Source organism: Lycium barbarum, chromosome 8 (assembly GCF_019175385.1).
Source record: "Lycium barbarum isolate Lr01 chromosome 8, ASM1917538v2, whole genome shotgun sequence".
Taxonomy (NCBI): domain Eukaryota; kingdom Viridiplantae; phylum Streptophyta; class Magnoliopsida; order Solanales; family Solanaceae; genus Lycium; species Lycium barbarum.
Window position 1 is genome coordinate 3,768,212 of NC_083344.1, and position 65,691 is coordinate 3,833,902.

Here is a 65,691-nt window from a genome sequence, read left to right on the forward strand (position 1 = left end):
GAATACAATGAATTTTGAATACAGTTGAATATCCTTGTATTTATGTTGTATGAATACAAGCGAATTTAAATACAATAAGTTGAATATAGTGTAAAAGTTGCTACGAATGAATACAACCGAATTAAATACATCCGAATTCTTTTTATGTACAATAAATTTGAATACAGATGAGTATCCCTATTTTTTTTTTTCATTTATGTTGTTTGAATACAACCGAATTTAAATACAATAAGTTGAATACAGTGTAAATACAGCCGAATTGGAATACAACGAAATACGACTGAATTAGAATACAACCGAACTTGCAAAAACCTAAGTTATTTCAGTTCGGTTTCAGTTCCTATTTTTTTGCGCGGATTGACCTTCTTCTGTGGTGATCTTCAATTTTTGTCCCTCAAATTGTTGGTCTTTAATTTTTAGCCTTCACTTAAAAAGTGGCCGAAAATGCCCCGAGTTGTTGGGTTTGAACACCCACTCAATAATAAAAAATCATAATTTCGCAAGTCAAGACTTTTGCAAAATGTCTGTCTTATGCGACAGACTCTTAAGGCATAACTAAAGGTCTGTCTTATCAGGAAAAGTCTGCCGGAACCAGTTATGCCTCAAGGTAAAGTGAGACGACATAGGTTCGATGTAACTTCACCTGAAAAGGACCTATGTCTTGCATAAATATTATTATTTTTGACTCTACTAGGTTTTGAAACTAAAACCTCGAAATATTTTTGGTCACCATTTTAAGCGAGGACAAACATTAAAGACCAGCGAATTGAGGGACAAAAATTAAAGACCCGTCTGTATGAAGGACGATCGTGCAAATTGGCCCAACCCATTTGGATTTCGGGTTCTCAATCATCATCTCCAATAATACATAAGATTGAAATCAAAATTTGAAAAGAGAATCCAATGGCTGCTTCCATGAGTAAAAGCAACACACAACAAGAATACATTGGTGCATGTATCCCTAAATTATAGACACAATTCTTGTATACGCACACACACTGTTCTATATTCAATGTAACAGTGTATATATGTTAATATGATGGTGCATACACTACATATGCTACACCTTTTTTTGGATATTCATTTTTTTTGCACAGAATATCCTTCAAAGGCACTGGTCTTTAATTTTTATCCCTCAAATTGTTGGTCTTTAATTTTTGTGCTTCGCGAAAAGCCCTTTAGTTCTAGATTCGAACCCCTGTTCAGTCAAAAATTTTAAAAATTTTGCCAGCCATAAGTTGGAATTCGCAAGGCATAAGTTGGATCCCATAAGTTAGGTTTCAAATTCTGCCTTAAGGCAAAAAAAATAAATTACTTTGTTAAAATTTTGCAAACTTCTACCTTAAAGTACCTTACAAATCCCAACTTATACCTTGTATTTTTTTTTTTCAACTAAGCCTGAGTTCAAACTCCAAACCCCGTGATATTATGCAAAGGACAATATTTTAACGACCACTAATTTAAGGGACAAAATTAAAGGCCACTGGCCTTTAAAGGTTTAAAGGACAATCGTGCAAATGACCCGATGATATTTAAGTAAAATGGGTTTAATTTGGGCCATTTGCTTCATTTCCACAATCAAATTTTGAAAACAGAATCGAATGGCTGCTTCCACACAACAAGAAGATTCTTCTTCATCACTGAATTGGAAGGAAAAGATATTTCTTCCCACTCTCTTAGCTGGTACCTTTTTCGCTCTCCCTAAACCCTAAAATTTTAATTCCATTTTTTTTTAACATGATTATATGATTCGAATAAAGGGAAATGAATGAATATAAATGATTTATATAGTCAGACTTCAACTTATTTGAGATTTACATGTAGTTGATTGATCAATTTGACATGATTATTCGTCTCAATTTATTTTATTTTATTTTAATTCGATTTTACGTTTTTTTTTCTTTGCCAACTTGAGCTCTTTTTAAATTTTGATTTTAGCTTGTCCATGGTTAAATGATCCGAATAGAGGGAAATAAATGATTTATATAGTCGACTTCAACTTATTTGAGATTGATGTGTAGTTGATTGATCAATTTGATATTATTGTTCGTCTAAATTTTTGTTATTTTTTTTTTAGCTTGTTTTGATCCGAATTGAGCGGAATGAATGAATATAAACGATTTGTATAGCTATCCTACCTTTATCAAAAAAAATAAAATAAAATAAAAAATAATAAAAAATAAAAAAAAAAATATATATATATATATATATATATATATATATATATATATGTGTGTGTGTGTGTGTGTGTGTGTGTGTGTGATTTGTATAGTAGACCTCAACTTATTTGAGATTGACGTGTAGTAGTTGACTGTTGATTGATCAATTTGACATGATTATGCGTCCCGATTTTTTTTTTTTTTTGAGAAGTTATTTTAAATTTATTTTAGGTAGTACATGATTAATTGATCCGAATAGAGGGGAATGAATGGGTATAAATGATTTGTATAGTCTGACTTCAACTTATTTGAGATTGACATGTAGTTGATTGATCAATTTGACATGATTATTCGTTCCAATTTTTTGTTATTTTTTTTTTTTTTTTCAATTCTTTTGACGTCAGTGAATTGGAAGGAACGGATTCTTTTTCCCACTCTCTTAGCCGGTATTTTTAGCTTTCCCAAAACCCTAATTTTAATTCCATTTACATTTTTTTTGTCAACGTTAGCTCTGTTTAGTTTGATTTTAGCTTGTACATGGTTAAATGATCCGAATAGAAGGAAATGAGTGAATATAAATGATTTGTATAGTCGACTTCAACTTATTTGAGATTGACGTGTAGTTGATTGATCAATTTGACATGATTGTTCGTCTAAATTTTTGATAATTTGATTTTTTTGGAGGTTAGTAGGTAGTCGGGCGTATTTCTCTCCCATTCCCGGGAGTATCAGTATTATTCTTGTATTTTCGTATTCTTAGATTTCTATTACTACCTGTTATTTCTTTAGCCTCGATTATTGTATTATCTTGTTGTTGTTGTTTCTGCTGCCTTCTTTTTCATCTTTCTTTGAGCTGATCTATTCGAAATAGCTTCTCTACCTTCTCAAGGTAGGGGTAAGGTCTACGTACACACTACCCTCCCTAGATCTCACTCGTGAGATTACACTTGGTTGTTGTTATTGAATTTTTGATAAGTTATTTTGAATATTTTAGCTTTTCTTTCCCTTTGGAATTTAGGGGTGACTGGTGGAGGAGCTGGTTTGGTATCAAAGCATCGGAAAGTACATGGCTCAGCAAATATTTGTGGAACCTATGCAACTAATTTTGCTATTGTTACTGCCTGTTACTGCGGTAATCTCTCTCTTTTCCTTGTTTTAACTATATCCCCCTTATCAATTTTAAAATCCCTTAATTATGCTATGTAGATTTATGTTGAGTCGATTTTGACTTCGGAAATGGGGACTGGAGTTGGAGAATTGTGGCATTTATATTATTATTTTATTCTTTTTGATTGATGAGTCCAGTTTGTTCTATTAATACACGGTTTGCGATACCAGTAAATATAACAAATCATCAGTATAAAGACTTAGATGTTGTTTTACTGCACTTATATTAGGTCCTGTGTTTGTTAGGAGTCCTTTTATTTTGGTTAGAATTAAATGACCGTGTAGAGATTTATTGGTTTAGAGAACAAGTACCCTTAATTTGTACTAAGAGATAAATTATTTAGTGTTAGAATGATTTTACAATTGAGTGCCTCTCGATGCTGTTTATAATTTGTAGGCCTATAAGTTGGTTTTGCGTTCATATTTATGCTTCATATGTTTGCATTTTTCAGATTCCACGTCTAATTTTGACAATCTTTTGTTTCATCTCACCTCCATTTCTGCCCATAGTTAATTCTGGAGCACCATTTTTTTGGTGATGTTGATGATGGTCTTCTCACAAATTTAGTTGTCATCTAGTCTTGTAAATGTCATGAATAAACTCCTCTTCGTATGAACCATTCTTCATCCCCCGCGACATCTTCAAAATGTTTGTTCGTATGATCCACATAATTTATGCTTTTTAGCTTTCTTCTTTTGTGGAAATTGACTCGCATCCTGCAACAATATTGTAACACCTGGTTCTTCACTTGGGACATTGATTCCACTTAAGATTTGTTTGTTACTTAGAACTTAGAAGTCTATGGGTCAATGGTAGTGAAGACTAAGGTTATATATGCTCTTTTGTATTTGCATGGCAGGTGCTCGTGAGTTTGTAAGAGCGAGTAGAACAGGAAAGCCTGATGATCTGCTTAACTCAGCCATTGGAGGTTTTGGTAGTGGTGCTATACTTGGACGTCTGCAAGGTTAAATTCGCAACTCTCTCTCTCCTCCTCAATGTGTCTGTCTCTGCGCGCCAGCGCATCAAAAGCTCTAGTGGGGACAGGCTAATTTAGACATTAACTGGACACTTGGTCTTGCTTTTTAATGATATCATGTGTTTTGTTATTAAAAGAAGGGAAAAAAAGGTTTATGTTTATCAATAATCATGGTACAAATACTTTCACTGAGCTAACCTCTTCTCTGATATTTCATGGTCATGCTTGCTGCTTGTTGAAGTCAAATTACAATTTAGGGCAGCTAGATTTGTTAAATACTGCCTTCTTTTTTTCATCTTTAACGGGAAAAAAGTCTCTTACATGTCCATTTGCGAGGAGACTCAAGAATGGAGGAACCTTACCTTATAAAAAGTAAAAAGATCCAACCCGCAAGGGTGGCTCAGTTGGTTGAGCATGGGGCTTTCATAATAGAGGTCTCAGGTTCGAAACCCCCTGCCAACAATAGGAGGGAATTTGCCTTCTGGGTCGAGCTCGTCGCACAGGGCTTGCCTAGTGCGGGTTATCTCTCTTGTGTGGTTTGCGAGCTATTGCACAAGAGCTGGGTTTACCCTGTGCGCACCCGAAGGGTAGCGGCTGCGGGTTCCCATGTCATAAAAAAAAAAAAAAAAAAAGATCCAAAAATGGAGGCGGCTCTTGGCTAGAGGTTCTTAGGAGACAACAATTTTTGCATTCTGTACGAAATGATTCCACGGTGGTGTCAGGGCCAGCTTACGCGCCTTGATTATTCCACCGGGTACCTGCTGTGTCCCACCAACACAGGTATTGGGTAACTCTGCCCCCCAAGGTTTAGGTAGATGGTAAGAGTTCACTTTGTGTTTTGCCTCTTCTGGGATTTGAATATGAGACATGGTTCTCCTCCTCCTACCTCATTGACCATTGGGTGTCGGATCCAATAAGTCTCTTGCTCAACCTATGAATCCAAGCATCAGTTAAAGTATGCTGAAGATGTTTTGTGAGATCCAGCTTCAAATACGAGTTATTATGCTTCTTTTTCTCCGCTTACTTTAGTTTGTGATCCAATAATTAAAGGAAGTATCTCAATTTGCGTTAGTTTGGTGAACAGTTACTCTATATTCTGGTCATACAACATAACAACTATCCTTGATCCCAAATTAGTTGGGGTTGTCACTAACATTTTTGTGATATCAATTCAAAATAGTTGTTCTCAGCACTTCTACTTGTAAAGTTGTCTGATACCTAACTCAGTTCAATGCTAGGTTTGTATTCTCATGTTGCAGAAGCTTGTCTAAACAATCTTCATTCTCATACTATGTTAATAGTAGTTTGCCCAAACTTAAGATTTTTGTACTGGATAAATACTTGTGCAAACAGACCAGTTAAGGTTGAAGCTTATACTGCAACAACAACAAACAACATACCAAGTGTAATCCCACAAGTTGGGTATGGGGAGGGTAGGATGTACACAGACCTTACCCCTACTTTTTTGGGGTAGGGGGTAGGGAGTAGGGAGGATGTTTCCGATAGACCCTCTTTACGTTGGCCATCTTTACCCTTGCTTATGTTTTGATTTTTCATTCATTGGATTTGGAGCCCACAATGTCATAATGCCTATCAGAAGCTTTGTGAACTTTATTGCCCCTACTTTCCAGGTGATATTGGAACATCTATATATTGTTTTTAAACCCTTTTTCCTATTACTGATGCTACTAGTTGAGTCCAGTTCAGTCTGGATGCAGTTTGAGCTGAATTTTTAATGACCGCATTTCATCTATGCTTTTCAAATCTATGATTTCCGATGTGTTTTTTCTCAGACGCACACTATTGATCGTGCTTGATATTTATGAACCTGATAAATTCTTGACCTGTTCTGTTGGATGATTATCAGGTGGTACACTTGGTGCCGTACGTTATTCTGTCATGTTTGCAGTTGTTGGAACAACAGTTGATTATGCGACTATAAGAGTAAAACCAGCCTTGAGAAGCTACTACGACTCTCTGGTAAATAAGAGAGATGATTGGTTAAAACTTCCCGAGTGGTCGCCTATCAAAGTGCTTGATGAGGAGGCTCTTGCTGCAAAGCGTGCTCGGGAAGAGGAGCTATACAGAAGTGTCCACAATCTGAAGAAGGAATCATGATCAGAAGCAAAGCATACAAGCACACATGACTTCCATTTCGAGATTGTAGAAACAGAAATTGAGACACTTAGTGCAGTTTCCTGGCTGTTACTGGCACAGATTGTAGAAACAGAAACTGCAAAGCATTTGATGGGTGTTCGACATTTTTCTGAACTTCCAATGCAAGTTGAGTCACACTAAAGGAAAGTGCAAATCTAGAATAAATATTTGCTTATGTTATAGCAATGGCAATAACATGTTACATTAGTGGCAATGCTGCTTACTTTTTATTACTAAATTCTGCATACCTTTTAGTACAATGCATTAGGATATTGGCTATCTTATTTCTAGGAAACTCCCATTTGGGGGAAGCAGTGTATATGTGTCATAGCTATAATGATGGAAACTAATCAAACAGTTTCATTACTCATTTCATTGGAAGAATAGCAACTTATCCAAAGGTTGAGAGACAATAGATTGAATTTTCATCATTTTCATTTGGCTCTATTAGTGTAAATAGGTGTATTTCTTTTAAATTTGCCCCTCCACCAAGCGAAAAGGATTAATTTTACCCTTCATTGTACCATCCGAACAAATTTAACCCGCTTTTATCTAAACGGTTCAAAATAACCCTTCTCTGTCAGGGCTGTCTAAGGTGGATGCCCATGATATTGACATTTTGATGAGGTGAACGCCATGGGGCATACTACCTCAGACCAAGTGATTGAGCTTACTACCTCAGACCAAGTGATTGAGCTTACGTCATAGTTTGCGATTGCGGTGCATTCGCGTCGTACCTAGACAGAAAAAAGCACAATATGGAAACCTATATATATTGCTTGCATTTCCGTGTAGAAGATTTGTGATTCAACATTACTACATTTCGGACCTCTGATATTAATGTAATATTTTACACAACCTAATAAGAGTAAGCCTTCAGGATGACCCAGGGTAAATTGGCATTTAAAACGTAAAAAGAAACTGGCTTCCATCTTCTTCATCCACTTATTTTCAAGATCCATGCTTGTCATCATTATATAGTAACATCCTTGTATTTAAGCATTTTCAGGGTTCATCTTATCCCGGCACGCACTTGCAACAACACGGACAACATCTCCAGCGGACACATTCCTGTCATATAGTCTGAACAACAACAGGAATGCGGTTATCAGGCAAGTGACATGTTCTGTTAGAAAGCTTTGAGGCGTGAAAAATCATCGTCATTAAAGAAACATGCATGTATATTGTTTAGGGGAATAAAAACAAATCCATTCCAGAGACAAAAAAGCTGAAACATATCCTACAAATTGATAAGCCACTTACATGGAAGACGTAGTATAGAGATTAAACAAGGTTATTCACTATTTAGAAAAGGTAACACATAGTTCAGTTAGAATTCAAAACAAAAACTTAAATTTACGTTTTAAATAAAACTAAAAGTTGTCTTAGAAATAAAAAATAGATAAATAAATAAAAATAGCATTTTATTTGAAGGTCCGGACCGGCAGACGCCCAAGCCGCAAGAACAAGTTAATTAATATATACATATTACATATATTAAAGGTTCTTCTTGTCGCCAAGCCCTCAATTAACTTTGCAAGAAGAGGAATCGTCTATGCAAGAATGCAATAAAGCTTCAAAAGAGAAGATTGCTACGCTCTGAGTAAGACGAAACTCGATATGGGATGACAAAATGCTGCGAGTCAAATGTATTCGGACTGAGATAGATTTTTCATCTCCTAACAGAATGGAAAGGGATATGACCACAAAACTGGAGAAGCATGATAAACTTCATCCAATAAGCTAAAGATGAAACTCAAGTTCGTTTAGTTCCTTCCTTCCTCTATTTTTTTTTTTTACCCTTCTCGGAAAAAAAAAAAAAAGGAAGGAACTAAACAAACTTGACATCATGTAAATTATGCAGGTAGTATAAGCAACAATAGAGGGAGGGAACGGATATGCAAGAATTCTTCATGAAGCTAAAAATATTAAGCTGGAACCTAAGGGGCTTAAATGATAAGAATTACAGAACTACTATAAAGATGCCGATGTCAAAATGGAAGGCCAATTTTTGTTGTTTACAAGAATAAAAATGGCTGGATGGTCCGCTATGGGATGATTATCATGTAGAACAAGAGAAATTGGAGCTGTACAGAAATTCTAAAGGGCCATCACTCAATTTCGCAGATTTCAGGTGGCAACTAACCAGCGTGTATGCACCAATGTAACTAGATACACTCATGTGAGAAACAATAACCAACATTGACCAGAGGGATCATTGAATTTTCAGATTTTATTGCCAACTTAGAGCTGGGCGGTCCTCCTCTATGTGGAGGTACATTTACATGGACAAGAGGAGATTCAAGGGATGGCCTCAAGAATTGACAGTTGTTCTCAACAGCGAGATGAAAATTTCAAGTATTTAAAACAAACGCTACTTGCCAAAGTAATACCGGATCATAATCTCTAATGTTACAGTGTGGACAAGGGAAAAACAGAAGATCATAATTCAAATTTGAGAACATGTTATTGGAACATGAGAAGGCTTTGTGAAGAAGGCGGAAAAATTATGGAACAAATTTGAGGTGACAGATTTCATATTGGCCAGCAAAATGAAATTACTTAAAGGAAAATTGATAGGCTGGAACATACAAGTCTTTCGCAACATTGAGAGAGAAAACCAGAGGCACTGTACAAGTTAATGTTGCTGGACAAAGAAGCAGAAAACAAAACTCTTTTCAACCACACATAGTTCAGAAGGCAGACTTAACTATGAAAATTGATGAAACGGCAAAATGTGAGGAAATTTCATGGAAACAAAGATCTAGAAGCCTTTGGTTGCAGCAAGGGGGTAGGAACACCAAACATTTACACAAGATGGCCAGTATACAGAGGAGATACAATTACGTTGACAAAGGAGCACACGGCTATTGATAATGTTAGACAAGGATGTCAAGGGATGCAAGAAGAACCAGACAAGGCCAAACAGAAGGAACACAAAAGAAATCCCTTCCCACCATCTTCTACGTTAGTTGTCAATGACGATATGAATCGCGACCCTTTTAGAATAATAATGACAATACTATTGTTCTATGAAAATGTCAATTCCCAATAAAGAACCCAGTACTCTTGGATCATATATAAATCTCCAAAAATATATTATTAAATAATTCGAATATATGGTGTTGACCATTCACCTAGAGTATACCTATCATGAACCACTTTTGATTCAATTTCGGGAAAATCACAAATATTCATACTATATGGTTCAGGGATAGAAGTATGATCTTGTCAGCTCTAGTGTTCCAATTATGGTTCAAGTAACCATGATTTTAGAAAACATCGAAAAAATTGTCCCAATAGCAATTTATAATTGCACGCAGTTGTAAATTGTTCCAATAGCAAAACGATAGAAAATGATAATACCTGAAGATAACTAAAAAGCACTGTACACGATATACCTGGACTTATAATGTGTGCACATAAGTGAACTCACACTATATATCATATTAAGAGTGCAGTGACATCCGATTTCCAAGATAAATAAGAGTAGAAAAACAATCAAAATATCAAAAGTGATGTACCTCTAGAAAGCTCAAGCAATGTTCTAAAGTATTCACTTCTTATTTATCGAGTGAAGCTCAGGTATCATATAAAGGACATAAGGATTCTCCCTAATAACATTTACCAGTAACTCAGTTGTATTTGCATCAAATGAGAAGCCCCTTCCAGCCATTTCTTTCATGAATGTTGCCATTTCACTAGTTTTTCTGCACCTGAGAAATCCTCGCACAATAACATTGTAAGTGATGTCATCTGACAAATAACCGCTCTCCTCCATTTTTCTTAGCATATCATTGGCTTCATCTATCAACCCTTCTAGACAAAACCCATTTATCATTGAATTGTATGTTCTTGCATTCGGAAGCAATCCAATTGGAGAAAGCTTCTCAAAAATAGCACGAGCTTTGTCGAGTTTACCATTTTTGCACAATCCATTAATGACAAAATTGTAAAATTTAATATGAGTAATTTCTCTCTTTCTTTCCAACTTATTAAAGAGTGACATAGCTTCTTCAACAAGTCCGTACTTAAAATAACCATTGAGCAAAGTGCAATGAGTGTACAGATCAGGTATCAGCCCCGTAGATAGCATCTCATCAAAGAACTTTTTTGCATCACCAATTCTTCCAACTTCAAACAGACCTTGCAAGACAGTATTGTAGGTAATAATATCAGGCTTTGATCCCTCTTGAGAAATTTCACGAAACAATTGCATGGCCTCCCCCAATTTCTTTTGTTTACAGTATCCATTTATTAGTATGTTATAGCTAATAATGTTAGGCTCAATGCACTTCTCTATCATGAGATCAAAATTTCTCCTCGCTCTATCTAGTTGACCATGCAAACAATATCCATCCAATATCGCATTGTATGTGATAATATCAGGCTCTACACCTTTTCCGACCATGTGTTTCATTACTTCCTCGGCATCTTTGACTTTCCCTTCTATGCATAGACCAGCTATCACTATGTTGAAGGTACACACATCTGGATAAATATTAACGTCCACCATCTCAGAGAACAAAGTTGTAACCTTTTCCCACTGACCAAGCTTACACAAACCATCAATTAATGAATTATATGTGACTATGTTAGGAGGAATGCCTTTCTGCTTCATCTCGTTCAAAAGGGTGACGGCAGCATCTGCGTTTCTATCTTTGCAAAGCGCATCTATAACAATGTTGTAGTTATTGATGTTGGGCTTAGTGTTTCCTTGCTCCATTAACCGGAGCAAACTTAAAGTTTTTTTGAGTATGACCCCTTTTGCTAAGCTCTTTGCAAAGCGCATCTATAACAATGTTGTAGTTATTTATGTTGGGCTTAGTGTTTCCTTGCTCCATTAACCGGAGCAAACTTAAAGTTTTTTTGAGTATGGCCCCTTTTGCTAAGCTCATTCATGACGGTTCCATACATGACTTCGTTGGGCTCACAAATCTTCTCTCTCAGACAATTTTTTTTAACAATTCAACTGCATCTTTGACCTTATTTTCAGCAAAGATTCCCCTAATTATGGTGGTAAAGGTGACAGCGTTAAAGGGAATGCCAGTCTTCAAGTAAATGGGTAACACCGAAAATGCACAGTCAGCATGATGCATAAGGCAATAATTGTTAATCATGATACTCAAGATGAAAACATTAATTGGGATGCCCAATATCTGCATTTCTCGGAAAAGAGAAACAACAGCAGAGTAATGTTTCATATTGAGCATAATCTTAAATAATTTACACCACTGCGAAAGTGAGGCAGAGAAATTTTCCTCATCTTCAATCGCAAAGAAATCTCTCCAATTACTTCTCTTTGCCGAATTGCTGGATAGTTTTTAGTGGATTGTGATAAGAGGTATTCTATTAAGTGTGCCATAATTTTGGTCATAATAAACTTATACGGGTCAAAGCATATCATAAATATATATTCTTTTGAATTATTTTAAATAACTCACTCTATACTAATTTATGTGGATACACTTTTTTTTTAATCTATCTAAAAAATAATGATATATTTTTATACTTAGAAATAATTTAACTTAAAACTTTCATTTTTACCCTTTAAAGAAATGATTTACCACACAAATATCTATGACTTGTTTTAGCCACAACTTTTAAAAGTCTTCTTTTGTTTCTTAAATTCCATGTGTAGTCAAACTATTAAACTGTTTAGCCAAGCTTCTCAAATCAACTTATTTGAAAAGTGCTTTCTTTCAAAAGCATTTTTGGCAAAAAACAGTTTATGTTTGTCAATTAATTAAAAAACACTTTTAAACAATAATTGGTGTTTGATCAAGCCTTTAAAAAGTGCTTCGAGCCTATTTGGCATAACGGCTAGAAACTGCTTATTTTAAGAAGTGTTTTTCAAAAAAATTCTTTCAGTGAAAAACAATTTGTGTTTGACTAATTAATTTGAAAAATGCTTTTGTCTGCCTTTAATAAGTAGATTGTGTTTGGCTAATCTTTTTAAAAAAGTGTTTTTGAGTGTCAAATTACGAAAAAGGGCAAGTATCAATGAAAGTTATTATCAAGATTGTTTTACAGAGAGAAATTATTTTAAATATCTTGTATGGAAGACTTCAATTAAGCTTTTAATTTTATGTAATTAAAATTTAACAGTAAATATTAAAAATTTCAGTTAATATAATACATAGATAAGTAAGAGATAAATATTAAATATTGATATAAAATCAAGACAATGATTTAAATATACTAAAAAACTATAATCAAAATAAAATTCTAAATCATTTCACATATTTAAAATTCAACACAAAAAATTAATGGATTAATCAGGGATATACTTCGTAAATATGTATTTATGTAGGGAAAACAATAATTTTCTACTTCTGGATTTACTTTTTCAAGTAGCAGAATTTTTTTGCTTCTCCTCAACAACAGAAAAAATGCTTCTGTTTCTACTTAAAAGCGATTTTATTAATTAGCCAAACATCTCAAGCGTTAAAAAAGTGCTTTTTTAAAAAAAATGCTTTTGGCCTCAAAACCCCTAGGCCAAATAGGAGTATATTTTTCTCAAAAGTGCTTTTGGACAAAAGTTATTTTTTAACTTCTGAAAAACTATTTTTGATACTCCTCAGAAGCACTTATTTTATCCCAAAAGCTTGGTCAAACACCTCACTTTTTAAAAATAAGCACTAGGAAAAATAAGCTTGGCCTATATCACATAAATTGGGACGGAGGGAGTATAAGCTTATGTTCTTGACGCACAAATTTCTTTTCCATTTATGAGTATTAATATCTATTTACAATTGCTAATTTTTACAACCTGATTATATTTTCACTTCATTTATCTTATTATCTTGTTGTTGTTAGTCTATTATTATTACTACTACTGTTTTTTCATCTCTTCTTGAGCTAAGGGTCTATTGAAAACATCCTCCCTACCTTCACAATGTTGGGGTTGGTCTGTGTACACTCTACCCTCTTTAGACCCACCTGATCAAATCATACTGGATATGTTGTTGTTGTTATTAGCTTATGTTCTTCTCACATACTTAACTCCAATTTCGATTTTGTATATTTGAATTTGAGTTACATTTTCACCCGCATATTACATTATTGTAACCCTTTTTTATCATGACCTTTTTCCCCTAAATATACCCGAAGCGATGTTTGACCAAATAATCGAGTTAAATGTCAAAATGATCACTCAACTTATAGTATTGGTCATCAAAGTTATTCAACTTTATTTTATCTTCCAAAAAATCATTCAGCTTTACTTAGTTAACTTTCATGATCTTTAGTCATAAATACAATTTTTGGTGCATATTTGATAGGCAAAAGACATAGATTGCACCGTGAACTATATCAGAAATGTCGATTTTACACTCCAACTAATCGCACAGCTTTTTACCCCTGACCTTTTAACAAGTGTATTTGATGCCTCCATGATAACTGATGTGGCACAAAATATTTAAAAAAAAAAAAGAAAAAAAAGAGGCTTGTTTTGATTAAATTTATTCATTTTGTTCTGTTTTTATTGCGAAATTCACATTTTTGTAATCCAACCCCACCCCTCCCTTTCTTCTTCATCCATCCCCCACCCACCCCCGGCATCTCACGAGCTCATCTCATTTCCGCGGCACCGTCTTGCTCGTCAAGGCTTATATGGATGAGACAACAAATTCAATTTCTAGTTTCGCTAATAAGGTCAATGTTTCCCTCCCTGTTGTTGGCCTCATAGCCAGAATTAACTGTCAACGAGGAAGGTGGTGTTGATGGCGATTTTATTGTTTTGGCTTAGTTCAGGAGACGAGTTGGTAACAAGTACTCGGTTAATGATTCAAGAGCGTTTTATGAATTTCGTGATCAACGGGGCAAGGTAATTTTTAAAAGATGTAACCATTGGTTGAGGTAGTGCAGGCGGATATGGTGGCTGATATAATTATTGGAGATTTTAATGGTTAATTTGTGTAAAAATAATTAACAGAAAAATCAAGGGAATAAAAAAAGGAAAAGAATATACAAATAAAATTTAGAAGAGTTCCGGCATGGCGATGACCTGGGGGGCCAAGTGTGTAACACCTCCCCTTGTACAACTAGTTATATGTGTATCAGGGAGCATTAAATATACTTTTTAGATGGTCAGGATATAATAGGTCGTACAATTAGTTCGAGTGTGAACTCGACATTTCCAATATAGTTCAGGATGCATCTATGTTTTTTGCCTATTTAATAATGTGACAACTATAAATTCTTAAAAAAAATATTTTAAAAATTAAAATCACTATTTAGATTTATTTAGGATCCAACCCAAATTCTTAATCTGGCCCCTTAAAATGGGTTGACTATATAAGAGGTCATTTGAGGAAGGATTAAGAGTGCACCAATTTCACAGATATGAGGACTATTAGTGTATCATGTCAAAGAACAGGGTTGATTTTGAATTTAAACCCAAACATAAAGGACATTTGGGCTTTTACTCTAATCGTTTCCTCTTAAAAAATTACCTTTTGTTAATCCTACCCATAAAAGGATTGAAATACGCATTGCATAGAAATATTGGTCATCGTGTGTTTGCTTTGGTTCAAGTTTTGAATGGTACAAAATCGGGTAGTAGAAGAGTTCTGTTAGTGAGTAATGACACATATGATCCAAAATGATAACGGCGATGGCATTTATGAGCCCAACTATTAACTAGTGGCATGAATGAACCTTTTCTGATAGTTCGATCACATACTTATAGAGAGATCCTAATAATTCTACCAACTGTTTTGCTTCCTCTACATCTTTTTCTTTACACCAAAAATAAAAAAATACAATACAATTCCACTTAACCTTCTGAATGCAGTTGGACCTATCTTCAAAATTTCTACTATTCCTTTCTTTCCATACTGTCCACCATATGGAGTCAATTCTAACTAACTTGAAATAGAAACGATCGGCACTTTCTTTCTATAACGGTGGTATAAGAACTAACTCGACTATTTCATTAGATACATGCTATCTCCATCATCACAAATACCAGAAGAAGAAAATTACCGAACGTTATTTATGTTGTGCTTTGAACCCGGACTTCCCTGGTTTTCACATGGACAGTAGGTATTCAAATACCTCCAAAATCTCTAAGTTGAATTGGGGAGGAAAAAGAGGTGGAGGGGATTTTTTTTTTTTGGGTCGGCGGTTGGGTTTGTGGGGGGGGGGGGGGGGGGGAGTGGAGTTGCCTTTGCAATAGACTGAACACTATATCAACTTGAATCATAGAATTATTAAGCACAGTGTCCAGATGTGTGACACACAGTAAAATCAGAATGGTAGATCTCTCTATCTGAATAAAGTCAACTCTACAATTCTAAACCATCTAAAGAATGTCTCAAATTCCAAAATCAACTACTAGCTAGTGACTAGTTGCACCTGTTGATATGCTCCAGAAACAATATACAAAGCGGATACTGCGATTCTTTTATCGCAGAGAAAAAGAATCCTTTTGTTAAGATGCTTTCAATTTTATCTTGTGCTCATATATTAAAAACTAATCCGTGTTTAAGCTGCCTCCTCTATTCTTCAACTGTGAGTTCAAAGCCAAACTTGTAGTCTTGCTTTTTGTGATCGACCTGAACAAGTGATAAGGAACACATATAGGATACTACTGAAAGTTATACAGCCAAACTGTGTGAGATTGGATTCCAACAGGTAAAAGCATGAAGGAAAAGAATAGATATAGAAGAGTGTGCCCCTTATCAACCGAGTTTCAGTCCAGGCAATATCTGGCCCTCAGAGGTTTCTCGGTTATTGGGAAATTAAACAAAAGAGTAGATTAAACTTCGAAGCAAAAGCAAAAAGGTTGGGGAGTATCAAGAAGCTGTTCATATTTCAGTGTCATTGAGAGGAGAGACCACAACCTAGAAAGAAAGGCAAGTGAGAACGAACAAGTGTTTTGTGAAGGAGCTACGATAAAATAAAAAAGCCCATACGCCACCTACCTCGGCTGAAAGAATGAAAGATCCATGTTCAAGCGCTCTTCCAGTAAAGCAGCTGCACATCCATTGGAACCAATCTTCCCTCTGAGACGACACCGTAATGCATGCATAATATTGATTCAGTAAACATCAAAGTCATGATGAGCAAGGTTGATTAGATATCCAACATTGTCGAGATGCAGTCACAAAAACAAGATCAGCTTAATGAGCTAGACCTTTGCAAATACATAATAGAAGCCCACAAAGAGTTTCTATATGTCTACGGCACCCAAGGATGTGGCCTAGTAGCCAATGAAGTAGATTGAGAACCATAGATCTTAATAAAAAGTAACCATGAATTATAGAGATTAGTTAATGCATATTACATGCCAAACATCTTGTTCAATGCTTCAAGCTTCTGGTGAGATCTCCATAAATTATACTCCAATTGGCATAAACTGCAAGAAATTTCATTGATGCAACCAAAAGAGAAAATCTCATCCATCAGGAAGAACTTCTTATTACTTAGGCATTCCATATGACAACTCAGTATTTGATAAAACAACTAAAATCTTGGAAAATGTGACTTAGTCATTTGTTGATGCAGATTTTGTAGACAAGAGTACTGGAAAGGATCTTGCCATTGCCACCAAGAAAATAAATTTAGAAGAATCGGCAAAATTGTGTCATAAAAGGTTCCAACTATAAAAAACATGGAGCTCAGTCTAGTTAATAGCCAATGTCAAATAATACTTTAAAGGAACAGATGCATCACCAAATGCAACAATAATACAAAACTGGTGACATGATACCTATAATTCTCTATCAAAACATGTAGTACTAAATAACCACGAAACAATCTATTTCCTCCTATCAAAGGGAAAGACGTGTTACCTGCAGCATCTTGATTGTCATAGGTACCTCAGTAAACAGTACCATACCCTGTGTTGGGTTGAGGTCCACCCATGTGGGAAAGAAGAAAAGCAAAAAGTTGAGACATCATAACGATGTCGGCAGAAAGTGAAAGTGGAGACATCATAACGATGTTGGCCGACAGTGAAAGTAGAAATTTTTTCTATTGAAATCTCAACTATAAATAGAGACACTTCTTCTCATTCCAAATACACCAAAAATTGAAGAAGACAACACATCCCAAAGAGAGAAAAAAATCTAAGAGAAATACTCTTAGTGAAAGGCCTAAGTAAGAGAAGTTTTTTTTTTTTTTTTTCAAGAGAATTTTTTTAGTAAAAAAAATTCTTGAGTGTAATTGGGATTGGGGTTGTGAGGTTGAGTGTTGTAAACACTTGTAATATTTCTTCTTTAATAAGATCTGCAGCAGCAACGTGGACGTAGCTCTCACATTGAGGGTGAACCACTATAAATCTGTGTGTGCTATTTATTCTTCGCTTACATCACGGCGTAAGTAGGTTCTGTCTAAGGAGGTTGGTATTTAAGTGGTCCAGCTGTGACCCTCCAATCTTTCCTAGGAACCTGCTTACAAAAGTCGGATTTGGGATTCAAATCCTAACAACTGGTATCAGAGCAACAGGTTGTGTTGTGATTTAGAAACGATGGGAGGCGAAGATGGTACGATGCACGGCATCGGTAACTTCGATGGTACAAATTTTGCGTTCTGGAGAATACAAATTGAAGATTATTTATATGGCAGAAAACTTCATGAACCTCTGAGTCCGAAACCAGAGGAGATGAAGCAAGCAGATTGGGATCTCCTCGACAGATAAGTTCTGGGAGTCATTCGGCTGACGCTGTCGAAGAACGTTGCTCACAACGTGGCAAAGGAGAAGACCACCGCAGATATGATGAAGGTATTGTCTGACATGTATGAGAAACCTTCGGCAAATAATAAGGTATTTCTCATGAAGAAACTATTTCATCTAAAGATGATGGAAAATGCTCATGTTGCTGCACACGTAAATGAACTTAATACCATTGTAAATCAATTGTCATCGGTAAAAATTGACTTCGATGATGAAGTGCAAGCTCTAATTTTGTTGGCATCCCTACCAAATAGCTGGGAGCCAATGAGAGCAGCGGTTAGTCATTCTGTCGGCAGTGACAAACTAAAGTTCAACGATGTTAGGGATCGTATCCTTGCTGAGGAGGTGCGCAAGATAGATTCTGGAGAGGCATCGACAAGTTCTGCTTTTAATGTTGAAAACAGAAGCAGAAATTATGACAGAAACTACAACCGAAATAGGGGCAGATCGAAGTCAAGGAATGGCAAGGGTCAATCCAGACCAGGACGAACACTTGAGTGTTGGAACTGTGGAAAACCAGGTCACCTCAAGAAGAACTGCAGGGCGCCAAAGAAGGAGGACAACAAGGGGTCTGGAATCAACGCTGCTACGGAAGACATTGGCGATGCGTTGTTGCTATCGGTTGACAGCCCGATAGACTCTTGAGTGCTTGACTCAGGAGCGTCCTTTCATACCACCCCACGTCATGATATAATGACAAACTACGTGGCTGGGAATCTCGGCAAAGTTTATTTAGCCGATGGAGAGCCGCTAGACATTGTTGGCACGGGAGACATTAATTTGAAGATGACAAATGGATCCTCGTGGAAGATTACAAAAGTTAGACATGTTCCAAAGCTGATGCGAAACCTGATCTCAGCAGGTCAGCTTGATGATGAGGGATATGATCTCAACTTTGGTAATGGGTCTTGGAAGGTGGCGAAAGGTGCTATGGTAGTTGGCCGAGGAAAGAAGATTGGCACTCTCTACATGACGACTAGTTGTCGTGATACTGTTGCTGTGGTTGAGAACACAAAGAAGACAGATTTGTGGCATTATCGGCTGGGGCATATCATCCAAAAGGGGATGAAGTTGTTGGTGACAAATGGCTTAATTCCGGAGCTGAAGACGGTGGACCTTCATACGTGTGAGAGCTGCATTCTCGGAAAACAAAAGCGAGTAAGCTTCTCAAATGCAGGCAGGGAGTTGAAGGTCGAGAAGTTGGAATTGGTGCACACAGACGTGTGGGGACCTACCACTGTCCCCTCTCTTGGAGGATCACACTACTACGTGACCTTCATTGATTATTCAACCAGGAAGGTATGGGTTTACTTTATGAAAAATAAATCCGATGTGTTTAGTGTATTCAAAAGATGGAAAGCCATGGTCGAGAATGAAACAAACCTCAAGTTGAAGTGTTTGAGGTCTGACAACGGCGGAGAATACACCGATGGTGATTTCAAACGGTACTGTGCCGATAATGGGATCAAGATGATGAAGACTATTCCTGGAACGCCGCAACAAAATGGAATAGCCGAAAGAATGAACCGAACGTTGAACGAGCGTGCTCGGAGTATGAGAATACACTCTGGACTGCCCAAGACATTTTGGGCAGAAGCAGTCAATACCGCGGCCTTCTTAATTAACCGAGGACCGTCAGTTCCCTTGGATTTCAGAATTCCAGAAGAAGTCTGGAGTGGCAAGAAGGTAAATCTTTCATTTCTGAAACTGTTTGGCTGCTTATCATATGTTCATAATGATGATACGGCTAGAAGCAAGCTTGATCCAAAATCAAAGAAGTGTTACTTTATTGGCTATGGTGACACCGAGCTTGGTTACCGATTTTGGGATGAACAAAATCGGAAGATCATCCGAAGCAGGAATGTTGTCTTCAACGAAGAGGTACTGTACAAAGACAAGTTGCAAAAAAATTCAGAATGTCAGGACAAGGAATCAGAAATAATCGATTTGAGGGACTTCCCGACACCTGAGCTGCAGCCAGGTACAGCCGAGGTAGAGGAACAAACAATCCGAGAAGGTGCTGATTCTGAAACAAATAAACAGACGCCAATCACAGAACTGCATAGATCATCCAGGATCAGGAAGTCGATTCACAGGTACTCTCCATCCCTCAACTACATTCTACTCACTGATAGAGGGGAGCCGGAATGTTATGAAGAAGCAATGCAAGTCGATGAATCGACTAAGTGGGAGCTGGCAATGAAAGATGAGATGGATTCACTATCGGCAAATCATACATGGGAATTAGCCGAGTTGCCAAAGGATAAGAGGGCATTGCAAAACAAATGGGTTTATCGGATAAAGGAAGAACCCAATGGAAGCAAGCGTTATAAAGCAAGGCTGGTTGCAAAAGGATTTCAACAGAAAGAAGGCATCGACTATACGGAGATCTTCTCTCCCGTAGTCAAGATGGTGACTATCAGAACTGTTCTTGGACTGGTAGCAAAGGAAAATCTACATCTGCAACAGATGGACGTGAAAACTGCATTTCTTCACAGTGATCTAGACGAGGAAATCTACATGCGATAATCGGAGGGATTCAAAGTCAAAGGAAAGGAGAATCTGGTGTGCAAACTTCAAAAGAGTCTGTACGGACTAAAACAGGCTCCAAGACAGTGGTATTTAAAGTTTGATAGCTTTATGAACAAAGCTAATTTTTCAAGGTGCGAGGTAGATCACTGTTGTTACTTCAAGAAATTTGAAGACTCGTACATGATACTGCTACTCTATGTCGACGACATGCTAATCGTAGGAGCAAACCTACAGGAGATTGATCGGTTGAAAAAAAGGTTATCGGAAGAGTTTGCAATGAAGGATTTGGGAGCTGCAAAGCAAATCCTTGGGATGAGAATCGACCGAAGCAAGGAGGGCATCAAACTCTCACAAGAAGAATATGTGAGGAAAGTTATCAAAAGGTTCAACATGCATGATGCCAAGCCAGTCAGCACGCCCTTGGCTGGACACTTTCGGTTGTCAAAGGATCAGTCGTCGACAACCGAGGATGAGAAGAAGCAGATGGACAAGATACCTTATGCATCTGCAATCGGTAGTCTTATGTATGCAATGATATGTACAAGGCCAGACATTGCACATGCAGTGGGAGTTGTCAGCCGATTTATGAGCAATCCGGGAAAGCAACACTGGGAGGCTGTGAAGTGGATATTCAGATATCTGAAAGGCAGCTCGAATTCAGCTCTGTATTTTCGAAAATCAGAAACAGGATTGCAAGGTTATGTTGATGCTGACAACGGTGGTGATGTTGATAGCAGAAAGAGCACATCTGGGTATGTTTACACCTTCGGAGGTACTGCAATCTCTTGGGTTTCCAAGTTGCAAAAGATAGTAGCTCTCTCTAGTTGTGAGGCTGAGTACGTTGCTGTGACGGAGGCCACAAAGGAAATGATGTGGCTACAATATTTTCTGCGGGAATTAGATCAGGACCACGAGGGAAGTGTGCTATATTGTGATAGCCAAAGTGCCATTCATTTGGCAAAGAACCCGGTCTACCATGCTCAAACGAAGCACATACAACTCCGGTACCATTTCATTAGATTAACTTTGGAAGATGGAGCGTTAGTGCTTGAGAAGATCGCAGGGAGTCAGAATCCAGCAGACATGCTGACAAAGGCAGTGACGATAGACAAACTGAAGCTATGTTCAGCTTCAGTTGGCCTGCACGAAGTATGAAACTAGGAAAGAGCTGTTGCATCGATCAAAGTGTGAAGACAAATTAAAATTAGCCTTCAAGTGGGAGAATTGTTGGGTTGAGGTCCACCCATGTGGGAAAGAAGAAAAGTGGCTGAAAGTGAAAGTTGATACATCATAACGATGTTGGCCGAAAGTGAAAGTTGAGACATCATAACGATGTCGGCCGAAAGTGAAAGTGGAGACAACATAACGATGTTGGCCGAAAGTGAAAGTAGAAATTTTTTCTATTGAAATCTCAACTATAAATAGAGGCACTTCTTCTCATTCTAAATACACCAAAAATTGAAGAAGACAACACATCCCAAAGAGAGAAAAAAATCTAAGAGAAATACTCTTAGTGAAAGGCCTAAGTAAGAGAAGTTTTTTAGTAAAAAAATTCTTGAGTGTAATTGGGATTGGGGTTGTGAGGTTGAGTGTTGTAAACACTTGTAATATTTCTTCTTTAATAAGATCTGCAGCAGCAACGTAGACGTAGCTCTCACATTAAGGGTGAACCACTATAAATCTGTGTGTGCTATTTATTCTTCGCTTATATCACGACGTAAGTAGGTTCTGTCTAAGGAGGTTGGTATTTAAGTGGTCCAGCTGTGACCCTCCAATTTTTCCTGGGAACCTGCTTACAAAGATCGGATTTGAGATTCAAATCCTAACACCCTGAGCTACAAGATTAAGGTGTTTGTTCAAATCCCAACAGAGGCAAAAACACTAGTTGATTTCTATTCCAATTGTCTAAGTCTTGGTGGACAGAATTACCCGATACCTATGTTGGTGGGAGGAAGCAGGTACACCGTGGAATTAGTCGAAGTGCGCGCAAGCTGATCCGGACACCATGGTTATCCAAAAACGCAAAAAGAAGTTTCTAATGTCTACATTGAAAGTCGAGAGAAGTACATTATTTATATGCTAGAACATACTAGATTCATTTTATATCTTTAGGTTAATAGCAGACTTTCCCTAGCTCTATCATAGTTGGGAGTCCCGGTAATTAGGTTAGTTTACCTCGTATACCACTTCTCCCCGTACACAGGTGGTATCCAAGATAGAGTATGAAATTTGCGCAGAGATATGATTCTTTACAAAAGAAGCAACAACTATCTACACACTAGGTTCCTACCAGAGTTTGGTACTCTGAATCTCTAACAATACATAAACAAAATGTCACATAGCAAAAAGAAATGAGATGTCACATAGCAGAAAGATATGAAAGAGAAAACAGATGAAAACCGCTAGTACATATATCTTAACTGATGAAGAGAAGAGCGGTAAATTAGGAAACAAGAACAAATGGCTTACAGATAAGTGGACTCACAGGCACAGACCAAGTCTGTCCATGCAATATAGAGGGAAGAGGCGGTAGTCAGTTTTTAACTTAAACTGGATTACAAGGCTAACATTGTTCTACCAACAAGGTGTCAAAACCTAAGGGCAAGAAATGATCTACTGGAATCTGCATGCAATCATTTAGGAAAAGATAATGACAATTTTGAGGCATTAAATTTGGGGCTTTCATTTTTCACTAGACTCTACACAGTTGCAGCAAATAGTACAGTTGACAAGATCAGATCAACAGGTTAGAAACTAGGAAGAGAGATTTCAAAGCCAACAGGAAAATGCAAAACTACTGGAAATGCACATAGTTGAAGTGCCAAGACCAACACTAGCCTGCAGGATATCAAGTTAGATTTTCGGAAAGAAGTTATAACAAAAGGTTACCTGCCGAAGTATGTAATAGTAACAAAAGCTTGCTGTAATATCTCTAGACATGTAGTTGCACATAGAGTCTGATGCTAGAGACACCTGCATGGAAGAAAAGAGTTCAAGAAAAGCAAGTCCCAAATGCAGTCGTTAAGATACTAGTGACTCTTGAAACTTTTTCAGAAATTTTCTGAACACAACTCAGTACAACCATTCCAGTACTGGCAACTTGCCCAACCTACAGATAAATTAACAAACACTGAATAATGTGAAAATGATTAAAAAAGGAAAAATTAGAAAAATGAAACACCTATGAAAAAGACAACTATAAGTAGTTACTGCTCGTGAAATCGGCAAAAGAAAATATAGCAGATAGTTTTTCTCTTCGGGAGGGATTGCTCAGAAACAGGAAAATTTTGACGTTCCTAAAGATAACTAAATAGCACTGAAAATGATAATACTAGACTTATAATGTTTACGCATAAGGAAACACTGGCTTCCATCTTCTCCATCCACTTATTTTCAAGATCCATGCTTGTCATCATTATATAGTAACATCCTTGTATTTAAGCATTTCACGGTTCGGCTTACCCCTACGCACTTGCAACAACACGGACAACATCTCCAGCGGACACATCACATCCCTGTCATATAGTCTGATCAACAACAGGAATGTGGTTATCAGGCAAGTGACATGTTCTGTTAGGAAGCTTTGAGGCGTGAAAATCATCGTTATTAAAGAAATATGCATGTATATTCTTTATGGGAATAAAAACAAGTCTATTCCAGTGATAACAAAGCCGAAACAAACACTAAAATCGATAAGCCACTTATATGGAAGATGTAATATAGAGATTAAAGAAGCTTATTCACTATTTAGAAAAGGTAACGCATAAACATACACTAAAATCGATAAGCCACTTATATGGAAGATGTAATATAGAGATTAAAGAAGGTTATTCACTATTTAGAAAAGGTAACGCATAGTTAAGTTAGAATTCAAAACATAAACTTAAACTTACGTTTTAAATAAAACTAAAAGCTGTCTTAGAAATAAATAATAAATAAATAAATAAAAATAGCATTTTATTTGAAGGTCCGGACCGGCAGACCCCAAGCCAGAATAACAGGTTATTTAATATATACATATTATGAAGGTTCTTCTTGTCGCCACGCCCTCGATAAACTTTGCAAGTCTAGCTTTGATTTTGAATTTATTAAAGGAGAATCAAATTCTTTACCAGATTTTCTTACAAGAGAATTTTTACAGGGCAACCATGAGGCACGAACCTCAAAATCCCCCTTTTAGCGAGAAAACCAATAACAAGTATTCAGCTTTAGCTGAATTCCCTAACCTAGTCAGGCCCATGAGGCCTATAGGACCAATCACAAACCAGTCAAAATTAACTATTCTTGGATCTATTCCCCAAATAGAACCACCACAGTCACCGTACCAGAAGATGCAAAAACCTTCTACAAGCTTAGCCGCAGGTACTATTCAGACTAGCGACTGTTATGAAATGAAAACCCCAAAGTCTTTCGCCCAAGCAGTTAATCTTAACACTCCTTCAAAAAAGGAAGGAAAACAACAGGCTTCTCCAGAAGAATTCGCCATTATTGAAAAAACAAGATTGCCTATCATGGCATTGGACAAATATTATGAAAATTGGAAAGTTGAGCATTTGCTCAAACATTGTTACACTAACAGAGATTATATTGAAACAAATGATCCTATGAAGACTAGGAGGTATTATGAATTTATCCTGACAGATACAAGATCCATATCAATTGAACATCACTTAAAGGATGCATCTGACCGAAATAGCATCCAATATTCAAAGTTCACTATAAACAAAATCATCAGCCCATTTGAATGGAAAGTTGATCATCTCCACACCCCGATTGTGCTATCCAAACAGCATAGGCCACAGACCTACAGTTATTATGACTGTGAAGCAGCTTGGTACAACTTCTTGTATGTACGACCCAATTCTCATACATGGTTCGTCAAATATAGCGAACAAATGACTAAATCAATAATTCCTCGATGGTTTAACAATTGGTGGATGAAATTTGGAGGCAATGAGCTAACAATGCCCAAAAGCTTCCAAGTTCATTATGAAAGATTCCAGAGGGAACAAGAAATTTCTACCCTACCGGATCATATCAAATTATGCAAGTATTATATTGGTAAAAGAATTTCTTATATCATCAGCTGGTCTTTTGATATAGCTGAAATAACTAGAATTAAGTATTTAATTAAAACCATTAAAAGTAAAGGATGGACGCCGGATACTAAAAATCCCAAGTTTAAAAATCCAAGACCATCCAGTAGCAGGACAGGATCAACATAATTAAAGAAAAAGCTCTTAGAAGCTTTGAATAATATTGAAGACACTGATCCAGCAGAAGTTCAAGAATTGCTCGATACAACGTCATCATCAGCAAAAGATAATGGAGACATGATGGATCCCCAAGGCATGGCTCAGGCATATCTCCACTATCGAGAAGAGTTAAAGTAATTTGCCCCTTCAGAAAAGCAAGAGGCAAAGGACAGCTGGAAAATAAAAAGCAAAAAAGAGGCCTACAACTTTTGACAAAGTGGCCAACCAACTTTTCAAAAAGCAAATCAGTAACTTTTGACTTTAGCAGAAGACATCTTTAAAGATAGCCGTCCACTTGTAACAATCTAGAAGGTGTTAATTATTTCAGAAGTCTATAAAAGACTCTCAAGGTGTAACTTCTAAGGCATTCGAAATTCACCCCCTACTTTCGATAAGCCTTCTCCCTTCCCTTCCTGTAAATGTTTCCCGTGTTTGCTTTCCTATGTTTCGAATAAAAGCTTCAGTTTTTGTAAGTATTTTCTTTAAATTCCGCAATTTTATTACGTTACTTTATTCTAGCCGTAAGATCATTATGCTTAACGATCTTAAAGAAAGTATTTAGATGTTTCCTATTTTTAGAGTAATAGGAATATGCCAAACTATGGGTTTAACTATTTGTAAAGAATCAACTCCACTGTTATTATTTGATGTTTCAATGACTTCTTCGTTATCAATAAGTCTTGAATTATTATCATCACTATCCTCTACAAAAGCTTCTTTTCTTCTTGTCTGGGATAATATTTGATCAATGAGAACATCCAATACGACTTTATTTAGTCTTGTTTTAACTTCTTTGATCTCTTTTTTGAAGAGATTAATTCATATTGTAATTCTTGGATTGTAGGATTTTTCTCTTTAGATGAGAATCTATTCATAACATTTTTCATGTTAAAAGGTTCAATCGATGGTTTGCCTTTGGTTTGGTTAATAACAATATTTTTTAATTCAGTTAAGTATTTCTTCCTGATTACTTCATCAGGAATCCTTTTGATTCACTAGTAATAACTCTGATTGAGTTTGAACTACAGGTACAAATAGCTCCTGTACAATGACAGTCTTCAGTTTCAGAAGAGCTGCTTTCTGAACTGTAATTTGTACTGATATCGCCATTACTATAATCATCATTAGAAGATGAAGCGTTATCATTTTCTTCAAGGATTGAATAAATTTTTACTTTTTCATCAACATCAAGAAGATTTATCTTCTTTTTCTTTTTATTAGTGATCAAATTTTTATTAAGGGTTGATTGTAAGTCAGCAAAAGAGATTTTACAAAAAGATGTTAAAAATTTGGTTTCAAAACAAATCTTTGCCAGGTGGCAAGTTTTATTATCTATTTTTTATTTTGAAATTGAATTTATTAAAGGAGAATCAAATTCTTTACCAGTTTATTAAAGGGGAATCAAACTCTTTACCAGATTTTCTTACAAGGGAATTTTTACAGGGTAACCATGAGGCCAGGAACCTCAAAACCCCCCTTTCAGCAGAAAACCAATAACAGATATTTAGCTAAACAAAATTAAACTTTCCTGTATTATATATTGCTCGGAATGGTTCCGTAGGAATATTCCAATTTTGTAAATCACTGTCAACTTTAGCTATCCTTGTAGCTTCTGCTGACATATTAACGTTGTTTAAGATATTTTGTTTTTCAGAATTCATGATTAAAACTGGGGTATTTTGTCAAGTTGTTCTTGACACCAGTTAATACAATATTCAAGGAAAGCTAGATTTTCTTTATAGAATTCTAGTAACCAATAATAACGATTTTCATTAACTAAAACTTCTCTTAAGGAGGCATTCTTATTATTATCTCTATTATAATTATAATAATGAAGGGTTTCTAGGTTGAAACCAGATTTTTTATTCTAATAATTTTATGTGAAGTAAATTTTTTTTCTTTTCAGAAAATAAAGTCCACTTGTATTTATTATAAAAATTTAGATTTAAAAAAAAAATATGAGTTTTCATAAAACTTTTCTTTCTGCAGAAAGAGTTGAAGAATGGATACTATCCTACGGGTGTGTGTCTACTATCACCGTTATCTTTATCCTACATGTTCTTTACTGTAATTAATTAGCGTCTACTATGATTCTTCCTTAATTCTTATTAACCTGTTTCTCTAGTAGCTTATACGACTACCCTCTTTTCTATGTGGCCCTCCCTGGCACTTGAGTGATTGCGGTATTTTCAGGCTTACCAACGTCTTATCCAGGAATTACTCGGATACCTCACACTAAGACTAAAAGGGTATAACAGTTTTGAACTAGAGAATAAAGTTAATAAGCTCTAAGAAAGATGAGCAGTAAACCTAAATACTTAACAGTATGGGAACATGTAAGGATTATAACAGGATTTCCACTGAACCCTAGGATAGTATGAGAACTTAGCCACTCATACTTGGCTCTGATACCATTGACAGTTGGACCTTACAGCTAAAATAAAGTAAAGTAATAAAATTGCGTAATTTAAAGAAAATACTTATAAAAACTGAAGCTTTATTCAAAACATAGGAAAGCAAACACGGGAAACATTTGCAGGAAGGGAAGGGAGAAGGCTTATCGAAAGTAGGGGGTGAATTTCGAATGCCTTAGAAGTTACACCTTGAGAGTCTTTTATAGACTTCTGAAATAATTAACACCTTCTAGATTGTTACAAGTGGACGACTATCTTTAAAGATGTCTTCTGCTAAAGTCAAAAGTTACTGATCTGCTTTTTAAAAAGTTGGTTGGCCACTTTGTCAAAAGTTATAGGCCTCTTTTTTGCTTTTTATTTTCCAGCTGTCCTTTGCCTCCTGCTCTTCTGAAGGGGCAAATTACTTTAACTCTTCTCGATAGTGGAGATATGCCTGAGCCATGCCTTGGTGGTCCATCATGTCTCCATTATCTTTTGCTGATGACGACGTTGTATCGAGCAATTCTTGAACTGCAGCTGGATCAGTGTCGTCAATATTATTCAAAGCTTCTAAGAGTTTTTTCTTTAATTCTGTCGATCCTGTCCTGCTGCTGGATGGTCTTGGATTTTTAAGCTTGGGATTTTTAGTATCCGGCGTCCATCCTTTACTTTTAATGATTTTAATTAAATACTTAATTCTAGTTATTTCAGCTATAACAAAAAAACCAGCTGGTGATATAAGAAATTCTTTTAGCAATATAATACTTGCATAATTTGATATGATTCGGTAGGGTAGAAATTTCTTGTTCCCTCTGGAATCTTTCATAATGAACTTGGAAGCTTTTGGGCATGTTTAGCTCATGCCCTCCTAATCTCATCCACCAATTGTAAAACCATCGAGGAATTATTGAGCTAGTCATTTGTTCGCTATATTTGACGAACCATGTATGAGAATTGGATCGTACATACAAGAAGTTGTACCAAGCTGCTTCATAGTCATAATAACTGAAGGTTTGCGGCCTATGCTGTTTGGATAACACAATCGGGGTGTGGAGATGATCAACTTTCCATTCAAATGGGCTAATGATTTTTTTTATAGTGAACTTTGAATATTGGATGCTATTTCAGTCAGATACATCCCTCAAGTGATGTTTAATTGTTATGGATCTTGTATCTGTCAGGATAAATTCGTAATACCTCCTAGTCTTGATAGGATCATTTGTTTCAATATAATCTGTTAGTGTAACAAGGTTTGAGCAAATGCTCAACTTTCCAATTTTCATAATATTTGTTCAATGCCATGATAGGTAATCTTGTTTTTTCAATAATGGCGAATTCTTCTGGAGAAGCTTGTTGCTTTCCTTCCTTTTTTGAAGGAGTGTTAGGATTAACTGCTTGGGCGAAAGACTCTGGGGTCTTCATCCCACAACAGTCGCTAGTCTGAATAGTACCTGCGGCTGAGCTTGTAGAAGGTTTCTGCATCTTCTGGTACGGTGACTGTGGTGGTTCTATTTGGGGAATAGATCCAAAAATAGTTAATTTTGCCTGGTTTGTAATTGGTCCTGTAGGCCTCATGGGCCTGGCTAGGTTAGGGAATTTAGCTAAAGCTGAATACTTGTTATTGGTTTTCTGCTGAAAGGGGGATTTTGAGGTTCCTGGCCTCATGGTTACCCAGTAAAAATTTCCTTTGTAAGAAAGCTAGTAAAGAATTTGATTCTCCTTTAATATATTCAATTTCAAAAACAAAACTAGATAATAAAGCTTGCCACCTGGCAAAGATTTGTTTTGAAACCAAATTTTTAACATCTTTTTGTAAAATCTATTTTGCTGATTTACAATCAACCCTTAATAAAAAATCTTTGTTTATTAAATCATCTTGAAATTTTGTAATACATAGTACTATCGATAAAATTTCTTTTTTGATTATACTATAATTTTTTTGTGCAGAATTCCAGATTCCCAAGGTAAAACGAACTAATTGTTCTGAAGACTCTAGAGAGACTCTTTGTTTGAGAATTCCACCATATCCTTCATTTGAAGCATCGGTTTCTAGTATCATAAAAGCATCTGGATTTGGGATTTCTAGATTTGGGAGTTTTTTTTATGATAGTTTTGATTTTTCTTACTGTCTCAGTTTAATCTAGACTCCATGGAACTGGATTCTTTTTTAGACGCTTGTAAAGGGGTTCACAGATTTTTCTACTATTTGGGATAAAATCTGCAACATAATTAAGACTTCCTGAGAATCTCTGTAATTGGGTTTTGTCAGGAATTTCATCTGGAAATTTTGAAGAGAATTCTTGCTCTACAAATGGGCTTATATGTGCCTTGGTATAAGTCACGTCCTAAAGATCTAATTGTTGTTTGAAACAATTTTATCTTTTTAGCACTCACGACTAAACCGTTATGCTTAACGATCTTAAAGAAAGTGTTTAAATGTTTAAAATGAGAATCTATGTCTTCAGAAAATATTAATACATTATCTATATATACGATAATAACAGACACTTAAAGTTGTTAGACTTAAAGTTTCGTCCATGGGGCAAGTTAGTTTCAAAAGTCCAAGACCACCTACGTCCAAGGGTATTCTTGTAAATAATCTCAATATAATTCGCATTTGTAATGTAATTAAAGATATTCACAACTAAACGAAATGACAGACACTTGCTTCTTTTTCTATATGTACAAGTTTCGAACTTTAGGATATTGTCCTTGCTAATCGGGAAAATGTGTATAAATTTCGAATGTTCGAACATTGCCGTAAAAAATGAAAATTTTGAGATAAACTAATTCGTGTTCATAATCATCTCATCCAGTATTCTCTCCTAATTCGAGAGACTGCATAAATCAAACCATGATACAGTTAACCGTATGTCACTTAATCCTATTTTAAGGATGTGTGGCAATATAGTTCTCAAACTTTTTCAAAACTATGGACAAGTATTCCGTGGTGTATGATTTCAGCATGTTGCGGCGTGATGGCGTGATCAACTTGCGAAGTACTTAATTTCTGCTTGAAATGGTTATTTGAACTTCTATTTTCAAGGAGTTAAGCTTACTAGTTAATATAACTAGGAACCTCAACCAGATCACTTGCCAGTTCCCTCTTATGTTGAATAAAGTTAAATCTTTCAAACAATGTAAAATACCGCATAATGCACCTAAGAATATGTCGATATTGTTCCCTTAAAACATGGCGAAACACCATTTATCTTGTTCAAAAAAATTACCATCTTAAACAACTGCCAATTATAAGCACACTAAACTGAAAAAGTAGTGCAGTAGGCCACCTCTAGAGGCGCAAACAAATACTAGAGAACCAAGCATGCAAATATATACAAGAAAAAGGGAATGATCCATTTGTTTATTGTTGTCATCATCTAGTAAACTCCTTGTATGTAAGCATTTACACGGTTCAGCTCGTTCTTCTGCTCAATTGCAACAGCACAAACATCTCCAATGGACACCATCCCATCATACAAGTCTGATCAACTGTAGGAATGCGCCTGACGCGGTTATCTGGCAAGTGACATGTCATGCCAGAAAAAAGCTTGAAAGATCATTGTCCTCAAACAAATATGGGAGGTATACCATTTAGGTGATTACAAACAAGGCCTTTAGGGATACGATAAGGCCAAACGTACTCTGGAAATTGATAAGTCACTTTCAAGAAAGACGCAATATAGAGGTTGAAGCAGACTATTCACAAAAAGTATCTTATTTCATGAAAGGTTCAGTTAAAATTCCAAACTAAAAAGTCTCAAATAAAACTATAACATGTTATATAAATGATCGATAAATCAAAAATAGAAAATTATCTTTTATTTGAAGGTCCGAGCCCAGCCCGTACCACAAGTCCAACTCCAACTCATTACACATATACATTGAGATTATGTCACTTATTCAAGGACACTTGATGGACTTCCACATTTAGACCTTCAAAAACACCTTGTCCCAACCAATGTGGGGCTTCTACTTGCCAACAAACCAGTACATACACGTAACATGTTGCAGCATATTTAAGCTTATCTTCTTGTGTTTGAAGCAAATACACTGAAAAAAGGCTAGGCCTCAGAAAATAGCACTTGTTAACAGTTGCAAGCAGAGGCGGATCCACCCTTTAGGGTGAGGGTGGCATGGCACCCTCTCGATTAATAAATTTTTTATATACTTATGTTGTAATTTGCTTAAATTAGGTTAAATATTTGATCCTGCCACCCTCAATCGTAAATTAGACAAAGGTGTCACGGCTGACTGACATAAGTTTGAATCTATCTTAAACATTTTTCGACTCCTATTTTTCTTTGCGCTTTTTACTTCCTTTGTACCAGTAATTCCCTTTTCGGCCCTCCCAATTTTCTATTTATCTTTTTATCATTTATATTGCCTTTCCTCTTTTCTATTAATTTATCTGTGATCTCTAGCGAGAACACACAAATAGAAACTTCACAATCCCTTAAATTAAACATTTCTCTTAATCTCAAATATGTGAGTATTTAAATCGAAAAACTTGGATCTCAATGGGAATTTTGGATTGAGATCAAAATTTAATTTTTATTTATTTTTTTATAATTTCTTTGGTTTATTACTCCCTCCGTCCATGTTTACTTATCTAGATTTGACTTGGGACACTCTTAACAAGCAATAAATAACATGAGAAATGAATTGGAGTATTTAATAATAAAATGAGAAATGAATTAGAGTACGTATAATTTCAATTTAAATCACTTTTACTACTTAAATTGTGATGGAAATTTCATAATCATTGCTTAGAAAAAACATGAAATTTATGATTTATTTTTGAGAACTTGTAGTTTATCTAATTCTACATTTACTTATGGGGTGTATTTACCAATTGAAGAATTTTTCTATTATTTTTCTTATTTTGATTGGTGTAATTCTCTTATTAAAGATGTTATTTTACTTGTGCAAATTCATTTTTTTTAATATACATAAGAGATGCAAGTCCCTGGTGAAAATGTTGATTTTACTTCTGATGTTAATGGGTGTTAATGAGTATGATTCCTTGTTTAAGATGCTAATTATGTTCGTTTCTTGATTTTTGAGATGTAATTTTCATATTTGCAAATAAAAAAAAAGCCTATTAATTTGACCCGAATAAATTAAAAAGAGATGGACCCGACCCAAATATATATTTCTAACAAGATGTACATTGAAAAAAATAGTGGCACCCGCCACCTTCAAATTCTAGATCCGCCTCTGGTTGCAAGCTTTCAGAACTATAGCTTCTTGTGTGACCGTGATGAGCTTGTTCTGCAAACTCAGATATATATAAATTTGACCAAGATGTCTCACAAGTTTAACTACGGATCTAGATACTAGAATCGGTTTTGACAAAAAACACATTGTGATATTGCACATTACTTTCTGACGAGATGAGGCTTTTGAGTTTACCTCTGTGTCATAATGTCCCCAGCTTTTCATTGACTTGCACCCTGTACTATGATTTTCCTGAAATAATCTGGTTCAACAGAGTTAATGAGAAAAAGGAGCAAAGAAGAGGGGGAGGAGCAGAGAAGAAAGTACAAAGATCATTTGGTAGTACATTCTTATGACAAACTATTTTTTTATTTTTTTATTTTTAAATCGGTAACTATGACCAATTGCTTGTGTTGGTATCTGGCAAATCATCCTGCAAATACTTGACAGTACAAAATGGATATTCAAAACATTTCAGCCTGGCAATTGTCTGTGTATTCCTTTCCCAGAGCACAAATACAAAGTAGTATAAAGAGAATCATGACATTGACACTGAATACCAGTCAAGAAGAAGCTGATACTTTTAGAAGGGGGTTGATACCTCTTCCTCTATTAATTCCAGCAATTGTTTTATTTTAATTTTCCCAAGTTTCCATAACCACCAATGCTCCAACATTTTGGTTTGTCATCTGCATCATGCAACCAATCAGTTTTCTCGAATTCTCACTACAGAAGCGATATTTACATAAGCGTGCATATAAATACATAAATGTTATGTGTGTAATGACAATGGTGAGATGCAAAGTAAGTTTAGACAAAGCATGAAGATACTAGTCGATTGCATAGCATCATACATATTATCATCTGTAGTGCACCAGAGCCGAGAACCATCAGCGCATTACCCTTGTCTCTGAAAATGTCAGATGCTGTGGAGCTTAATGCAAACATAAGTGGCAGCATTACTGGATTCACTAAGCGGGCATGTCGTAGAACAGAATTCTTGAGTGCATTTCCATCAAATATGATTCCTTGAATTCCTCCTTGCACTTTGCCAATGAACACCATATTTTGGATTAAGAAAGACAACAGTTCAAATTTGATACTAAGTTTGTAGTAGAGTGACCATCAAGGAACAAAACCAAAAGAAGCAAATTACTAATAGCAACCTTTTATAAAACAAATTAATCGTAACCTTTTTATAATTATTAATGCGATGGAAGCAACTTCACGATAAAGAAGAGCAGAGCTAAGCAATAGTACCTGCAGAAGCACAGACAAAAGCAAACCATTTATAAGCCTAACCTCCACTATCCATAATGCTCGTTCACACCCGAAACCATGTGCCAACCACGACATGCTTCGTGCTTGCTTGGTTTTCCATCATCCAATCCACAACAAATCAAATGAAACCCCGCCAAAGAAAACCTTTGCTGGGATATGATTGAAAGAAAAAGATTCTTTATGTACCCACAAACACACCTTAAGTGCATACAGTCTCATAAAATAAACAATTTTAATTGATTTCAATTCATCCTTCATTATTGTCCAGAAGAAGAACATGTGGAAATGACAAGACTTGAACTCATGACATTTTTTTACCAAAACAATGGCGTCAAACAGACGTCGCAATTACAGCTGGCTAACTTATATACCGTGTAAATGATGGTGGAAATTGTCTACTATTTCAATGGGCGGTCCTGGTGGAAAGGTAAATGACGGAGGTTTTCTTTTGATTGGAAACGTTTACTTTAATGGAGTAATGATGCTATAAGAACTTCTGATGATTCGTCTTGCTCTCTTTCCCACTCTCTAGGCTTTTAATTCCAGTTGGCAGCACGATGTCACACATTATTATCTTTTCATTTTTAACCTTAACACACACTTGTAAAGTGATAAAAGATTATTCCAACTCGTCATATTGAGTATAATAATTATTTCTGAACCACTGGAACTTCACAATACGTCATTTAACTTGAGGACATAAAGCCTGATGCAACAGTTCATAAACATAATAATTATTTCTCTTTCGGAATGTTACTCAGAAACATGAATATTTTGATGTTCTTGTTCGACAATATCATGGGAAGTACTAAGACAAAACGATAGAATATAAACCCTTTCGAGTCTGGAAGACCTGCAGTTTAATTTATTCTAAAGCTATTCATACCACAGAGGCAGGAGAATAATGACTATGGCCTTGAATCTTGTTTATAGCTTTTGAAAAACTTCCTCAGAGAAAGCATTCAATCAAATGTCTCACTGGCATGATATACATGTTAGTTTTCAGGAAAGACAATAACTGCAAAAATAAATAGAAGTCCTCTCAACTAACTGAAATAGTTATAAGCAAGCGACCAGAGAGAACTAACTGTCTAACAGCAATGAAATTTAAGTTGTTACCATGTGTTACCAACACAATAACAATAATAACTACACCTCAGTCCCAAACAAACCATTCATCTTTTGAACAATATTATAATACCTCAAGTCTAGATAAAATATGATTTGATGACAAAATGTTCTAACATCTAGTAATAGGCCGAATCCCATTTTATATGTGTTGTAGCGAGCAGCATAACCAATGGCAGAGTTCAGATGCTGACCATCCCAGAACATTTCCCCACCCCAAGACAAATGTGGACTGACACTCTGCAACACCATGTAAAAGAAAAAAAACTCAAAATATTTCATCTACCTTCTCAATAGGCCAGCCTAGAAAGCTCAGACAATGTTCTAATAGCCATCAGCTTCTGCAATTGCATTGGATGATATTTCTTTTGCATGGATAAACAGGATATGGTATCATGGTGATAGCATAGTCGAATAAACCAAGCGAAAAAAATATTCACTTCGTATTTTTCAAGTGAAGCTCTGGTATCATGTCAAGGACGGAAGGATTCTCCCTTGGAATGTCTACGAAAAACTCAGTTGTAGTTGCATCAAATGAGAAGCCTCTTCCAGCCATTTCCTTCATGAAAGTTGTCATTTCACTAATTTTGTTGAACCTGAGAAATCCTTGCACAATAACATTGTAAGTGACATTGTTTGGAAAACAATTGTTGTCTTCCATTCTTCTCAGCATATCTTTAGCTTCATCAAACAACCCTTGAAGACAAAATCCATTTATCATTACAGTGTATGTTCTCACATCCGGAAACAATCCCATCAAAGAAAGCTTCTCGAAAATCGCATGAGCTTCATCGAGTTGACCATTTTTGCATAATCCATTAATGACAACATTGTAAAATACAATACCAATATCTTCTCTCTTTCTTTCCAACTTATTAAAGAGGGACATAGCTTTTTCAACAAGTCCGTACTTAAAATAACCATTGAGCAAAGTGCGATGAGTGATTAAATCAGGTATGGGCCCCACAGATAGCATCTCGGCATAAAAATTTTCTGCATCACCAATTCTTCTGACTTCAAATAGACCCTGCAGGATAGTATTGTAGGTAATAATATCAGGCTTTGATCCCTTTTGAGAAATTTCACGAAACAATTGCATGGCCTCCCCCAATTTCTTTTGTTTACAGTATCCATTTATTAGTATGTTATAGCTAATAATGTTAGGCTCAATGCACTTCTCTATCATGAGATCAAAATTTCTCCTCGCTCTATCTAGTTGACCATGCAAACAATATCCATCCACTATTGCACTGTAGGTGATTATATTAGGCTTTACACCTTTTTCGACCATGTGTTTCATTACTTCCTCAGCATCTTCAACCTTCCCTTCTTTACATAGTCCATCTATCACTATGTTGAAGGTGCACACATTTGGATAAATATTCTGATTTACCATCTCAGAGAACAAAGTCGTAACCTTTTCCCACTGGCCAAGCTTACACAAACCATCAATCAAAGAACTATAAGTGACTATGTTTGGACGAATGCCTTTCAGTTTCATCTCGTTCAGAAGGTTGATAGCAGAATCTAAGTTTCCATCTTTGCAAAGAGCATCTATAACGATGCTGTAGATATATATGTGGGGCTTAGTGTTCCCTTTTTCCATTATCCTGAGCAAACTTAAAGTTTTTTGGGTATCGCCCCTTTTGCTAAGACCATTCATTACAGTTGCATACATGACTTTGTCGGGCTCACAAATCTTCTCTCTCACCAATTTTTTGAACAATTCAACCGCATCTTTAACCTTATTATCAGCAAAGATTCCCCTTAATAGGGTGGTAAAGGTGACAACATCAAATGGAATGCCATTCTTCAAATAAATGGGTAACACCGAAAATGCACAATCAGCATGATGCATCAGAAAATAATTGTTAATCACGATATTCAAGATGAAATCATTAATTGGGATGTCCAGTGTACACATTTCTCGAAAAAGAGAAATGACAGCTGAGTAATGCTTCATATTTAGCATAGTCTTCAATAATTTAGAGAAGTCTACAACAGAAGGAAGAGGCTTCATTCTGACCATTTGATGGAAGAGAGTAACAGCATCATCTAAACACTTTACCATCTCAAATTTACTGTTTACTGAAATATATGTATTACTATGATATGAAGAATAAGGTCTTGTTGAAATTGCAGAGCAAGAATGGAAAGTAGAGAGAAAGGGAATAATACCATTGTGAGAGCGAAGCAGAAAAATTCTGGCCATACTGGATTGCTAAGAAATCTCTATACCTTTTTTTTTTTTTTTTTTTTTTAATAAGTGCTTATTCGATTTTTTTTTTTAATAAGTGCTTATTCGAAAAAAAGTGAGGTGTTTGGCCAAGCTTTTGTGAAAAAATAAGTACTTTTGGGAGTAGCAGAAATAATTTTTCAGAAGCTAAAAAAAATAGCTTTTGCCCGAAAACACTTTTTTGAAAAGTACTTTTGACAAAAATGCAAATAGAAGCACTTTTTAAAAGTTTGGTCAAACACTAATGAATGCTCAAAAGTACTTTTTTAATTAATTGGCCAAACACAAATTACTTTTCGCTAAATGTGCTTTTTTGAAAAGTACTTTTTAAAAAAAATACTTTTTAAAATAAACAAATTTTAAAAGCTTGGCCAAACAGGCTTGCTATTATTAGTAGGGACAAGTGACTCACAACACTTTTGTGTTAGCTGAGACTAAAGTAAAGTAGTAAAGTGATCGGAAAAGGGTCATATTGGTGTTATATTGGCCTTTGTTAGTGTAAAAGTGTTATGTACTTCCTCCATCTCAAATTATTTGTCTTCGTTACTAAAAATAATTTTCTCAAATTATGTATAATTTTAGAAGTTTAAAACATAATTAATTACTTTTTCTCTATTTTACTCTTAATAGAATTTTTTCATTATGTAGATGACACATAAATAGAGTAAATGTTTAATGGAGAAAGATTATAATTTAGACATAAATAAAAGTAAAGGACGTGTAAAACAAAAAGACGATATATAATTTGAGATGGAGGGAGTACCTCTTTAACAGGTCATACTTTAGAGCTATATTTACCCTCACCTATTAAAACTAGTTATATTTGTTCTTCACCCGTTAAAACTATATTTTCAGCTTTAAAAAGTCGGGTGTTATTGAACAAAAAATCAGCCCCATTTTAAATCCTAAATGGCACGACCCACTTATTTGCCCACACTTAAATCACTCTCATTTCTCTCTCTATCCGGAAGATGTCGTTAAGCCTGCAAATTAATTATGGATGGAGGGAGTACTTATACCTGTAGGAAGGGGGTGGATATATTGGTTGAGCTTTGTATTTTTTTAAAGTTGAATAAAGAAAAAGTTATGTTAAAAAGAGAGAAATTAAATCCCACGTAATTTTTACTTATATAATTACCAATTTGGCACTATTAAAAAAGAATGAAGTGAAGTGTCTTACTTTTAATTTTGAATATGCTATCCCAGAAAGAAAATTTGTTTCTCGTAACAATTCATTCTGTTTTGAATGTTCTATTATAAAAATGAACTCTATTTACACTTTAGGGTGGGGTAAATATAGCATTTTTTTTTTTAAAGTGAACTCTATAATAAAAGGGATATTTTTCTGTTCACTAAGAGCATGATACGTGCCTTTTTAAAGATGAAAATGAAGTTTTAACTTTTAACATGCGAGGGCTAAATATAGCTAGTTTTAATGGGTGAGGTCGTAGGGGTGTTCATGGGTCGGTTTTGGGTTAAAACCAAAACAAACCAATCTAGTCGGTTTTAAAATTATTAAAACCAAATCAAACCAAATATAATACATATCCATTGGTTTGGTTGTAGTCGATTCGGTTCAGTTTGGGTCAATGGCAACGACGTGCAGCAACACTCAATACTATGACAACAATTAAATTGTTTGGCAACAAAAAAAATTCATTTTTAAAAGATTCATCATATATGTCAACATTAAGACTAAGTTGTTGCTAAATATTAAATTTTTCTAATTATATTATTTTTGTTGGCAAAAGAGTTATTGTCATTTCTATACTTTCTTGTAGGGCAACCACTGTTCTCATTATAACCAGTTACACAAGTAATAATTGGTAAGTGTGCATTTAAATACAATAACAAAAACAATAAGTCAATAACTATGCCTCCGCAAGTGGAATGGGCTGTATGAATTCTCATTGACACTAATACTCAATTAATTCTCATTTTGGAACACTAAAATACAAAATAGATAGTATTAAAAGTTCTCGACATTTTCAAGACATAAATCTCTAATATGACCAAATGAATCCTAAAAAACATACGACCAAAAGTAAACATACTAACATTGACCAAGACATAGTCCTAATTTTTTGAATAGGCAAAAAAAAAAAAAAACAAATTGGTATCCACCATATAGATATGTTTTTTCGATTTTGCCATATTTTCTCTAGTTCTACGGTGGATGAGCTTGTATGTCCTTTGGAGCAACTTCCTTCTATGTAATTTTAGATTTATCTCATCTCCTTTTAAACACATCCATTCACCATGAGTTTACACCTACTGACTGGTGCATCTATAGGTCGATGATGCAGACATGACCAAATCATGACTGGTGCATCTATAGGTCGATGATGCGGACATGACCAAACCATCTCAAGCGACTTTTTCTCATTTTATCATCAATGTGTGCTAACTTGCACCTTTGTCGAATGTTGTTACTTTTGCTATTGTCTACATGTAACCTTACTATGTGTGTCATGTCAATGGTGAGATGCTAAGTCAATCTAGACAAAGCATGAAAATACTAGCGGACTGCACAGTATCATACACATAATCATCGGCAGTGCCACCAGATTCAAGTGTCTATACGCTTGTCTTTCAAAATGTCAGATATTGTAGTGCTTTCAAACCCATGTTCTTCTGCCATAAGAGCAGCAGAAGTCCATTTATAGCGTGAAAATATAAGTGGACGCATAAAAAATAAAAATAAAAAAAGAGATCTGTCCCAGTATGAACTAAGAGCGTAGATTCTGGCATGACCCTATTCAGGTCATGCTAAAAGTATCTGTCCCAGCTGCCAAGTCACTTTACAATGTATGAATGGATGGCTATTGTTTTCTGCATTTTGCTGACACAGGAAATATCTTGAGCTTAACTGAAAGAATATGTCAATATTAAACAACTGCTAGTCATCAGCACACTAAACTGCAAAAGTAATGCAGTAGACCCAAGAATGTTGATATGTTATATTTACAAGAATAAGGGCACTGTCCGTTTATTTCTTGTCTAGCTTCATCTAATAACACCTCCTTTGTCTGTTTGGTAATTGAACGGTTCAGCTCATCCCTATGCTCACTTGCAACGACACGAACAACATCTCCAACGGACAACAAACAAGAATATGCCTGATGCGATTATCTAGCAAGTGAAACATCGTGTCAGAAAAACAAAAGGACAATTGAAATACAGCTGTGAAGCAAGAAAAATCATTGTCCTTAAATAAATACTGGGTATATTATTTAGGAGAATACAAACAAGTTTTTTAGGGATAGGATAAAGCCAAACGTGTACTGCAAATTGATAAGCCACTTCAAGGACGGCGTAATTTATAGAGGTTGATGAAGGCTATTCAGAAAAAGGTGATCTTATTTAATGAACAGGTATGTCATTTAGAATTAAAACTAAAATTTAAATTTGAAGGTTCAGCTCGATCGCCAATTACAAGTCCAAGTCATTACATATATCTATTAAATGACTTGGAGTAAAAGCCTTGGGATACATGACATCAATCTCCTTATGAAGTGGCTTGTTCCGCAATTAGAAAAAATCAATGTGGAAGCAAACGGATCGGATAAAAATATGGGATGGGAAACTTTTGGATCACAAAGGTTCCTAACAATTCTCATGGAGCACATTCACACAAATTTCAAGATGGTAGAAAAATCCTATTCGAGCAAGACGGATGGATATGGAACAGACCACTCAACGAGCAATTTCCCAGGATTTTCAGATTTGCAACTAATCATTGTGCAACAACAGAACATACCTTTGGAAAGAAGGTCTAATGACTGAAATGGAGGAAATGAGCCAATTGTCACAAGTGATTGAAGGACGTCAAGGGCTGCAAGCAGAACCAAACAAGAACCGAATGGAAGGATTACAAATCCGGCATTTTCCTGGTAAATTCAGGTTACAAGGTGTTCTCCCAAAGTAGTAGGCAACATCATATATGGCCTAGGAAGCTGAGAAGATGATAAGTTTCCTCAGTTCATTTCAACAAACTAAATTTTCGTTTTTTGTAACTGCACATTGTAAGAACACCCTAGGTGCTACAAATGATAAAAATTATTTATTGCTTATCAAAAAAATATGTCAATTACCTCATATAAGGAAACTTGGTGGATTTCCACATTAAAATTACTCTTAACACGTCGTTATGTATTTAAGCGTATCTTCTTGTGTTTGAGCCAAATACACTAAAAAAGGCAGTAAAAAAAGAAATGAAGCAGAAAGTAGTAGTAGCTGTTATCAGTTATCGCTTTCAGAACTTTAGTTTCTAGTGTGACCGTGATGAGCCTGCTCTGCAAACCCACACATGAACAAAATTGACATCATATAAACAAATGCCTCGCGATCTAACTACAGACCTAGCTGCCAGAATATATTACAGGAAGTGCATTTCAATGCTGCGCATTACTTTTATGATGACAAGAGCCTTTAAATTTACCTCACCTGTCACAATTTCCCTGTACTAAAATTCTCCAGAGAGAGAAGGAGAAGAGGGGGGGGGGGGGGGGGGGGGGAAGTACAAAGATCATTCGTAAGTATTTAAATTTACCTCTTCTGTCAAAAAGCTCCCAACTTCCATTGACTTGGATGATCTTCCCAGTACTATGATTGTCTGTATTGTCAGCTGAAAGTTCATAAACATCAAATGCACTTTATTATGTTAATGAAGGAGAATTAAATTACCAAAAGATCACAGCTGACACTTGACATTCAAATGATTCTAGAGACGAGGTTAATTTTGTTACAAAGCATGAACACACTGAAAAACAAGAGCATAGAAGAAATTAGATATATGCTTACTCCTATCTGATAGTATCCACAGGATTCAATATCCCATAGATAACTAATATTCTTAACGACAACTATGACAAAACTACACGTGGACACATGATCATGGAAAGCTCAATTGCGTCCATCTCACTAACTAAAGTCACCAACATTATAACACAGAGCTGAAGTATATGATAAGACACGGGTCTCTCTTCCCCCGAATTCTTCAAATAACAAGAAGAGTTTACACTTGAAAGTTAAAATTCAAGTTCTAACAATTACAGTAGAGAATTCAAACAGAGCTATGTCTTCAAAAGAAATTCCTTCCCTCCATGTTCTAAGTTAGTTGACAATAACTATATGGAGTATGACCCTTCTCGAATAGCAATGACAATTTGTATACCCCATCAATTTTGAACAAGTTCTATTTCAACAAAGCATCCGGTAATCTTGGATCATATATAAACCTCAAAAATATATTCGTAAATATTCTAAATATGGTATTTACCGTTCATCTATAGTATAGAATATCAACGTTGAACAAGTTCTATTTCAACTTCAAGAAAACTACAAATATTCATACTATACGTTTCAGGGACAAAAGGATGAGGTAGACCTATCTGCAATTGTGCACCTCCCTGCCATTATCAAATACCTTATGAGTGCTGTTCCTCTTTATGCATCTTTATTGAGGAATAGGTGAGTTAGTGATATAATTTCTTTATGAAAAACTAAACTGAAGACATGGAAAAAATGTTCTTATGATCTGATTAAGTCGCTACCAGTTTTCCATTTTAGGTACATAAATTCAAATTTTCACGGCTAAATTCCCACTATCTGAATTATATTCCTATACTCCAGTAATCCCAAAATCTGGTATAAAACCCAAACCTGGTTCATCTCAGCTTATCTCTGTTCACAAACAACTGCATACGACTGGTTTAACCATTAACTGCTACCGAGAACAACAAGATCTCCATTGAGGGAAAAAACTATAAATGAGGAAAAAAACCTCTACTAGATTAGTGAAAGCTCTTGCATATGAAGATGTTTTGCCTCAATAAAGGTAACAAAACACATTTGATGACATATGGAGTTACACATATGCAATCTAGAAATAGAAGTCCAAATCATATTGTTGCTCATTAGGCATTAGGCCAGACTCAGAAATTAGCTTCAATTAGATATAGATGCAACTCTTGTCACTTTGGAACAGATATAATGCTCCTTAGGAAGCACACGAGCAACAACTTTTAACTACCAGCTTCCAACTTAAGGCTGAAACTCTGCCAATGAGACACAGAAATCTCAGCAGTGCACAAAACTTCCAGATCCACAAACAAGGGATGAAATTAACATCACATGGCGCTAAGATTCTACAGGGATAGGCCAAAACCAGATGGTTGTCGAGCTATATGATCTGTTTGATGGTCTTAAGTATGTAGTTATTGACCATCAAAACTTTTCACTTTTTAAAAAGATGCCACAGCTAGAATTTGATTTTCCTACCAAAGATAGCAATCTCGGGATGTTGATATTACCGAGACTTTAGAAATAGAACTTACTGATCAATTCAAAATCAAGTGAATGACCTGCGGTGAGCCACTTCAAACTTACCATGGAGGAAAAAATTCAACCAAGACATCCTTCGTCTCCTCCAGCACAATTTCGTCAAAGTTATCTGGAGATAGTAGAAGGGGAACCTTGGAGCAGCAGTAAACTTCTCTCTCTGGGACCTACAGGTACAATAGTATATGCGAATAAACCAAGCGAAAGAAATATTCACTTCTTATCTTTCGAGTGAAGCTCTGGTATCATGTCAAGGACGGGAGGATTCTCCCTTATAACGTCTACCAAAAACTCAGCTGTAGTTGCATCAAATGAGAAGCCCTTTCCAGCCGTTTCCTTCATGAAAGTTGCCAGTTCACTAATTTTGCCGCACCTAAGAAATCCTTGTACAATAACATTGTAAGTGACATTGTTTGGTAAACAACCGTTTTCTTCCATTTTTCTTAGAATATCTTTAGCTTCATCTAACAACCCTTGTAGACAAAATCCAGTTATCATTGCATTGTACGTTCTAGCATTTGGAAGCAATCCCATCGAAGAAAGCTTCACAAAAATAGCATGAGCTTTGTCGAGTTTACCGTTTTTGCACAATCCATTAATGACAACATTGTAAAATGCAATATCAGTATCTTCTCTCTTTCTTTCCAACTTATTAAAGAGTGACATAGCTTCTTCAACAAATCCGTGCTTAAAATAACCATTGAGCAAAGTGACATGAGTGTATATATCAGGGATGGGCCCAACAGATAGCATCTCATCAAAGAATCTTTTTGCATCGCCTATTCTTCCAACTTCAAAAAACCCTTGCAAGATAGTATTGTATGTAACAATATTAGGTTTTGATCCCTTTTGAGAAATTTCATGAAACAATTGCATGGCCTCGGCAAATTTCTTTTTCTTACAGTATCCATTTATTAGTATGCTATAGCTGATAATGTCAGGTTCAATGCTCTTATCTATCATGAAATCAAAAATTCTTCTCGCACTATCCACTTGACCACGCAGGCAATATCCATCCATTATCGCATTATAGGTGACTATATTAGGCTCTATACCTTTCCCGATCATATGTTTCATCACTTCCTCAGCATCTTCAACTTTCCCTTCTTTGCATAGTCCATCTATCACTATGGTGAAGGTGCGCACATTTGGATAAATATTATGATTTACCATCTCAGAGAATAAAGTCGTAACTTTTTCCCACTGACTGAACTTACACAAACCATCAATTATTGAATTGTATGTGACTATGTCTGGAGGAATGCCTTTCAACTTCATCTCGTTCAAAAAGTTGATAGCAGCATCTAAGTTTCCATCTTTGCAAAGGACATCTATAACAATGCTGTAGATGAATATGTCGGGCCTAGTGTTACCATGTTCCATTAACCTGAGCAAACTTAAAATTTTTTGGGTATGGCCCCTTTTGCTGAGACCATTCATTACGGTTGCATACATGACTTCGTCGGGCTCACAAATGTTTGCTCTAACCAATTTTTTGAACAATTCAACTGCATCTTTGACCTTATTTTCAGCAAATATCCCTCTTATTAGGGTGTTAAAGGTGACAACATTAAATGGAATGCCATTCTTCAAGTAAATGGGTAACACCGAAAATGCACAATCAGCATGATGCATCAGGCAATAACTGTTGATCACGATACACAAGATGTATTTATCAATTGGGATGCCCAATGTCTGCATTTCTCGAAAAAGAGAAATGACAGCAGAATAATGCTTCATATTAAGCATAGTCTTAAATAATTTAGAGAAGTCTACAACACAAGGAAGAGGCTTCATTCTAACCATTTGATGGAAGAGAGTAACAGCATCATCCAAACACTTAACATTCTCAAAATTGATGTTTAACCCAACTTTACCCTTCACCGAAATGGATTTATAACTATGGCGTGAAGAATAAGCTCTAATGGCTGAACAAGAACGATAGATAAAGGGAATAGTACCATTGCGAACAGAAATTAACTTCATCTTCAATGGCTAACTTAGAACTGAACAATTTCTGTGAGTGAGAGAGTGTTACCCTAATTTTAGGAATAATTTTAACAGAGGGATTGTGTACTCGGAGCACATGAGAAGATAACAAAAATAGTCCTTATGTTTGACGGTAGGTTCAAAATAGTCCCTTGAGTATGCATTTAATAGTTTTGGTGCTTTAAGTTTTCCAATTAAATTTTTAGTTTCCGTCAAACATTTACCAAACTCTGTCCTTTACATTTGATAGGAACTTTTAAAAAAAAAAAAAAGCAGCGGCAACTAACATTTAGAGATACAACTATTATACTAGTTTTTTTCTATTTTTGATTTATTTCGAAAGTTTGATGCAATTTTTTGTGGTGTAATCTTCGCTATTCTTTTTACTAGAGTCTAGTGTAGTTTTTTGTGTTGCATATTTTAGGATTTGATAGAATTTTCTTGGTCTTTATAGTTTTTTTTCACTGTTTACGTCAAATCTAACAAACAGAGTTTGGTAAATATTTTATGAAGACTAAAAATGTTAACTTTTGACAAACTTAAACTACCAAAAATGTCAAATACATACTTAGGGGACTATTTTGAACCTACTCTCAAATATATGGGACCATCTTTGTCATTTTCTCGGGAGCAAATGGAAAATAGTAGTAACGTGTGTTCCTTGACTACCTAAAGGCCAAAGAGGTATGGAGTGCTTGACGTGGGAAGAGTTTAGTGAAAAAGTGTGTATTTGAGTTTCAAAATTAAGGAGGTGACTTTTGAGCTTCTTAGTATATAGCATAAAATTAAAATTAAGGAGAAACACAACAATATAATAAACGAATAAATAGGTAATTTAATTTACGAGATATGTCAAATTACTTTTACATTAGAATTATATACTTATATAGACATGTTTATCATATAACCTAAATGGAATTATAATGTAGTTTTAGATTTTTGGTGTAAAGAACAAGACATAGATAATGAAATACTCCCAGGAGCTCTGTAATTACTCTTTTATTCCTTATGTAATCAACTTTGAAGGTGACCAGCATACCCTCAATGTTGAGGAATACAAAGTTACCTCTTTCAAAAAAAAAAAACAATTTATCATGTAACCATGTTTAATAGATGGCCACACAATGTTTTTTCTTTCGAGTAGCCATAGAATAATCTCAGGTCGAAGTTACTATAATTGGCTTTTGGTCAAGGCACCAATAGCAAATCTTGATTAATTATCTTTAACATTGTCACCTTTATTGAGGTTTTGGTTATGCATGCCCAATATATATATATATATATATATATATATATATATATATATGGAAAAGCACAATTTTGGAAGGTCGTTCAAAACGTGTTGAAGATAAAAGCCTAGAGAACAACGGAAAAAAGGGCAGCCTAAAGAACAATTATGAACTAGAAAAAGAAAAGCCGTATCATTTCCTACTGTGGGAATAAATTTTAATCTTTCAAACAATGTAAAGAACCACAAAGTAAAAAATTAATCCCTAAAAACAAAGATGAAACACCTTTTAGTTTGTTCAAAAGAAACTGTCATCTTAAACAATTGCTAACACTAAACAGGAAAATTAGTGCAGTAGACCCAAGCATGTTGATATTTACAAGATTAAGGGCATATGATCCATTTATTTCTTGTGATCATCATCTAATAATCTCCTTGTATGTTTGGTATTTAAAAGGTTCACTCATCCCTATGCTCACTCACAACAACACTAACACCATCTCCAACAGACACCACTCCTATAATACCAATCTGATCAACAACAAGAATGTGCTCTGATGCGGTTATCTGGCAAGTGAAACATCCTGTCAGGAAAACAAAAAGACAAAATTGAAATAAAGCTTTGAAGCGTGAAAAATCATTGGCGTTAAATAAAAATTGGGTGCATACTATTTAGAAGAACACAAACTAAGCACAAACTAGGTTATTTTAGAGACACGATAAAGCCAAAACATGTACTACAAATCGATAAGCCAAGGACGGTGTAATTTGTAGAGGTTGAAAGAAGGCTAATCAGAGAATGAACAGGTATGTCAGTTAAAATTAAAAACTGAAAATTTAAATTTATCTTCTTTAAATAGAGCTAAAACCTTTTATTTGAAGGTTCGGCTCAACCAGCCAATTACAAGTCCAATTCATTACATATATTTACTTGGAGTTAAAGCCTTAGGGTACATAATAGCAATCTCCTTATGAAGTGGCTTTGGAGGTTCTGCAATGAGGAAGAATTGATGTGGAAGCAACTGATCTGAGATAAATATGGGATGGAAAACTTCTAGATCACAAAGGTTCAAGAAGGAAAATGGTGGATTGGGTATTAAGAATTTGAGGCAGCAGAATAGAAGCCTCTTGATTAAGTGGTGAGGAGATTCAATGTTGACGTAGAGGCTTTCTGGAGAATGGTGTACAAAGGAAGGACCGCCTCCAATGGGGATTGGATCAGAGCTTTATGGCCAATGTTTTCCCAGAACATTGGATAAAAAATAGGCAATGGTAGGAAAATTTCCTTCTGGCATGATAGTCGGCTTGGCCACTTACCCCTCAGGGATCAATTCCCCTCCTTGTTCACTCTAACAGGAGACACAGAACTCAAACTAGCCTAGAGCAGAGAAGGTAATGCTTGGAACATCACATTCGGAAGAAATTTTAATGATTCGGAACTTGAGAGGATTGGAGAACTCTTTACCGTATTGTCCCCTTACAATGGATTAAAGAACAGTGAAGATGAAGTGGTGTGGAAGGGTCATTCAAGTGGTTGTTTCTATGTTAAATCATGCTACAAGGTTTTTCTGGATGCTGCCAACCAACCTAATGCTGGCCCTTCGAAACAGATATAAAATTCCAAACCTCCGGTGAAAGCAATGTGCTTTGAATGGCTTGTCATAAAAGAAGCTTTTCTAACCCAAGAGAAAATTACAAAGAGGGCTACAGTTCGTCAACAGATGCTTTTTGTGTGAGAAAAAAACAGAAAGCAACAGGCGCTTTCTACATTGCTCTGTTACTACTCAAGTTTGGCACATGTTCTTCAACTTCCTGGGGGGTGAAATGGGTTATGCCAAGGTCAACAATAGATTTACTTCTCTGCTGGGACAGAAAAGCATTGCCTGAGCATTTAGAGAAAGCCCGGAACACCATTCCTGCTGGAATATGATGGAGAGGAAATGAATAGAAGATGTTTTGATGGACAAAAGAACTCAATCTTGAAGATAAACTCTGATTGTATTTTTATGGTATCTTTTTGGTGTAAAATGGATAATAGCTGAGGAGGCAGAAACCCTGTTACAGTTCATAGACTCTTTTGTATAGACAGTCAGGGTTTACTTTTCTTTTGTTCTTTTTTGGATGTACCAACAACACTTGCTTAGTGTTGGATTTGAAATCTATAATACTTACCATTTCAAAAAGAGAACTTAATGAGTAAATTCCCAAAGCACATTCGAATTAAACTGGGAAATTCCCAGGATTTTCAGCTCTGCAACTAATCACCGTGCAACAGGAGAAGTGTATTAGTCTCCACAAGGATAGAATGTACTTCTGAAAAAGGGGTGTAATGACTGCAAAATGGAGGAAAATGAGCCAATTTTTACGAGTGATTGAGGATGTCAAGGGCTGCAAGCATAACCAGACAAGATCGAATAGAAGGAACACAAATTCGGCGTTTTCCCGGTAAAATTAGGCTACAAGGTGTTCTCCCAAAGTAGTAGGCAACACCATATATGACCTAGGAAATTGATATGAAGAAACACAGCCCCTTACAAGGTTAAATGCTTCAAATGGCTGGTGGCAAGAGAGAAATGATTGACTCAACACAATTTACAAAGATAGTCCGCAACAGGTGTATCCTCTGTGAAGACCTCAACTCAGAAGGAAAGGCGAGTGGGAACATGTGTTTTGTGAAGGAGCTACGACAAAATTAAAAAGTCCATATGCCACCTACCTCGGCTGAAAGAAGGAAATTAAGACCCATGTTCAAGCGCTCTTCCAAGAAAGCAGCAGCACATCCGTTGGAATCAATCTTCCCTCTGAGACAACACTGTAATGCATGCATAATATTGATTCAGTAAACATCAAAGTCATGATGAGCAAGGTTGATTAAATATCCAACATTGGCGAGATGCAGTCACAAAAACAAGATCCGCTTAATGAGCTTTCATAGACCTTTGCAAACACATAATAGCAGCCCACAGGAGTTTCTATATGTCTATTGCGCTCAAGGGTGTGGCCTAGTAGTCAATGAAGTGGATTGAGAACCATAGATCCTAATAAACAGTGGTGTAAAGTAACCATGAATTAAAGAGATTAGTTAATGCATATTGCATGCCAAACATCTTGTCCAATGCTTCAAGCTTCTGGTGAGATCTCCGTAAATTATACTCCAATTGGAACGAACTCCGAGAAATTCCATTGATGCAACCAAAAGAAAAAACTCATCCATCAGGACGAACTTTTTATTACTTAGGCATTCCATATGACAACTCAGTATTTGATAAAACAACTAAAATCTGGGAAAATGTGATTTAGTCATTTGTAGAAAAGAGTACTGGAAAGGATCTTGTCATTGCCATCAAGCAAATAAATTTGGAAGAATTGGCAAATTGTATCATAAAAGGTTCAACTATTTAAAAAAAAAAGAACATGGAGCTCAGTCTAGTTAATAGCCAATGTCAAATACTGCTTTAAATGAACAGATGTATCACCAAATGCAACAATTGCAAACTGGTGACATGATACCTATAATTCTCTATCAAAACATGTAGTAATAAATAACCATGAAACAATCTATTTCCTGCTATCAGAGGGAAATATGTGTTACCTGCAACCTCTTGATTGTCATAGGTACCTCGGTAAACAGTACCATAGGTTCCCTGAGCTACAAGAGAAGGTGTCGGTTCAAATCCAACAGAGACAAAAACACTAGTTGATTTCTTTTCCAATTGTCTAAGTCTTGGTGGACAAAATTACGCGGTATCTATGCTGGTTGGAGGTAGTAGGTACACCGTTGAATTAGTCGAGGTGCACGCAAGCTGACCCGGACACCATGGTTATCCAAAAACGAAAAAAGAAGTTTCTAATGTCTACATTGGAAGTCGAGAGAAGTACTTTAGCTATATGCTAGAACATACTAGATTCATTTAATATCTCTAGGTTAATAGCACAGACTCTCCCTTGTTCTATCATACTTGGGAGTCACGGTATTTAGGTTAGTTTACCTTGTATACCACTTCTCCCCGTACACAGGTGGTATCCAAGATAAAGTATAAAATCTACGGAGAGATATGATTCTCTACAAAAGATGCAACAATTATCTACCTTACCACACTTCATTAGGTTCCTACCAGAGTTTGGTACTGAATCTCTAACACTACAGAAACAAGATGTCACACAGCAAAAAGAAATGAGATGTCACGTAGCAGAAAGATATGAAAGAGAAAACAGATGAAAACCGCTAGTACATATATCTTAAGTGATGAAGAGGAGTGGTAAATTAGGAAACAAGAACAAAGGGCTTACAGATATGTGGACTCACAGGCACTGACCAAGTCTGTCCATGCAATATAAAGGGAAGAGGCAGTAGTCAGTTTTTAACTTAAACTGGATTATAAGGCTAGCATTGTTCTACCATCAAGGTGTCAAAATCTAAGGGCAAGAAATTATCTATTGGAGTCTGCATGCAATCATTTTGGAAAAGATAATGACAATTTTGAGGCGTTAAATTTGGGGCTTTCATTTTTCACTAGAATCTGCACAGTTACAGCAAATAGTACAGTTGACAAGATCAGACCACTAGGTTAGAAACTAGGAAAAAAGATTTCAAAGCCAATAGGAAACTGCAAACCTACTGGAAATGCACATAGTTGAAGTGCCAAGACCAACACTAGCCTGCAGGATATCAAGTTAGATTTTCGGAAAGAAGTTATAACAAAAGGTTACCTGCTGAAGGATGTAATCGTAACCAATGCTTGCTGTAACATCTCTAGACATGTAGTTGCACATAGAGTCTGATGCTACAGACACCTGCATGGAAGAAAAGAGTTTAAGAAAAGCAAGTCCCATATGCAATCGTTAAGATACTAGTGACTCAGACTCTTAAAACTTTTCAGAAATTTTCTGAACTTAACTCAACCATTCCAGTACTAGCAACTTACCCTGCAGCAACCTGCACGTAAATTAACAAACACTGAATAATGTTAAAATAATTAAAATAATTAAAAAAGGAAAAAATAGAAAAATGAAACAACTATAAGTAGTTAATGCTGGCGAAATCGGCAAAAGAAAATACATTAGATATTTTTTTCTCTTTGGGAGGGTTTTCTCAGAAACATGAATATTTTGATGTTCCTGAAGATAACCAAATAGCACTAAAAATTATAATAATAGAATTATATATATATTACTAAAAATTATAATACTAGAATTATAATGTTAACACATAAGGAAACTCACTAATATTCCTTAAAAAAAAAATCGAAGTGGTAATTTTCTCATATTAAGACTGCATAAACATTTGATCTCTAAGAAAAAGAAGACTGGAAAAAAACCTCAAAATATCATAATTAATGTACGTCCTCAATAGGCCTGCCTAGAAAGCTCAAGCAACGTTCTAATTGCCATCAGCTTCTGCATTTGCATTGGAAGCCATTTCTTTTGCAGGGATAAAAATGAAATTGTATCACAGTGATAGCATAGCCGAACAAACCAAGCGAAAGAAATATTCAATTCTTATTTTTCAAGTGAAGCTCTGGTATTATGTCAAGGACAGAAGGATTCTCCTCTACAATATTTACCAAAAAACTAGTTGTAGTTGCATCAAATGAGAAGCCCCTTCCGGCCATTTCCTTCATGAAAGTAGCCATTTCACTAATTTTGCTGCACCTGAGAAATCCTTGCACAATAACATTGTAAGTGACATTGTTTGGTAAACAACCGTTGTGCTCCATTTTTCTTAGAATATCTTTAGCTTCATCAAACAACCCTTCAAGACAAAATCCATTTATCATTACAGTGTATGTTCTCACATTCGGAAGAAATCCAATGAAAGAAAGCTTCTTGAATATAGCATGAGCTTCATTGAGTTTACCATTTTTGCACAATCCATTAATGATAATATTGTAAAATGAAATGTTATTATTTTCTCTCATTCGTTCCAACCTATGAAAGAGTGACATAGCTTCTTCAACAAGTCCGTACTTAAAATAACCATTGAGCAAAGTGCCATAAGTGAATGAATCGGGTATGGGCCCTGTAGATAGCATCTCATCAAAGAACTTTTTTGCATCGCCTATTCTTCCAACTTCAAATAGACCTTGCAAGATGGTAGTGTAGACAACTATATTAGGTTTTGATCCCTTTTGATAAATTTCACAAAACAATTGCATGGCCTCGACCGGTTTCTTTTTCTTACAGTATCCATTTATTAGTATGCTATAGCTGATAATGTTAGGTTCAATGTTCTTATCTATCATGAAATCAAAAACTCTCCTCGCTCTATCCAATTGACCACGCAAACAATATCCATCCATTATCGCATTATAGGTGACTATATTAGGCTCTACACCTTTTCCGATCATGAGTTTCATCACTTCCTTAGCATCTTCAACTTTCCCTTCTTTGCACAGTCCGTCAATCACCATGTTGAAGGTGCGCACATTTGGATAAATATTAAAATTCACCATATCAGAGAACAAAGTCTGAACCTTTTCCCACTGACTGAACTTACACAAACCATCAATTATTGAATTGTATGTGACTATGTCTGGAGGAATGCCTTTCTGCTTCATTTCATTCAGAAGATTGATAGCAGCATCTAAGTTTCTATCTTTGCAAAGCGCATCTATAACAATGTTGTAGATCAATAGGTTGGGCTTAGTGTTCACCTTTTCCATTAACTTGAGCAAACTTAAAGTTTTTTGGGTATGTCCCCTTTTGCTAAGACCATTCATTACAGTTGCATACATGACTTCGTCGGGCTCACAAATCTTCTCTCTCACCAATTTTTTGAACAATTCAACTGCATCTTTAACCTTATCTTCAGCAAAGATTCCCCTTAATAGGGGGTTAAAGGTGACAACATTAAATGGAATGCCAATCTTCAAGTAAATGGGTAACACCGAAAATGCACAATCAGCACGATGCATCAGGCAATAACCGCTAATCACGATATTCAAGATGAAATCATTAATTGGGATACCCAATTTCTGCATTTCTCGAAAAAGACAAATGACAACAGAGTAATGCTTCATACTTAGCATAGTTTTAAATAATTTACGGAAGACAGGAACAGAAGGAAGAGGCTGCATTCTAACCATTTGATGGAAGAAAGTAAGAGCATCATCTAAACATTTGAAGTTCTCAATCTTACTATTTAACCCAAGTTTACCCTTTGCTGATATAGATGTTTTACTACGGCAAGAAGAATAAGCTCTAATAACTGTAGGACAATTGGAAGCTGTAAAGAAAGAGATAAAGGGAATAATAGCATTGTGAGGGATACACAGAGAAATTCTCCTCATCTCCCATGGCTAGGGGTGAAAGCCTCCTACTATTCTATTGTTGTTTGTTTGTGATAGAGGTATTCTATTTCAGTATGCCCTAATTTTGGACGAAAGAGCACATGAGCAGTTGTGTCATATTAAAGTCATTTTTTTTTTGCGCGGATTGCCCTTCTCTTGGTGGTCTTTAAATTTTGCATCTCATATTTGTGGTCTTTAAATTATGCCTCTTATATTGCTGGTCTTTAATTTTTGTCCTTCGCATTGCAACTCTGAGCGTTCACGCAGAAATCATGAGGTTCTGAGTTTGAACCCCCGCTCAAGCATAAATTAAAAAAAGAAATTGCAAGGCAAAGTTTGGGTCGCGTGTATGCCGGACCCGGCATATACTTGTTAAGGAATTACCAAATTTATGCCGGACCCGGCATACTCATGCCTTATGGGCAGACTTGGCATAAGTATGTCGGGTCCGGCATAACTTTGGTAATTCCTTAACAAGTTTATATCGATGGGGGCATACTTTTAATGGGCAAACTTTTATGCCGGACCCGGCATAAACTTGTGAAGGAATTACCAAAGTTATGTCGGACCCGGCATACTTATGCCAAGTTTGCCCATAAGGCATAAGTATGCCGGGTCCGGCATAAGTTTGGTAATTCTTTAACAAGTTTATGCCGGTGGGGCATACTTTTAATGGGCAAACTTTTATGCCAGACCCGGCATAAATTTGTGAAGGAATTACCAAAGTTATGCCGGACCCGGCATACTTATGCCAAGTCTGCCCATAAGGCATATGAGGGGCAAAATTTAAAGACCACCCCAAAAGAAGGGCGCGAATTGCCCTATTAAACTTGCGCGTCAAAACAGATCACATTTATGCGATATACTAGGGACAGAAGGCCCGTGCTAAGCTCGAGCCTAGACTCAAACTATAAGTAGTAGGTAAGTTTTATTACATAAGTATAATCTGTGTCACATTTTTCTACTACATAATCAATTTAATGTAATTGCATATTAATCATATCTTGTCGAATTATTAAAGTTTCTTCATCATATAATTGGATAATTCAAAGAAAATTTATTATGAGGGACTAAGTTTAGTAGGAAAATTAGTAAATATAAGTTTAGTAGGAAAATTAGTAAATATCAAAGGGACACAAGTGATTCAATATTCTCTAAACTAACATGATAAAAACAGAGATTATAATTTGAAAATATTTTTGTATTTTTATGAATTTATGAGCATGTAATTTATTTATGGATAGAAATAGATTTCTTTTGATATTTATTAATTTTCACTCCTCGTTATATGTGTCGCGGCTTTGTGGTAGTTAGATGTGATTTTAACCTTGGTTTTAATTCAAGAAATAACATAAACTCATTAAAATGAACTTCAAAAATCAACTTAGTTCTTCATTAAATACCAAGATTAATTCTTAGTTAACCAAACAAGAGATTTTAAAGACAATTCGATCTTGATTGATAACGCTACCTTCATTTTCAGCGTTCAACACTACACCACACCATTCAATAATTTTTACCTTCTATATTTGCAAGCACAAATGAGCTTATTAAAAAAGCAAAATCTTGGAGGTTTAAACAAATAGAGAGAAGAATATTAAGAGGAACATAAGACATGTTTAAATGTAAATTAAGACCTAATAAATGCTTCAGTTTGAAAAGAAAATTTTGCAAAGTTACCTAAATCTATATATAATATAAAGCTAGGAATAGAAAATGTGATGTGGCACTCTCTATGGCCTAGAAACCCATTTATCTTTTTTCTCCTTTTTTTGAATTTTTCTTCATTTAAAATTACTATGTTGTATATTAAAAAGTCAAAAATTCACTATCTTAATGATAATCCATTAATTACACATCTTAATTCTCTTAATATCTAATACTAATAAAATGACAATTCATTGTATATGTTACAATAATTTGACTGCAACATTTTGGTAACTCAAGAGCCACGAGTAAGCAATTTGGGCTTTTTCCATGATAGTTGGAGATGTGATGATTCATTTCCATTATACAATTATTTTTCCTCCTATTTTTTTTAGTTTTTCCTTCATTTTTTTCATTCATTAATTTGTTTTATATAATTTTTTTAATCATATTTACGAAGTACATCTAATTATATCTCATGAGTTACAAAAACCTCCATCTATTTGCATTCTCTACTGAAATAAGATGTCTCCTCAACTCCCTTCTACCTAATTCTTATGGTTTAACCAATGTATAAATAACAATCACATATGGAGTTGTTGGATGCTCATTTCCGTTTTCTCCTCCTTCGTTTTTACCTTAGTTGAAAATTTTGTTTGAGGCTTTCTGCAATGTCTAAACACAGTGAATGAATTTTTGGTAAGTGATGTTGCTAATCTCCGTTGTTTTGTTCTTTTATTCTTTCATATATATATATATATATATATATATATATATATATGTTAATCTCTCTTATTTTGTTCCATAAGAATTCCAAATATCTTTTTCTCCTTTTTTTTTTTTTTTTTTTCCTTCGTTTAATTCATTGACCGATTTGTTTAATAACTAACATTATTACTTCTATCCTGTTTATTGCATCTAATTATGTCTAAGTTATAAAAAAACCTTCATCTATTAGCATTTCGCTTAAATAATATGTTTCATCAACTTCCTTATTGTACCTAAATTTTCATGGCTTAACCAATTTGTAAATTAACAATTATAAATGGAGTTGTTGATGCTCTTTTAGATTTTTTTCCAATTTTATTTGACCTTAGTTGATTGTTTTTTTTTTTTTTAAGGTTGTTCACCTTCAATTTCGTAGTTATTTTTACTTTTTGTGTTGTAATTTTTCACATTTTATTAATTTTGTTGTTGTTTTCTCCTCTAGCATCTTATTTACTTGAAATCCGTCACTTTAATTATCTTCCGTTCTCAATAAGTAATTAGAGATGTCTATACTTGAAAAATGTAGCAGACAATAATTAAATTAAACAAAGCAAGACTATACTCCTTACTATTTTTCTTACACGTATTCGACGTTTTTCACTTTTATTATTTACAAGTTATTTATAATTAGTTTGTAAAAATACCTAGGAAAAAAACATAAGATGTTAAACTTTTAGTTTTAAACACCTTACATATCCAAGAATGGATTATTATAACAGGTATTTTTAGTTGTTTTATCTTTCCATTTAAGTTTTGTACTCAATAAGGGTCAGCATTAATTGAGAGGTGCGTCAAACATTTCACAACCACCCATAACCATTATCCTCAAAACGTCAACTTAAAAGATAGCGATAAGCCAATAAGGTAAATAATGGTCACTTACTCTTTTTTCTCGATTTATTCTCCTCATACTTAGTGGTTCAGCTTTCCATAATTGATAGTTTTCTCAACATTCATATCTATGTATAATGCTAAATAATTATATGCATTGGCTATTTACACCAAATCTGTTATTATAGTTAAGTGTTTTAATAGTGTGAATATTCATTAACTAACATTATCATATACTATAATTTATTTTAACGACCGCGCGAAGCGCGGATAAATTTTCTAGTTAATATATAAGGACAAAAAAAGGTAAAAAAGAGTTTTGCGGTTCATATTAAAGGTCTTTTATGGCTTGGGCACACCCCTTAAGCAACTACTCAGCCCTAGAAAGTAAGAAGCTTCTTCACAATTATCCTTAATTAAATAATACTAATTTAATAGGTTATGTAAAAATTCACTTATCTAAAATAAGGATAAATTTTTCAAAAAAAAAAAAATTACTAACATTTTAGTTATATAAAAATATAATTTAGAATAAATATAAAAATTTAAAGCACTACATTATCCCAAGTAAACTTATACTTCTTTGTCCCAATTTATGTAGTATCCTTTCTTTTTTAGTCTATCACAAAGAATGTCATCTTTTTATAATTAGAAACAATTTACCTTTAAAATTTCCTTTTTACCCTTAATAAAATGATTTGTAGCCACATAATATTTAAGGTTTGTTTTAGACCATACATTTCAAAAGTTTCATTTTCTTTTTAAAATTTATGCTAAATCAAATAGTGCCACATAAATTGAGACGGAGAGAGTAGAATAAAACTGATCTAAATTTGTGAAGGATTAGAATTGTGTTTAAGCCTTATAGAATGGCATGTAAAGATGGTCTTAGGCTTAATGCATATGCAACCCCCTAAACTTGTCCCTTTTTTCCATTTTGGCATCTCAACTAAGTGTTGTTCCCATTGAACCCCGGAACTCGTCCTCAAGTGTATCTATCAAACCCTCTAAATCTGATTTTTATTAGAAGCAAAAAATAAATTGTGGTAATGAAGGTAAAGTAATATTTTAGACGTATGGTAAGCTATTCTTTAGGTCATGGATGTGTCGGTTTCCGCTAGTTCTGCTCTTTCACTGCCAGCTTAATTAAGAGCTGACTTTTTCCCTCCGTTTCAATTGCTGCTAATCTTAGCTAAAAAAAAAATGGCAAAATTAAATTAGAATATATATTAGTATCTTGCTACATTGAAGATAGAATACTATGTAACTCAGATTGTGTTTGATAGACATACCTGAGGACGAATTCAGGGGTTCAATAAGAACAATATTTAGTTGAAATGCCAAAATGGAAAAAAGGAACAAGTTCAGGGGGCTGCTTATGCATTAAGCCATGGTCTTATATACAAAAATATATTAAGCAACTGAAGTAATAAATCAAAATCAATGGTCTTTAATTTTGTCCTCAAATCGTTGGTTTTTAATTTTTGTCATTCGCCTAATATCCTAAGGTTCTGGTTCGAATTCCAGCTCGGTAATAAAAAAATTAAAAAAAAAAATCGCAAGGCAGAGGTTTGGATTCGGAAGGCTGAGTTTTGCATTCAGGTATAAGGCAAAACTCTGCCTTAGGTAGAGTTTTAGCATGCCTGAAGGCAAAACATTTTTTTGTGCGGATTGCCCTTCAAAAGCACTGGTCTTTAATTTTTGCCCCTTAAATTGTGGTCTTTAAATTTTGTCCTTCGCTAGAAGCCCCTTGGTTCCGAGTTCGAATCCTGCTCAGTTAAAAAAAATCGCAAGGCATAAGTTGGGATTTGTAAGGCAGAGTTTTGCATGCCTCAGGCAGAATTTTGAATGCAAACTCTAACTACAGGCATACAAAACTCTACCTGTAGGCAGAGTTTGCAAAGTTAGGCCTCAAAACTCTACCTTCATGCGAAGTTTCAAACCCTACCTGCAGGCAGAGTAGTTTTGCTACAAACTTTGGCTTGCGATTTTTGTTTTTATTTTTTTGATTGAGCCGGGATTCGACCCCAAACCGCATGGTATTAGGCGAAGGGCAAATATTAAAGACCACCAATTTAATGGGCAAAAATTAATGACCACCCCAAAAGAAGGGCATTCCTGCGAATTGCCCAAGGCAAAACTCTACCTCAAGGAAGAGTTTCAAACTCTGCCTGAAGGTAGCAAAATTCTACCTGCAAAACTCTGTCTTGCGAATCCAAACTCTACCTTAGTATTTTTTTTTTAAAAAAAAATTGACTGAGCGGAGGTTCAAACCTGAAACCAAGGGATTCTAACGGAGGACAAAAATTAAAGATCATCAATTTATTGTGAAAAAAATTAAAGACCACCCCAAAATAAGGGCATTCCTGCGAATTGTGCCTTTAAAAAATAAAGGAAGACTTTTGAAACTTGTGGTCCAAAACAAATATATTTTCTTGTGCGGAATACCCTTCAAAGGCACTGGTCTTTAATTTTTGCCCCTCAAATTGGTGGTCTTTGATTTTTCCCTTTGCTAAAAACCCCTTGGTTCCGGGTTCAAACCCTCGGTTAGTCAAAATAAAAATAAAAGTTCGTAAGATAGAGTTTGGATTCACAAGGCAGAGTTTTGCCTCAAACTCTACCTGATCATGCAGATTTTTTAGGCAAACTCTGCCTTAAGGTAGAGTTTTGCCTTTATGCATGGCAAAACTCGTCAAGACTCTACCTTAAGTTAAAGGTTTGCATTAAGGCCATTTTTTATTTATTCAGTTGAAATTTTATAAAACTCTGCCTTAAGGCCTAACTTTGGCCCGAATAGGCTTAACTTTGCTATGAAACTCTATCTTGCAATTTTTTTTTTTTGACTGGGCCAGGTTTGAACACAAAACTTCATGGTATTAGGCGAAGGGACAAAATTAAAGACCACCAATTTGAGGAGCAAAAATTAAAGACCAGTGCCTTTGAAGGGCAATCGTGCAAATGACCCAAACAGATATAGATGTTTGTGTGGTTATAAATAATTTCATTAAGGAGCCGTTTGGACATGATTTGAAATTCGTGATTTGAAATCATGGTGATTTGAAGTTGAAGTTTTACTGGACATGCAATTTAGATTTCTTAAGTTGTATTTTTTTCTCATAGACGTAAAAACCCCATAAGTTGTGAAAATCATCAAAACTTTTCCAATTCTTATACAATCTTACCAAATGAACAAATCATAATTCATAACAAAATTAAAATGCTACTAGAAGACCTTTCTAAAAATACAACATCAAGGGTGTGTTCGGTATGGAGGAAAATATTTTCCTGGAAAATATGTTCTTGGAAAATAAGTGAATTTCTACTTATTTTCTCATGTTCAGTTGGGTAGTGGAAAATAAGTAAATTTCTTACTTGTTTTCTCATGTTCAGTTGATGGTAGAATTTGTTTTTTCTAAAAATACCACTCATGCCCCACCAACCCCACCACCCCATACCACACCAGCCCCCACACTCACCCCAAACCCACGACCACCCCCACCCCACCACCCCCACCTGCACCACCTGTTGACACCCAATTTTATCCCTCCTTTATTTAATTTATTTTACTCGGGCTGCTAATTTATTGACGAGCTAAATACTTTATTTTCACTACTATTATTTTCGCTACTTTTATTTTCAACATTACAAGTATTACTTTACCACAAATTTCAAATGATTCGTAATCATTTCATTTTTTCGGGTGCGGAATCGTTAAATTAATTACAAGACAACACTTTGCAAAATCTTTATTTTTCTACATATTAATTATTAATTGTCTTTACATAGTATATATTGTACTAATTATTAAATTGGAAGCCCAAAAACCAACTAAATAGAGGAGGAAGGATTAACAATTCTCAGCCAAATTAATGGCCCGAAATACAAATACAATATTACTTCCCTATCCAAATAAACTTACCCAGCAGACCAGCCCATTGGATTAAACTTAAATCAGATCATATTTTACCCTGTCCAGCCCAAACGAAATGGACCCGGTCCGGCCCAAATCTTAAATCCCTAATCCCTCTTTCTTTTCCCTCATTTTTTCTCCGCCTCCTTCACCCCTCACTCTCCCTCTTCCGCTCCTCCCCACTCAACCCTAGCCGCTCCCCTTTCTCTTTCATCGTCACCCACGCTCCCTGCCACCTCCACTTCCCCTTGTCCCCCCACGCCTATCTCTCATACGTTCCTCTCTCTCTTTTCTTAAACCAAACGAAGCCCTATAAATCTGGGGAGAATTGTTCTGTTAAAGGGGAGATCGAAAAAGGGTGGAAGATCTGGAAACAAAAAATCTCCCCACAAAACATAAGTTTTAATCACCTCAAATTTCCGAGAAAATGGACAGTTTTCATCAATTGGGTTTAAAAACATTTTCTTGAAATTCAGCCGAAGGGAGGATTTTTTTGAACGAGCAAGAAACGGGGCAAGATCGAGAAACGAAATCTTGAATCCCAAAACTCTTCCAACGTTCGAATCTCCAACAAGTCTTGACCAGATTTCGATTTTTCTAAAAGTCTTGGATTTCCTTTTATTTTTTTTCAGAATCTGATCCTGAACCCTCTTTCTTTTCTTAAATCAGAAAGTGATTAGGTTTCTGAGTTTTGTGTTGAAAAGTTAAGTTTTCACAATTCAAATCGACGGTCGTCGCCGCTCGGCAAAAGAACTTTAAGTTACAACAAAGACATTTTAATTTTTGACTCGAAGTTTCGAATCCGTCAATACGAGAGTAGATTCGAGGCCTCGACGACCCCACTTCACTGTACCCAAAACAGGTCAGTAATCCTCTGTTCTCTTCTATCTTATTGCATTTTATATTCCTCTGTGTGTTCTAGTGTTTCTATCTGCTTAATTTAGTTTTTGCTGCGTCTGTGTTCTGTTGCCTGTCTAATTTAGTTGTCACACTTAGGGTAGTATTTATCTTCTGTTTAGTTGAGTCATTTGGTTGGGATGATTTAGTTTGATTGTCAGTGTTTAGTATGGTATCTATGCCCTGTTAGTTTGATTATCACATTTAGCTCATTTAGCTTAGTTGTCATGTAATCGGGTATCAACTGCCTATCTCTGTATGTAGTTTGGTGCTTGTTATTGCATAGCACAATGCTGGCTTTCAGCTGCTTGTCCAGGTTTCTTGGGATTAAGTTTGGTTCTCGTTATTCGAGTCGTGGAGTCCTGCGTGTCTAACACCGTGTCCAAATTGTTTGACTTCATTTTAGTTAAAGGTAACTTTACCTGATAGATAATTTGTATCTGGTGATTTATTATCATTCCTTCGTATTAGTCTTGATATCATCATAGATGCCCTGCATTGTAATTTCATGGAATTGTTTCCCACTTTCCTTTGCGGTATGTTATATAGTTATTCAGAAGTATGCGTCTTAACCATAGGGAAATCAATAAGTGTATTCTGCCTACATGACTAACGTGATATGGTTCTTGTCTATCTCAACACGAGAAATTGTTTTACGAATCCAATATGACACTATTTAATTATCAAATTCTCTAGTATTTGATTGATACATGGCTGTTCAGTGACTGGATTCATGTGTATTGTCATGCCAAAACTAATATACAGGCAAGAGGTTCTAGTCTCGTGTCTACTGCCTGTTCATTTTGTACCACCTTGTCCTATTTCAAAAGATTAGCTCATTGCTTTAAATGGTCCACAACACTTAGAGTAAAATAGAGCTAATGCTTCCTTCTCTGTCGACCCGAACTATTAAGCTAGACAAAGTTTAACAAGCCCATGTGAGTTCTATATGCTTCTCTGCGAGAATTGTTGCATCTTTATGTTGTGGATTGATAAATGTTACTCTAGTTCTAAATTGTTGTGGCCTAAGCTCATTAATGCATGATTATGGGCATGTGATGGTTCATAGTTGTTGTTCTCAGCAGTAACTTGTTGACATAGTGACATACTTAACTATTTATTATTATAGTAATATTATACGTAAGGAAATAACTACTATTGTTTTGTTATTTGTTGAAAATGATTAGACATGACAATTGCCATAAACACGTTGCATTAAAATATACTTAACTTCTATGGCATTTGGCCTTTGAGTTGTTGTAATCTGATAACTCACTGATTTCCCATTTTGGCTATATATTGTTTGCTTGATGTTGCTGTTGTGTTTTGACATTGTTGTGCCCTTGGTAGAAATTTGGAAAGCCATTACATCATTTATGACTCTGAATTTCCTGTTATCTGTTGCAAACTAATGCTAAACAAGGGTTGCTGAACATATTGTTTCTGTGTTTCTGAGATTCTGGATTCTAGAAAAGATTATACATGGATGAATGAATATCAATTCTGTAGATTTTATAGGATGCTATATTCATCAGCTGCTCATCTTAACTAGCTGTTGCTAATGTCTATTGATGCTCATTATAAAGGGTCCACTGGTCAAGATCAGACCTTGCATTTTAGTATTGCTTCACTAGAATGACTTAAATTCTTTAGGTATACAATCATGTTCACGTTAAGTAAAGGATCCAGATCTGCCAAATGCTGTGATGATTTTTTGCTTGTTTAAATTCGTATGTGTTGCTGTATTGCAAGCATATTGGATTCAGTTATATATATGTTGATGTATATTTCCAGCATATCTTAGTGAATACATTGATAAGGAGGTTAGTTGGGTTATTATGGATCAAGCTTGAACCTTCCCCGGTGTTAGCCATAACTAGGATTCATGAAATTCCTTGGAACTTGTGCAACATCGGGAAGACAGGGGTGAAAGCTTTCCAATATTAACCTTCTATACATCCTTATGAATGTGTATACATGAGATATATCTAAATATACACAGTATATACATAATCTACTGATTTGTGTGGAGTGTATATTTTACGTGTTTAATCTTATTCATCGATTATATACTAATCCTTTTTTTTTCATTTTTTTTATGCATGACATCTCGCACACGAGTCAAAGCGATTCGTCATCCCCTTCCGCATTTTGCGTTGGGCGAAAAGGCCCAACATAACCTCTATCGAGTCAGCCCAATAGACAGGATCAGAATTCAGCAGCAACATACATAAATTGTTATTGAGCCGAAGCCCAGTTGCAAACAGATTGCAACAGTCCAAATGGGCTGAGCCCATTCTCATTATATCTACTCCTCTATTTTTATTTTTGTGTGTATTTAACATGTATTATATGACTAACATTTGTGCTTGTTAATTAAGATTAGTAACATTAAGGGTTTTAGTTTTTTTTTAGTAATGGGTAGTTAAACAACTTTATCAATACTCACAAAAAATCATTTTCTTTCTATAATATTATATTTACACTTAGCCTAATTAAATTTTAGTCCGGTCGGTTAACCATTGTTAATGGGTCTTAAAGGATGCCTAATACCTTCCCTTTAGACTAATTGAACCCTTACCTAGAATCTTAAGTTTCGCAG

At 35.4% G+C, this 65,691-nt stretch overlaps 5 protein-coding genes across 7 annotated transcripts; 1 reads left to right on the forward strand and 4 right to left on the reverse strand.

The window, feature by feature from the left end:
* Positions 1-1,524: 1,524 nt before the first annotated feature.
* Positions 1,525-6,904, forward strand: LOC132605742 (uncharacterized). Its single transcript, XM_060318952.1, has 4 exons — positions 1,525-1,683; positions 3,178-3,291; positions 4,187-4,291; positions 6,171-6,904. Exons 1-4 carry the CDS (start codon positions 1,602-1,604, stop codon positions 6,419-6,421), a joined length of 552 nt encoding a protein of 183 aa, XP_060174935.1. The 5' UTR covers positions 1,525-1,601; the 3' UTR covers positions 6,422-6,904.
* An 82-nt stretch (positions 6,905-6,986) lies between these two features.
* LOC132605740 (pentatricopeptide repeat-containing protein At1g62930, chloroplastic-like) lies at positions 6,987-11,235 on the reverse strand. The gene is made up of 2 exons (XM_060318951.1): positions 9,985-11,235; positions 6,987-7,543 (listed from the first exon to the last, which is right to left on the reverse strand). The coding sequence occupies exon 1, from the start codon at positions 11,184-11,186 to the stop codon at positions 10,017-10,019; it is 1,170 nt and encodes a 389-aa protein (XP_060174934.1). The 5' UTR covers positions 11,187-11,235; the 3' UTR covers positions 6,987-7,543; positions 9,985-10,016.
* A 20,234-nt stretch (positions 11,236-31,469) lies between these two features.
* Positions 31,470-38,418, reverse strand: LOC132605739 (putative pentatricopeptide repeat-containing protein At1g12700, mitochondrial). Of its 3 annotated transcripts, XM_060318949.1 has the most exons (5): positions 36,239-38,418; positions 34,398-34,973; positions 34,145-34,232; positions 33,739-33,805; positions 31,470-31,842 (listed from the first exon to the last, which is right to left on the reverse strand). In XM_060318949.1, exon 1 carries the CDS (start codon positions 38,162-38,164, stop codon positions 36,389-36,391), a length of 1,776 nt encoding a protein of 591 aa, XP_060174932.1. In that variant the 5' UTR covers positions 38,165-38,418; the 3' UTR covers positions 31,470-31,842; positions 33,739-33,805; positions 34,145-34,232; positions 34,398-34,973; positions 36,239-36,388. The 3 variants fall into 3 exon arrangements, with proteins under 3 accessions (XP_060174932.1, XP_060174933.1, XP_060174931.1); XM_060318950.1 differs by having other exon boundaries at positions 34,446-38,418; XM_060318948.1 differs by having other exon boundaries at positions 34,398-38,418.
* A 2,495-nt stretch (positions 38,419-40,913) lies between these two features.
* On the reverse strand, positions 40,914-55,146 carry LOC132606092 (uncharacterized). Its single transcript, XM_060319430.1, has 15 exons — positions 53,242-55,146; positions 52,673-52,683; positions 52,458-52,541; positions 52,356-52,406; positions 52,224-52,267; positions 51,837-51,888; positions 51,340-51,396; positions 50,464-50,559; positions 49,065-49,096; positions 48,679-48,971; positions 48,231-48,331; positions 44,579-46,525; positions 42,741-42,815; positions 41,949-42,023; positions 40,914-41,320 (listed from the first exon to the last, which is right to left on the reverse strand). The coding sequence occupies exons 1-12, from the start codon at positions 55,034-55,036 to the stop codon at positions 44,744-44,746; spliced, it is 4,398 nt and encodes a 1,465-aa protein (XP_060175413.1). The 5' UTR covers positions 55,037-55,146; the 3' UTR covers positions 40,914-41,320; positions 41,949-42,023; positions 42,741-42,815; positions 44,579-44,743.
* Positions 47,922-53,233, reverse strand: LOC132605743 (mitochondrial import receptor subunit TOM40-1-like). Its single transcript, XM_060318953.1, has 4 exons — positions 53,066-53,233; positions 52,458-52,683; positions 50,464-50,559; positions 47,922-48,331 (listed from the first exon to the last, which is right to left on the reverse strand). The coding sequence occupies exons 2-4, from the start codon at positions 52,578-52,580 to the stop codon at positions 48,311-48,313; spliced, it is 240 nt and encodes a 79-aa protein (XP_060174936.1). The 5' UTR covers positions 52,581-52,683; positions 53,066-53,233; the 3' UTR covers positions 47,922-48,310.
* Positions 55,147-65,691: the final 10,545 nt, after the last annotated feature.

Bases quoted from the DNA above. Each gene is read 5' to 3' on its own strand.
- LOC132606092 (XM_060319430.1), bottom strand. From the start codon at position 55,036: ATGAGGAGAATTTCTCTGTGTATCCCTCACAATGCTATTATTCCCTTT. The intron at 51,397-51,836 runs GTAGATAATTGT...CTTCTCTTGTAG, and splicing joins ACCTAATGAAGTGTGGTAAG to CTCAGGGAACCTATGGTACT. The intron at 46,526-48,230 runs GTGAGTGAGCAT...GTTCTAAGTTAG, and splicing joins GAGATGGTGTTAGTGTTGTT to CCATTGAAGATGAAGTTAAT.
- LOC132605740 (XM_060318951.1), bottom strand. From the start codon at position 11,186: ATGGAGCAAGGAAACACTAAGCCCAACATCAATAACTACAACATTGTT.
- LOC132605739 (XM_060318949.1), bottom strand. From the start codon at position 38,164: ATGGCCAGAATTTTTCTGCTTCGCTCTCACAATGGTATTATTCCCTTT.
- LOC132605742 (XM_060318952.1), top strand. From the start codon at position 1,602: ATGGCTGCTTCCACACAACAAGAAGATTCTTCTTCATCACTGAATTGG. The intron at 1,684-3,177 runs GTACCTTTTTCG...TTTGGAATTTAG, and splicing joins TCTTCCCACTCTCTTAGCTG to GGGTGACTGGTGGAGGAGCT. The intron at 4,292-6,170 runs GTTAAATTCGCA...GATGATTATCAG, and splicing joins TATACTTGGACGTCTGCAAG to GTGGTACACTTGGTGCCGTA.
- LOC132605743 (XM_060318953.1), bottom strand. From the start codon at position 52,580: ATGGGACTTGCTTTTCTTAAACTCTTTTCTTCCATGCAGGTGTCTGTA. The intron at 50,560-52,457 runs GTAACCTTTTGT...CATGCATTACAG, and splicing joins ACGATTACATCCTTCAGCAG to TGTTGTCTCAGAGGGAAGAT. The intron at 48,332-50,463 runs GTAGGTGGCATA...TTTTCCTGACAG, and splicing joins ATTTCCTTCTTTCAGCCGAG to GATGTTTCACTTGCCAGATA.